General features: G+C 34.8%; 3 protein-coding genes across 7 annotated transcripts; 1 reads left to right on the top strand and 2 right to left on the bottom strand.

The window, feature by feature from the left end:
- Positions 1-30687: 30687 nt before the first annotated feature.
- Positions 30688-35610, bottom strand: LOC113764430 (ADP-ribosylation factor-like protein 2). Of its 5 annotated transcripts, none has more exons than XM_027308321.1 (8): positions 35442-35610; positions 34980-35070; positions 34156-34322; positions 33102-33228; positions 32892-33002; positions 32220-32382; positions 31357-31437; positions 30688-31081 (listed from the first exon to the last, which is right to left on the bottom strand). In XM_027308321.1, exons 4-8 carry the CDS (start codon positions 33164-33166, stop codon positions 30944-30946), a joined length of 558 nt encoding a protein of 185 aa, XP_027164122.1. In that variant the 5' UTR covers positions 33167-33228; positions 34156-34322; positions 34980-35070; positions 35442-35610; the 3' UTR covers positions 30688-30943. The 5 variants fall into 5 exon arrangements, with proteins under 5 accessions (XP_027164122.1, XP_027164124.1, XP_027164125.1 ...); XM_027308323.1 differs by having other exon boundaries at positions 33102-33176; XM_027308324.1 differs by lacking the exon at positions 35442-35610 and adding an exon at positions 35247-35407.
- Positions 35611-39714: 4104 nt separating this feature from the next.
- LOC113767087 (nucleolar protein 6) lies at positions 39715-48997 on the bottom strand. Its single transcript, XM_027311262.1, has 26 exons — positions 48657-48997; positions 48402-48563; positions 47760-47925; positions 47510-47626; positions 47287-47420; positions 47041-47200; positions 46641-46708; positions 46357-46461; positions 46129-46244; positions 45072-45246; positions 44879-44989; positions 44718-44796; positions 44486-44629; positions 44274-44387; positions 43461-43582; positions 43298-43380; positions 43101-43225; positions 42897-43017; positions 42679-42816; positions 42193-42289; positions 41943-42065; positions 40966-41058; positions 40765-40870; positions 40406-40557; positions 40214-40300; positions 39715-40111 (listed from the first exon to the last, which is right to left on the bottom strand). Exons 1-26 carry the CDS (start codon positions 48816-48818, stop codon positions 39983-39985), a joined length of 3189 nt encoding a protein of 1062 aa, XP_027167063.1. The 5' UTR covers positions 48819-48997; the 3' UTR covers positions 39715-39982.
- Positions 48998-50987: 1990 nt separating this feature from the next.
- Positions 50988-52073, top strand: LOC113766309. Its single transcript, XM_027310515.1, has 3 exons — positions 50988-51521; positions 51605-51752; positions 51895-52073. The coding sequence occupies exons 1-3, from the start codon at positions 50988-50990 to the stop codon at positions 52071-52073; spliced, it is 861 nt and encodes a 286-aa protein (XP_027166316.1).
- Positions 52074-72089: the final 20016 nt, after the last annotated feature.

Raw genomic sequence — 72089 nt, 5'->3', positions numbered from 1 at the left:
TCTCACATATTGCCATGGATAACTCCTCCCATGGAACTTCAGTTCTCCCATGGTACATTCCATGGAACCATATATCTGCCTTCCCTTTGAGGTGCAGTTGAGCCAGATCAGATTTCAGCTCCTCTTCTACTCCCTGGATCTGAAAGTACTTGTTCCTGACCCATTCCTTAGGATTCTCTCCATCAAACATAGGGAAGTCAAGTTTTGGCAACCTGTTCCCTCCTCTCCCCTCTGCTTTCTCAGGTTTTTTGCTGACCAGATCCAATTTCTGATATCCTCCTGAGCTGCTTCCTTCTTCTCCCTTTTCCTTGTCAGTCAATTTGGCCATCATCTGCGCCATCATATTCATCATGCTCTCATACTTCTGATCCAAGTTTTTAATAGTTTTTTCAGTACTCGCCTGCCTGTGCTCCATGGCTCTCATGGCTTGCTCCAGTCCATCATTCTTATTGGTAAATGTCCTCATGACACTTCCTAGCTCAGTCAGGTCCTTCCTCATCATCTCCTCCTGTGTTTTAGTCATCCCTAATGGCTCGTAGCTAGCTCTGATACCACTGTAATGGTACCAGACTGAGTTATGTGGAATTTCCAAATCTATTAACAGGAATTGATAAACAAACTTGATAACAACTAATCAATTGAAGAGATAAGCTGGGAAATTGACTCAGAAGGCTATTATTAATGAATGAATTAAGAGTACAGAAAGGGCGGGAAAGGCTAAGAGGATGAGCAAGAGTGAAGGAATTTGGGGGGGAGAAACAGAAAGAGGCTCAGCCCCAATCTCTGTTGAAATTACAAAAAAATGCTTGCCTATTACATTCATTCTATCCTATATATAGACTACCAGTTGGTAACCAACTTCAAATGTTCCAATTGGCGTGACCAAGTGGCTAAGAGGCCGTTGCAGCTATTTTGAAAGTTTGTTATTCAAGCTTCAGTGCCTTCTTGTGCGTTTGTTGCATAATCATTTTCTAGCTAAAGTGTGGTCTTGAAACCACGCCTTCATTTGCTTCTTCTACCTATTTCACGCCTTTCCTCCTTTTGTCTTCACGCCTTCAATTTGACTTTATGACAATATATTTGTAATGAAAAAGATATAATTTGTTGGTGATTATTGAAACTTTTATTAGATTTATTTGTAAAAGAAAGGAGGTTATTAGTGATTTTTGTTGATTCAACAAGTTATTGGATAATGGAGGCCTAGATGTGGGAAAGTACAGTGGCAGTAGTTACAGAGTAATGGGAAGTTTGGCAGATGAAATATAGGTATATCAGGTTGAATTTCGAAAAGGTATATTTGGAATAACAAATAATGACACAATTTTTTTAACTATTTTAAATTATTATTATCTAAAAATAATTTCAAAAAAAACTATTCAATTATAATTTTTTTGGATAAGTTGGAATAGTACATTCCTTTTTTTTTGGTATGAGGTTGCACTATTGGATTATATTTTGAAGAAATGAAATAATGAGAAGATTATATTTTTAATAGATTAATGTAGTTACATGAAGAAAAAAGAGAAAATCATTGAAATGATTTTTTTATTATTTTTCTTCTATACCTATATATACATGGGTAATTGCAGAATTATTAAATTGCAACTAATTTATAAATTTATAAATTTGCTTGGTGCTAAACTTTTTATATGCTAATGAAGATAATCTTTACATCTCTTGCCTGTGTTTGTGCATATATATGATAGTAGCAAATAAATTACCTTTAATATATGATCTCTTCTGTGATTATAAAAATATAATTTTCCGATGTTTCATTTTTCTCTAAATCTGAACAGTAGGACAATCTAAAAGAAAAACTAAAGCACAAATTCTCACAATGATACACTCATATGATGATTGGCCCATTTGCGAAACTTTGCAGCCTATAGCCAAAGTCACTGAGATTACATTCCATGATCCAAAAATCATTTACATGGGCCAAAATTCAATTAAATATGTTGGATGGGGATTCTAGTTGCACTGCCATTTGAAGGCAGAACAAAACATTGAAACTCTCCTTCTAGTGTGCCACATGGTTGCACCAAGAGTAGTCACAGTAAGAACCAACAAGTTCTTATATAATAGTTATTAGACTAGAGGTACCTTGGTTGTGCCTTCCCCTAGAACTTTAATTGAATACATAGTAACAAATGTTTTTGATACATAATGAATAGAATTATAGGAAAAAAATTGAGTATAAAAATAATTAAAATTTGTTGTGAACAGTTCCATCTATGAAATTAGCTCCAATTTATTGTAATTTGGACAAAGATTTTTCAACCAATATTATTTTTTTACGTAATGGTACCAAAAAGAAGAGAAAGAAAATCCATTATGAGTGCATTGTCAATTTAATAGTAACATAGTTTTAGTTGTGACTAAACAAAAAGTAGTCATAATATTTCTAGCACTTTAATAATCAGAAAAAGCTTAGAAAGCCACTGAAACCTATCACAATCTTCAACATCAATAAAAGTATTCAAATTTGCACATTTTTCTTTCTTTTTGAGAGAAAAAGCGAGTTAATCCATCCATTTCAATCATGCCTAATAGCATGATGAATAGGTGAGAACATTATTACACAAAATAGCTCTACAATACAAATAGCAATTTTAAATAAAAACACAAATTGCCATGTTTCTAGATCTACCTATACAAATTTGAACCAACAATTTGTTTGATTGCAAAAAATATCTTCTTAATCAAAATAGAATTTTCTAATAATATTTTGTTGAGTAACATGCTAGGCTGAAAGCCTCAATTCTAAGTTCCACCACCAAATACATTCCTTTGACAACTGCAATCATTTTAGCTAGTTAAATCGACAAAATATTACCAACTCCTTTAGCCAAATAGTAATGATATGTCTAGTTCCACACCTAACAATCACCTCAAATTCTAATTACATTATCTATCATTAGAAACAGTAAAACAGGTTAAGAGTATAAAGTCATATAAAACAAGTTTAAGTAAAAGATTCTGAAATCTAATTTTACTCTTCTTTTATTCTCAGGCTATCATTTGCTAAAATTAAAACCATGAAAATAAACTACCTATCATGGATATAGGCTAGTAATTCAAAATGTTGAATGAAGAGATACGAAATATTTTCTTCACATCCTAAATTATTGGTCTCGACAATTATTTTACACATCATCCACCTTATCCAGTAAATAGGCACTTTTCACCATTAAGAAACTTTATATAAATCAAAATATCAAAATATAATTATCTATCCATAAATTAAGAGACTCTGATTAATTTGTAATTTAATAGGCCTCACGATTTCCTTCCTGACCATAGTTTACTTTGGCCCTTCATTTGTCAAATTTTTTCTCCTCTACTCTAACACTATCACCCTATTATCAAATAATAATTTTAATAAATAAAAAATTAAAATTGGAATGAATATGTATAATGGCATTTATTATTTTTTGGGGGGAAATGTAGTTATAATTTTTCCATTGTTAGCCTGAATATTCTTCATGTAATCACTACCCATCTTCTTGTCAGCCTTAAGGAATTTTTTCCAAAAAAAAAGGCCAAAAAGTAATTTTAGAATAAATAAAACTTAAAATGGTAAAAAAATGCGTTTCTTTAGATTTAGGGGATAAAAATATTCATAGCATCACATAAAAACTTCAACTTTCCTCTTTTAGGGAGAAAAAAAAAGTCAGATGAAGGAGGAAAGGACGAGAAAAGGAATAAACAAAAGTTTCTGATCAGAATGCAAAAAATGGCAAAAAAAATATTAAATAGTACCTACCAAAGAGAGACGATAAAAGTAGAAGATCATGAATCCTAATTATTGGACTAAGAAAGAAAGGGAATATCAAACCCATTCTTGATCTCCTATAACGAAACTATTTATTTAGTTAATTATAGAAAAAATTTAAATAAAATGCATCAACTAACCCAATAGAGAAAAAAAGCAAAGTAAACAATTAGAATGAAGGAAAAAAAAAGAAAAGAAGTACAAAGTGGAAACTAAATGAGGAGGTTGCAGTGTAGATGAGGATTTGTTTAGTTGGCTTTAGTTGGAAAGGAGAAAGGAAATAAGGTAAATGAAAAAAAAGAAAGCAAAATGAAGAAAAGAAAAGGAATGCGTCACTTATCAAAATGAAGTGGAAGCCACTTGGCAATCATTGAAGTTGCTACAGTAACTCCACTTTCTTTAACATATATAGTCTATGTGGGAATGCAAGGCTTCTCAATTGATTTCAATTGCTGAAGTGGCACATTCTCATTGACTAGTTGGTGGTAGTTCTCCAATTAATTGAGTTGATGAATTGAATTGAGGACAAAATCGAGATTTCACCTCCTTATTGAATGGACAAGGTTCCTGAGAATCTCGTGTGCGCCATTCATTGTATTTCTTCCTTCTCTTCATTCACTCCCTCCCTTCTCTGGTTCTTCCTCCCTTTCTCCTTTCTCTCTTCTTCACTTCTTCTTTCTTTAATTGAACATTAAGTAGTAGTGCAAGACAAATCAGAGATCACACATTGGTTTTCTTCTTACAGGTGAAAGGTATTTCCTTTTCTCTTTTTCTCTTAATTAGCTTAACTTGCATTTTTATTTATTTATTTTTTGCAACCTTTCTCTGTACAGCCTCTCATGTTTTCTTTTATGAAAGTAGCTATGTATGATCTATTTTGTTGCTATCATCTTTTTTTCTATTGTTTGGATTTGCAGGTTTGCATGGTACAGGTTTCATCTTCTTGCCGAAGTATTTCTCTCTATTTTCTCTTACTACTATTTTTTCTTTTATTTTGAATATCTTCCCTCCTAGATCTCTCTTTTTTTTTTCAAAAATTTTTTTAACTATTTAGAAATTATCTATCATTATTGTAATTTTTTCATAGCTGTCTTTTTTTTTATGATCTCTGGTTGTAGAGAGTTTTAAGCAGGAGTTGACCTTTTTTTTGGTTAGCTTCTTCTAGACATACAAAGTTTATGAATCTAGGGAAGTTAGGATGAATTTTAAGTATTTGATATGTTTTTTTCCGATATCATTAAAATGTTTAGATCGTTATTTGACTTGTATTTTTGTTCAATTGATTTCTAGCAATGCCCTTTTCTCAAAGTTACAAGTTATTGCTTCCTTCTATGTGATAGGCAGGTAGTAGAGACAAATTTGAAATTTTTTAGGTTTTGAGTTTGAACATTTTGAGTTTTTTCTTTCATTAAAATTTCTGTTCATGTTGTTTTCTCCTTTCATTCATTTGGTCTAAACCTGATTTTTTTTTTTATTTCAAGTGGGAGAAGTTGGTAAATTTCATGTTTTATTTTGTGAATTATGATTTTCCCCTTCTTTAAAAAGTAAGTTCTGGTTTTTTGTATATGAATGCTTAAAAAGAACAACTTTTGTGTGTGAGTTTTTTGGGTTTTGTTAAACAAATAGTCAAAAGCACTATAAGTGATCATAGAGGCCCACTAACTTAGATACTTCTATTTCAAGTACCTCTTCCTTATGTATTTGTGTAGATCTTTCTTTTCCTTTTTCTTTTACAAGTATGTCATTTATTTATTTTAGGTTTATAAGACAACCATTTTTTTTTAATAAGACACAATGATGTTTTTAGATAAACTAGATATTTTGTTCATAGTGAATTTTTTCTTCTAATGTACTTTTACTATATTGTATTTAGAAGAGTTTCAACATTTTTGTCCTACGAAGAAGATAATCACATTTGGCCCTCTCGTTATTTTTTTTTTACGGAACTTATTTTGTCAGATCTCTCTAGCAAATATTTGTGCTTATATAGCAATATTTATTATTGCTTTTTTAGATGGTTTTTTAGCCTTATTTATCACATACATTCACTAGATGATTTTACCTTTTTTTATTTCTTTTTCCAATTTACCTAACTCAATATGTATTGGTAGGTTCTCTACTCTAAATCGAGGAAACATTATAATTCATGATCTAACATTCAGGAGTCAATTAAGGTACTTTCCCAAATACTTAACTTTTACAACCTATTACGGATTTTGTTCGTCCATTGTAACTATGTATTATCAGAAATTTGTGTTTAATTATATGATTATGGTATGTATAAATAATCTGAGTGATATGAAAAAGGTCTTTACTTCTCAATTTTTAATTCTCAACTTGTGAATTAAATGCATTTACATTCATGTATTTGCCTTTAATTGTCTGTTCAATTTTAGTTTGACAAGTTGCATATCTATTGATTTTAGTGAATTCATTTGAGTGAAGGCAATGGATAATGCTTAGCATTTGAGACTTGCAATTAATCGGTTGTTCATTTTGTAGGGACAAATCTTGCTTCTATTTTTTTAAAAATCTTCAATCCCTTTTTAGAAACTAGAAGATTTTTTATCCTTGATAGGTTTCTTTCAATTTGTAAACCTTCCAATATATAAGTTGTTAACTGGAATTGTTTATAGTTGAGAGTAGCTTGACGTTTGATGATAATTTCATGGGATGCTTGACTTGAAGAATTAATGATAAATCTCATTTTAAGCATATGAAATGAATGGTTCAATTTTCCCTTTCAACATGGCAAAAAAAAGGTCAAAATCTTTCTCCTAAGACTATTGCTCAAGTTTTTGCTAAAGTCTAGACCATGTTATCTATATACAAGTATTGTTTAGCTATTAATTTGTTAAGTTTGTTATATGGATGACTTTGCAAGTTTTGTTCCTATCTGGATTGTGATTTTTTATCAATTCCTACAATTTTTGGAGTATTGAGCTGTGATTTTCAACATTTATCATCACAACAAATTTTAATCAATTTGTGAAGTTTGTTATATGGATGCTTTGTAAGATTTTTAATCTATCATGCCAGTACTCATCAAATCATGACAAAAGTTGTGAAGGTTCTGAGTTCTAATTTCCCGTAGACTAACAGGCTATTTGCTTGGAAGCATGGTTTGACTTTCATACTTTTCCTTATCTGCATTTAGTCTGTTCACCTCCCCCTAAGGTGAACCAAAAGGGTTAGCAGGCTGCTTGTCCAACTCTCGTCATGACTTATGCACAACTTATTAATAAACTTTTAAAACAAGAGCCACATCTCCAATGACAACATAAAACAATCCTTAGCCAAGCATGATTTTATAGATGATACAAACTTCAAAATACCCTACTAGGTCTATTTACAACGATCGAGTTCCTAATATACAAAACAACCTAAAAGTTGATACAACTGTGCTAAATAAAAGATTTCGACCTAACTCGATCTCTCCTGGTCACTCGCCCAAGCGCTCGCCCCCTGTAAGGAAAACAAAACTATAAGGGGTGAACTTTTGCCTCATGAGATTCCAAGGAAACAATGCAAGCAATAATATCAAACTTAAACCACAAAAAATCATAATTCGTTAAAACAAGGAGCAAGTATACTTCAATTATAGTTTCACGTATTCAATTAAAAGGATACGGGGCTCTCATGAGCTTATTCCAGTAGCTTGATCAAAATTCAAGATGCCGTTGACATTTCGTCAACATAGTCCAAGATACTATCAAGTATATCACCACTTCACGTCTTTTACCGTCCACCGTACAACCCCCTACCGGGCCCACATGCCAAAATCAAGAAGGGGTAATACTGGAGTATACCAGTTCAAGTTCAAGAGCTCAAGTGTACATTCACGTTCAAGTTCAAGTGACAAGACCCCTGGTTCATTGATCGTCTCGACCAAACCGTTGCTGGCTCGATTCGACCAACTAACCAATGAGGGTTGGGACCCCAAGCACGCAAGAAAGTTGATGGGATGAACACCCAAGCGACTAACAAGTGAAGTACGAGCAAAGCAATTCATCTCATATCAATATCAAGCCACAAAGGAGAGAGCATGATAAAGTACATCCTCGTCCCAAAATTAACAGTTCAATAGCAATAAAAGCAAGTATTTCAAGTAAGTGAACATGTCATTCAAGTAAGAGACATTGCACGTAATCACCTTACATGTACTTAGAACACTTACCACGACTCAAGTTCAAGTGTTCGCCTCGTGTGCACTTCCAACCTCACTTTCACGTCCTAAAATTACATTTATAAAGTGTCATGAGATCTACTATGCCAACTCACATTACTCAAAAGAAAATCACCCCAAATCACCCAAGTTTTCTCCATTCTAAACACAAAATCAAACTCAAATTGGTTCAACAACTCCAACTTGAAGTTGGAAATGAAGGCAAGAACAGTTTTAAGAAAACAGAATTTTTTCCAGTTTTGCGCGACCCTATTTGGAAAATCATATCTCAAGTTTCTTAAGTCCAAAATTTATAAACTTTATACCATTGGAAAATAGACTCAAAGAGTTACAATTTCCTGGAAGACATATTTGCAAGATTCTACCCACAAGTTAGTCAAATTTCAATCTCAAATTGCTACTTTATCCAGTAGAAAGACAGAACAAGTGTGAAAATTCAGTCGAATTTGAAAAATCACAGATATTCATAGGAATTAAGAAAATTCTGAAATTTTTGCGGTATAAAGTATTCTGAATCTAGTTTCAAATACAAAAAGTAGAACCAATTTGGATTTTTCTACACCAAGATACGATAGATTTCCCAAAACTGCTCAGAGTCTCCTGCGGAACAAAATTTTCAGCAACCCTTGACTCAACCTTCTCACTTAAACTCATGATTTTGGTTCAAATTCAATTCACAATCAAAGTTTAATGTCCAACATAGTTTGTGGAGCAAGATTTGCCCAAAAATTTCTTGAAAATAAGGGTTAATAGCACTCAAAAGTTTCGGCCATCAAGAAGCTTTCAAAACAGAATTTTTTCATCAAAATTTGCAACAAAATCCAATCAAGATTCAAGCTTTCCAAGAAATATACACACAAGCCACAACATCAAGGTTTAAAACACCAAAATCTACCATAAACATTCATCATAAAAGCACAAGAATGAACCTCAAGTCATCTACCTAGCTTGCCATAAAAATATAAGGAATTTTCCTCAAGTCATCTTGCTAAATCAAGGTTTCAAGAAAACCCATCAACAACCCAGCAAAGATTCAATTTTTCTAATTACAAATCTACTAGAAACTTGAAGGAAAAAGTGGGTTTCAAGCCTATACCTCTCCTAGCAATTTCAATCAACCAACAAGTTCAAGTTTCCTCCAAGAGTTGCCCCCAAGCAAGACTTTCTTCCAACTACAAGTAAGATTCCAAGAATCATCCAAAGTTGGGAAAAATTTGAAGCAAAAATGGAGGAAAAAAGTTGAGCTTTTCTTCTCTCTATTTTTTTTCCCTAGCTCTTGGCCCTCTTTCTCTCCTTTCCTCTTGATTTTGGTTGTTTTATTTATTATTTTTTTAAGGCAAGAAAGGAAAGATTAAATGATAAGAAAACTTGGTCAAAGGTCTCCCTTGGTTCCTATGGTGACACTTGTCACCTTCTAGAGTTCTTTAGCTCCAAGTGTCCCAATACTTGTCATCTTCTAAAACTCTCTAACTCCAAGTGTCTCAATTCTCTCTCTTATTGCACTAAAGTCCTTCCTTTTTTTTTCAAAAGTTCCTTTTTACACCCCACTAGAAAGAAAATTTTCATTTTACCCCACACATTAACTTTCAAATATAAAATTTAATAAAAGCATTATGGCAAAATCATCATCAAATCAATAAATAACCAAATAGATGACTTAATAAATAAAGTACCATGTAGTTAAACTAGATAAATTAGCAAATTTCTAGGTTCTCACAGCTAGCACTTTATCTCTCTTCTGCACTCATTTCCTTGGAGGTTCTCCTTGAGAAGTTGGTGGTGTGGAGTTCACTAAAGGCCAAACACTTAGGTGGCATAGTGGTGGCTTTGCCTTGGATTGAAAGACCTTGGAAGCTTCACACAACCTTGGTGGTGGTGTTGATTCAACCATCCATCTATTTACAAGAGAATGTTTTTTCTTGAGTTAATCTTCTTGCAACCTCTTCGTAAGCCATAAGCTCTTTCAAGTAGATCCATGGGATTGAAAACAAAATTTTAAAGGATAAAAAACAAAAAAAAAGTCTCTTGTGACAAACCTAATATATAGAAAAGCCCCTCATGATTTCAAAACATATAACATGACACCTCATACTTTGAACTAAATTGTAAAGGTGACGGAATTCGGTAAAATTAACGGGGATAGATGAAATGACAAAAATACCCTGATAGAACTAAGCAAAAGGCAACTCAACAATATCATTTGTTTCATTCTTTAGAAAGAGAGAATTGGAGGCTAAGGGATAGAACAAGTATATTTGTTAAAAATTAGGTATAAAAAATTTGTTTTTAGGTTTCAACATATCTGTTAATTTTACTAGGAGAGAAAATTGAGACACTTGGAGTTAAAGAGCTCTATAAGATGACAAGTGCTAAATAACTCTAGAAGGTGACAAGTGTCACCATAGGAACCAAGGGAGAGTTTTGACCAAGTTTTCTTATCATTTAATCATTACTTTCTTGTCTTAAAAAAAAATAAAACAACCAAAATCAAGAGGAAATGAGAGAGAGATGGCCGAGAGCTAAGAAAAAAAAAGAGAAGAAAAACTCAACTTTTTCCCTCCATTTTTGTTTCAAATCTTCCCCAACTTTGGTTGATTCTTGATATCTTGCTTGAGATTGGAAGAAAGTCTTGCTTGGGGGCAATTCATGGAGGAAATTTGGACTTGTTGCTTGATTGAAATTGCTAGGAGAGGTATTGGCTTGAAACCCTCTTTTTTCTTCAAGTTTCTAGTAGATTTGTAGTTAGAAAAATTGAATCTTTGATGGGTTGTTGATGGGTTTCCTTGAAACCTTGATTTAAGTAGATGACTTGAGAAAAATTTCTTATATTTTCATAGCAAGCTAGGTAGATGACTTGAGATTCATTCTTGTGCTTTTATGATGCATATTTATGGTAGATTTTGGTATTTTAAACCTTGATGTTGTGGCTTGTGTGTATATTTCTTGGAAAGTTTGAATCTTGGTTGGATTTTGTTGCAAATTTTGGTGGAAAAATTCTATTTCGAAAGCTTCTTGATGGCCGAAACTTTTGAGTACTATTAGCCCTTATTTTCAAGAAATTTTGGGAAAAATCTTGCTCTACAAACTATGTTGGACATTAAACTTTGATTGTGAGTTGAATTTGAACCAAAATCATAAACTTAAGTGGGAAGGTTGAGTCAAGGGTTGCTGAAAATTTTGTTCTATAAGAGACTCTGAGCAGCCTTGAAAAATCTATTGTATCTTGGTGTAGAAAACTCCAAATTGAGTTCTGCTTTGTGTGTTTGAAACTAGATTCAGAATACTTTATACCGTGAAAGTTTCAGAATTTTTTTCCATTCCTATGAATATATGTGATTTTCTAAAATTGACTAAATTTTCACACTTGTGCTGTCTTTCTACTGGATAAAGTAGCAACTTGAGGTTGAAATTTGATTAACTTGTGGGCGGAATCTTGCAAATGTGTCGTTCGGGAAATTATAACCTTTTGAGTCTATTTTCCAATGATATATAGTTTATAAATTTTGGACTTCAGAAACTTGAGATATGATTTTTCAAATAGGGTCGCGCAAAACTGGAAAAATTTTATTTTTTTAAAACTGTTTTTGCCTTCATTTCCAACTTCAAGTTGGAATTGTTGAACCATTTTGAACTTGGTTTGTGTTTGGAATGGAGATAACTTGGGTGATTTGGGGTGATTTTCTTTTGACTATTGTGACCTGGCATAGTGGATCTCTGTTGACAAATGTTGTTTTGACAAAAGAAGATGGGGTAGACAAAGAGACTTTCGTTTCTCATCCACATTTCCTTCCTTTTATGATGTTATCTTATTTTATTGTTAAAGAATGTGGCCATGACTTTTCTTAATTACTTAATTTTTACTTTTAATCTAGTTCAGTTGTAGATTTGATCTATTATGTGATTTTTCTACTTTTAGTGTAGCTTTTACAATTCGAATTTTGATGTGCTTTTCGATGGATCACCCGAAAATCAATTTTTCATCTTTTTGGAATAGATTATTAAATATTAACTTGAGCCAATAATTATAATTCGCTTCCGATTGTAGCTTCATGGCTTGCAACAACTTATATAAAAGAAATGTTCTTTATAAGCTAAATAATGAACCCGTTAAGAATTTTTTCCATAAAATAACGCAGATTGAAATTGAATAATTGCAACATGTATTCAATTATAACATATAATTTTTTATGTACTTTATGCAAGTTTTTAGCTTGGTTTATCAACTTATGAAGGAATGCCAGAGTTTTTTATTGTATAACTATTAACAAAAGAAATGAATTAAAGCAATCATCCTAAAAGTTAAAGAACGAGTTATGCTAAACAAAAAATAATATACAGACATCCAAATAAGAGGGAAAGTAGAGCACCTGTGAGATATTGAAGAATCAGAAAGAAAATAACTGAAGAAAGAAGAAAAAAGGCAAGCAGATTTCATCTACATTTTTTACGAAAATGGTCTTTAATGTATTTTTCAAAAGAACATTGGTTTCTGTCTCAAAACCAAACAAGATCTTATTGATGTGACTGGACGTCCTCGAGAAGTCAACGTGGGACTTTGAACCATCAAAGTTGGAAAGAAAGAACCAGGTGAATTTGTAAACAACTTGATGAATAAACTCACGATTCATGGTTCCATCATGTGAATGTTTCTTCAATGATATGTTCATGGTTTTTATCAGTTCATCAGGGGCTCGAGATCATATTCGTATTTCGTTGCCTTCTCTTGTTTGCTGGTTTCTTCGGAAAGGACATAATACTGTAAGGTTTAAGGGCGTTTTCTTTGATGCCCTGTCTGTTGTGTATCAGGTGGAACATTTTTTAGATAATTTGGGGGTGGCTGGTATATTTAAGAAGGGTCATTTTGTTGGTGATTTGGGGTGTAAATGGTTCACATATGCTGTTGGTTTTAAGCATAAGGTCCAGGGGCTTGCTATTGCATAGGAGCCTCCTCCTGTTGGTTGTTATAAGCTTAATACGGATGCTAGTGTAGTCGATGCTAGAGGCTTTGGTGGGGGATTGGTGAGGGATGGGAATGAAAAATTAATTTGTGCATTTTATAAAAAGTTTGGTGACTCTAATATTTTGTCAGCGGAGGGTCTTTCGCTTCTTTATGGTTTAAAGTTATGTCATCAGCACGGTTATAAATAGGTTTATGTTGAAGTTGATTCAATAGTTTAGTCGATTTGGTTCAATCAAATGCTCTTGCTAAGTGGCCTATTTGCAATATTCTAAGGGATATATGATTTTGAATTTCTTCGCTAGTGATAGAGATTTGCCATGTCTATCGTGAGGTTAACTCGGCAGCAGATGCATTAGCTTCAAACTCACTTGGCGTCAATTATGTATGGTTTGAATTTCGTGATCTTCCTTTTCGTGCTAGGAAATTTACCAGCTTGGATAGTAGATCATTTCCATTTGTATGTAACTGAGTTGCAAAGGAATAAGTACTCATTTATTTTATTTCAGCTTCTTTTAGCTTTTCGATTTTGCTCAAACTCTTTGTAATATTTGTATTCCATTTTTAATAAAATATAAGGGGTGGCGTCCCTTCCTCATGTACGAGATTTGCCAAAAAAAAAACTCAAGATTCATCATTGATGCTTCTATTTATTAGTTTTTTGTCTTCTCCTCCTTCTCTTTAGAACTCTTTTTTCCCCCATCTCTCTAGAACTTTGTCAATAAAAATCTCATTCATCTCTTCCACAGGAGAGAGACAATATCTGGTCTTTCTCCATAGGAAGGAGTACTCTTTTTAGTTTTTAGTTTCTTTTGTTTGAATAAATTCTCTCCTAGAGTTTCCTAATGAGAGATTCTTCTCTCTTAGGATCTCTTAGCTAGATTTTATTCTTTGCTGGATTTTTTAGTAGCGAGTTTTTCTTACTTTTTATCTTTTTAGTGAAATTTGAAATTTTGTAAATTTAGAATCTGGTTTCTCAAATATGCAACTTCTTAATTGTTGCAGATATACATTTCTCTTTGAACTTAAAAAGTTTTAATCAAAATTGACAATCCGAAGACATGCACAGATGTATTAGATTACAATGATTTATGTGGATGGAAGATACATGGGAACATCAATGTTATCTCTATTTGTATTGATTTTTTAGGTCTATTGTATCTGTTGATTTCAAATCTATATATGTTTGTATTATGTTTGTTTGATGTATTTTTTATCATTAGTATAGATTTATTGAATAAAATAATCTTTTCTATTAAAAAAAGTGGAGTAGTTCAAGATCTCATTAATATTATTGAAATTCCTTGAGAACTTGATGTGGGGCTTAACTGTTGACCTTGGTCCCTAACTTTTGATTTTTACAAAAGAATAGATGATACTAATATCTATTCAAGAAATACTTTCACTTATGAAGCAAATCTAATTCAAAGAACAAGAGCATTTAAAAGAGATAAAGGAAGTTGAAAGCTATCGGACACTCGCGAAAACAACATCGAATGTCCGATAAACAATGTAACACTTCAGATGCATGAAGAACTCCATAACCAAATGTCCGAAAGAATTAAGATGATTTCTCAAACTCACTGTCTGCCGTCGGACGCAAGCATCAACTGTACCGGACATCCGATACTCCCAACGGCTAGTTGACTCTTCAGCTGCCTTCTATCCGTTGGAAGCATTAATGAAATACTTTCTTGGTCTCATATAAATAGAGCATGGTCAGAAACTTCAAACAACTTTTGCACATTGAGAATACAAGAGATCAAGAGTAGTTTTAGTGAGAAAATACTTTTCAAAGAAAATTTGTACTCTTAGTTGTGTGAAATTCGTATAAGCTTTTCTTGTGTGAGAAAAATACTTCAATAGTGCAACTTTGTGAGGGTTATCCAGAGTGATAGTAAAATTTCCTAATTTGACCAAGTGTAGTTTGGGGTAAGGAGGAAGTGATTCTTCCTTTGTACACAAAGATTGGTTGTATTTGATCAACTTGATAAAACTTACTCTATAAAGTAGTATTCAAGCTCAAGAGGAGTTTGGAAGTGAAATTGGCTTGCTATTCTTTCCTTATTACTTACTATCTTGTAAATCTTAATTGCTTATCTCTTCTACTCCTAAACAATCTTGCTTTCTTACTATTTGTTTCATTGTGCGGTCATCTAGAAAAGAGGATAAATTTCATATTAAGTAAAAAAGTGCCTCATAACTTGATTAGATTTTAAATAACCTAATTCACTCCTCTCTTATGTTGTCTTCGATCCTTCAATTTTAGTAAGAAAATACTCTTCAAAGAATATTTGTACTTTTAATTGTGTGAAATTCGTATAAGTTTTTCTTGTGTGAGAAAAAATACTTCAATAGTGTAGTTTTGTGAGGGTTATCTAGAGTGATAATAAAACTTCCTAATTTGACCAAGTGTAACTTGGGGTAAGGAGGAAGTGATCATTCCTTTGTACACAATGATTGATTGTATTTGATCAACTTGAAAAAACTTGCTCTATAAAGTAGTATTCAAATTTAAGAGGAGTTTGGAAGTGAAATTGGTTTGCTATTCTTTCCTTATTACTTACTATCTTGTGAATCTTAATTGCTTATCTCTTCTACTTCCAAACAATCTTGCTTTCTTATTATTTGTTTCATTATGTGATTATCTAGAAAAAAGGGTAAATTTCATATTTAGCAAAAAAGTGTCTCATAACTTGATTAGTTTTTAAATAACCTAATTCACCCCCCTCTTAGATTGTTTTCGATCCTTACAATTGGTATCAAAACTTGGTCTCCTAAAAATTAAGGTCAGGCAGTTTAGGAGTAAAGATGACAACCAACAATACCATGTTTTTGAAGGACAATATGTGATTAGACCTCCAATGTTTAATTGATCAAATTATGTGAGTTGGAAAGAAAGAATGATTATTTTCTTGTAATCGATTGATATTGAATTGTGGTTTGTTGTTAATGAAGGTCTATATGATACCTCTATAGTAGATGAAAACACTCATAGACCTAGACCAAAAACAAGAAATGAATTGACTGCAGAGGATAGAATCATCCCATCTTAAATGTAAAAGTTATGAATGTGTTATATAGTGTTTTAGACTCAAATGAATCTATTAGAGTCAAGGGTTGTAAGTCAGCTAAGGAAGTTTGAAATAAATTGAGAGAAATTCATGAAGGTAGTGAAAATATTAGAAAACAAAAGAAATCTATCTTGGTTACTAAGTATGAGTCGTTTAAGACGAAATCTCATAAAAATATTGATAAAATGTATTGTAAATTCAATGATTTTATTAAGGATTTAGAGGTGCTAGAAAAGGAATACTCCTTAGGAGAGAAAAATAGAAAAATCTTGAATGTTTTGTCCAAGAATTGGGAGAGTAAGGTGACTGCTATTGAAGAGACTAAAGATTTGAATTCTATGTCTTTTGAATCTCTTATTAATTCTCTAATCTCTTATGAGCTAAAACTTAAGACTAAGGTACAAGAAGAAGAAGATGCAAAGGTGAGAAGGAACATTGCTCTAAAAGCATCTCAAAATGAAGATGACTCGGTTTCCTTGGATGAAAAAGATATGTATGTGGATGACAATGATCTATCCCTCATTACAAAAAATTTCAAGAGAATCCTCAACAAAAGGTGATTCAGAAAAGGAGGACCTAGCAATCCGAATCCCAATCAATTCAACAATACAAGAAACAATGGAAAGCTAGAGGCCAACAAAAAGTAAGGTAACAAATGCTATGAATGCGGCCATCTTGGATACTACATGAGTGAGTGTCCAATGATGAAGAAGAAAGAAGGAAAAAAATCAAGATTCAACAACTTTCAATTCACATGGAATAGGTGCAACTCCGATGGTAAAATTGAAGAGGAAGAAGAATCTGTTTAATTGACTTTTATGACCATTAGAGATAATGAGGTAACAACTTGTAACATTCAATTTGAAAGTGGTAATGAAACTGATGATGATCTTGAATCTTTCATTGAAAAATTACATGATAGTTTGAAAGAATCTTATACTAGAAACAAGGAATTAAAACACAAAATTAGTTTTCTTCTTCAGAATAATGCACGCCTTTTTCAAGAAAACAAGAAGCTGAAAACTGAAAATGATTTCTTGAAAAAGAATGAGATTGATTTATAACATACGTTTGATAGAAAAATAAGGATTTGTGAAATGTTCAAAGAGAAATAAGGTGATCTGAAAAAAAGAATGGATAATCTAAATGAGTTTCTTCAATATAAGAAACAAAACTGTTTTCAAGGAAATGGAACAAAATCTCATCTTGGCATGAGAAGAAGATAAATTTTGGTGCAAATGATTTTGCTGTTTATAAGAGAAGATAAGTAAGATTTATTAAATCTGTTTATACAAATAACTCATTAATTATGTGTAATTTTTGTTGTCAAAAAGGTCATATGAAAAGCAATTGCTATGTGAGAAAGAACATGAGAAGATGCATTAAATGCATGTAGATAATTAGACATGATACTAACTCTCAAGAACCTAAAAATTAGTGGGTACCATATATTAGTTCTTGAACTCTTGAGTAGGTGAACTTGGTGAACATTAATAAGAAATCAAAGTGGTTCATAGACAGTGAATGTTCAAGACACATGACCGGTAATCCATTATAATTCATCAAGTTCAAACCAAAATCTAGTGGCATAATGATATTTGGAGGTGATGTATTTCTACCTCAAGACCATTGGAGTTTTTATATTTTAATTTGTTTGGTCCTACACAAATTGCTAACTTGGGTGGTAAGAGATATTGTTTAGTCATTATTGATGATTATTCTAAATACATTTGGGTGGTTTTTCTTACTCACAAAGATGATACTTTCAAAAAATTTCGTTTTCCTATTTGTAAAAGTTCAAAATCTACTTGGTTTGAATATTGTTAAAATCAGAAGTGTCAATTGTTCGGAATTTAAATGTTGTGACTTTCTGAAATTTTGTGAAACACTTTAGGCACTTTAGGGTCATTTGCACTTCATATTAGGATGCATCTTTTGTATTTTCTCTTTTGATGTTTCAAGTACTTTGTACTAATAGATCTTGGTTAACATTGATGGTTTCTAGTTGAATTGCTAATGTATTTTGGTTGATATTTCTCTGTTTGGTACTTCTTTTGGTATTAATTCTCTGTTTTTGACTGATGATTGATGTTGGTATGTTGGTGATTGTTGAATTCTAATGTCATTTCTCTGTTTATGATTGGTATTTTGGATTCTCTGTTATGGCAACTACATTATGGATTATGGTTGCTGGATTTTACTCTCATCTTATGATGATAAAAAGGGGGAGAAATGGATGCTATGTGAAAGGGAAAATTATTTTGAGATTATAAGTTTGGCACTTAAAATTTTTTGATGCAATGTGTGACGCCCCCACTTCTCCTTAAGACGAACCAAATGGTATCCGCGGGACGCCTGCCTAACTCTCGCCAGGACTCGGTACAATCCATAATTCAAGATTAGGAATACTTCAAATTACTTCAATATATAATAAAAGTACTCCAAAATATTTCACACTTACAATAAATCAGCTCTCAAGCTTAATACAACCCAAAAGAATATTTACTACAGCCATCTGTTGTAATACAACTTAAAGTATTCCAAAAGAGAACAATCTAATACTATTCACGAGCACTATTGGTCTCGAACCCTATTAAGGAAAACAAAACCGTGGAATGAGCTACACAGCCCAATGAGGTTCCAAGACACTCTAACAGTTCTAATAAAGCAAGTAATGTGAGCGTATCATATGTACGGTTCAAGGTTATATATTAGCACATTAACATAAGACAATAACCAATGTCCGAGTAATTAGCATAACTCATGTATAGCTCGAGATTTCACCTTGGCACATTATCATGAAACGGTTATCATTATGCAGAAATAAACACATATTGAACGATACGGTGTTCCATTGGAACTATTTCGATCAACTGCACCTTATAACTTTTGGTCCCCACGGTACTGTCTGGCCATCACCTTAACCCTCCAGTGGTAATACTCAAGTATACCGAAACGGTGGCCCATGATTCCAACCTACCCGACCGAGTCCAGTCCTGGCTCGAGTAGGTCAGTAACCAAGGGCAGAGCCCAAATTCAGCTTAGAGCTTATAACATGCACAAGTAATCAAGTAAACCGACGAAAGGCAAAATTTTATCATTTGAGTAGGTCGAGTGAGATAAAGTATACACTCGCCTTAAGCGGGTGGACAATTTCATAAGAACATGTAATTTACCGTAATCAAGTAATTCAAATAATCAAGTAATCAAGTAAGCAGGTAATCAAGTAAATAGGTAATCAAGTAGGTTGGTAAACGGTACGTAGTTACGGTTAACTGTTGACGGTTAACGGTTAACGATAAGTGATTACGATTAATTGGTAGACATTCGTCATTTTAATAGGCCACTATTGGCCGTGTCCCACTTTTACCATTTAAGAGTCGAGGAGATTCCTTCCAACCGACTTATGCAGCCATAGCATCATTAATCATTTAAACACATCACATAAATATGCAATTCAAGTATCTCAAGTCGAGTAATTCAAGTATATGTATTTCAAGTATTTCATGTCGAGTAATTCAAGTATGCCCTACTTAAATATCCATGAGTGTGGTAAATACTTAACATGTAACACTTAACACTTAATGATCATGGAATAAGCATGTCATAAACTCATTCAAATTACGTACTCCTATATAGAACACTCACCTATTGAAACAAGAAAGTAAACACTCAAACAAGTATTTAGGCGTCCGCTCCAAGTTGGTCTTGAAGATCCACTTGAGCGTCTAAGCAAATAACAATTAACTATCACACACTATCACTTAAAATCCCCAATTATCACGGAAGGTCACACACTAGTACAATCTAGAAAATATCGCAATGATGAGCCTAAATTTCCTCGTAAAATCGAGGCCCAAGAGTGGAGTTCAAAAACTCAAGAGTAATCCAATTTTTATCCTCAAAATCATTGGATGGAAACAAGTACATATAAATCATTTTCAAAACAAATGACCGAAATGGAAAGTAAAGCTGCCACGTCACAATCCGGCCAAGAACTGGCCGGATATCCCGCCGAATTTCTGGCCGGATTTAAGGCAGTGAAGAAACCCAATTTTTTTTCAAAACTCACCACCAATCCGGCCAAGAACTGGCCGGATACACGGCCGGATTCTATGAAATTATTCCCGCGCGGATTCTTTTCAAAATGGCCAAAATTTTTTATTTTTGGGATATTTTTTGAAAAATCATAATTCACTCCCTGAATGTCAAAAATTGAAAAACTTGAAACTGTTGGAAATTACATTCTGAGTACTACAAGTTCCTAGAAGACACCTTTCCATGAATCCAAGTGGACGATATTCAAAAATTAACTCAAAATTGATAACCTGAGTTATCAAAACAGATTTAGGTTGGTTTTTGGCCAACTTTGAAAATTCGGCTAAATTCACTCAATTTGAACTAACCTTTGAAATTTGGTACTCCTCTAGAGTTACAATCCAAGTTTAAAACGAAACAAGCGGAACGAGGATTGAAGTTTTGAGCACCAAGATATGGTGGTTCAAAATTACCAAAATTCCCTTGTTAAACAAGGGTTTTCCAAACTCAAATCATGAACCTTGGAAATTTAGTTGAACAGCGAAACGGACTCGGAATAGCACCAAATTTAGCAGTTTCCCTATTCCTCTGCCAATTTTCATAGAAAAATATGTACGTTGGTTAACGAGACCGTTGAAATCACAAGAAATTCTAAGGCTAAACTACCTTTGAACTTTCGTTTTGCCGTTTCCAAACATTTGGTCAAGAAACATTTCAAACATGGTCCATTCCAGTAAGTAATGTCTAAAATATGTCCAAGGTACATTTGATAGGTTATTTACACTAAGAAGCTTTGGACAACAAGTCCCAAATCAATGTTAGTTTCAAATCTGTCCAAATGCATGGTATTCCTTCATAAGACCAGATTCGAATTTTGATCATAAATTACTCAATTCAACTCAGAATTGAGCATGGTTAGTGGCGTTGAAAAACAGACTCATAAGGCTATATTTTCTCAGAAGAAACCATTTTCAAAATCTATCCATAACTAGCTCATTCGTGAGCATCAAGTTACAGCTCATGTGCTGCCTTCCAGGAAACAATGAAACAGGACATCAATTTTCAAACGAGTGGTTTGGCTCACTCAGATAGAACCAGAATGTGTATTTTATACCGTTGAAAATCGGAAATGTCTAGTTTCTAGTGCCACAAACGACACTCGATTTCAACATTGGAGTAAAAAGATATAGTAGAAACAAAAACACTGCCTGGGTGAATACGGGAATAGTTTTCAGATTTCTAAGCTTTCGTAAATCCAACATTTGGGTGACCAAATCAAGTTATTTTTCAATGAAACTTTTTACACACTCAATATAACATGTAAACAACATAAGCAAGCCATTAGAACCTCAAAATTTCGCACCAAAGTGCTCGAACAAAGCAGGGGCAAAATAGTCACTTTTGGTCATTGCACCATCCTTGAGTTTCTATCAACAACCCAATATTAATCCACTAGTTTAAGCACTAAATAAACATTATTACCATCCAAACACCACAAATCAGTCCATATATCCAAGGTGGGAGTTCATAGAGCCCACACAACAATTTTTTTCTCAAAATAATGCTACTCACTTGCATGCATGAGTTTATATGAGCACTAGAACTTCCATAAATCAATATTTCGGTAGTTGATCGTTATTTACTTCACTTGGTGTCCTAAGCAGAAATTTTCGGTCCCTCCTTGGCCCAAGAAAATCGTGAAAACAGCCCCTTTTTCTTAGCTTAGTGTAGTCTCCAAGTGATTAGCTATGTATGGTGAAATTTTGGTATGATTTGGTGGAGGATCAGTGAAGATTTGATGAAGGAAAAATGAAGAACTTTGGTGGGTTTTCTTCTTGAGGTGCACGGCTGTCTTAGAGCAAGAAAATAAGAGTGTTGCATGCCACTTTAGATGATGAATTGAAGGGTTTTGATCTAGTGTGATGCACCCATGAGAAGCTTAATAATGTGTGGCCCAAAATGCTCCCAAAATCAACTAAGGATAGTGCGCGTACACGCGTGCTTCGTGCTCGATTCCTCTCGGGTTTATTTCACTAGTGCACTAAACCTCTAATGCACTTGTATACATACTATTGTTATTCATTCTTAATAGTCTAGAAATAAAGGTCTTAAGTCCCTCAATTAAACCGCGCGTGTGAAAATGCGTATTTCCGATTTGTGCGCGATAAAATGGAATTTTCAAAAAATTCTTATAACGATTGTACTACTAACTAATACTTGAGTATTTAAACATAAAAATACCTATTTTAAAACTAATGTATAAGTCTCCAATTTTTCAAACTCATTGTACTCTCAATCGATCACTGTCTCCAAATGCGCATTCACTATTCTCACTAACAAGTCATTTTAAAAATACATGTAAGTCATAGTTCCATGTAATTGGATCTAAAAAGGTTACAAAATAATATTCGGGGTAAACGGACATTTAAATATTTAAATAAACTCGTAACAGGAGTTTAAAATAAATAAATTTTATGAGTCCTCAGGACTTTTCTTAATCTACTATTGATCATTCTTATTTTTCCAAAATTAATACGCTCTCAATTCAAATGTAGTCTTGAAAAATGGGTACTCATTGTTCTGAACTAAACGAATTTTCGAAAAGTAACTTTTCTAACAAACGCTTTAAAAACATAAGAGAGGCATTTTTCCATATAAATGGATTTTTAGATAGTCTAATTAAATAATTAATTAAGCTAGTAAAATAAAATGAAATAAGAAAATTTTTCGGGTCCTCACACAATGAGTGAGGAGGAGTTTATGCTCATATGCTCAATCTTTTTCTTTCTTTCATCCATTGTTTTGTCATCATCAAAAAGAGGGAGGATGTTGACATTGGTCCCTAACTTTTGATGTTTACAAAACAATGGATGATACTAATATTTTTTCAAGAAATACTTTCAATTATGAAGCAAATCTAATTCAAAGAACAAGAGCATTTGAAAGAGATAAAGGAAGTTGAAAACTATCGGACGCTCGCGAAAACAACATCGGACGTCCGATAAACAATGCAACATTTCGGACGCATGAAGAATTCCATCACCGGACGTCCGAAAGAATTAAGATGATTTCTTAAACTCACTGTCTGCTGTCGGACGCAAGCATCAGCTGTACCGGACGTCCGATACTCCCAACGGCTAGTTGACTCTTCAGCTGTCTTCTATCCGTTAGAAACATTAATGAAGCACTTTGTTGGTCTCATATAAATAGAGTATGGTCAGAAACTTCAAACAACTTTTGCACCTTGAGAATACAAGAGATCAAGAATAGTTTTAGTGAGAAAATACTCTTCAAAGAAGATTTGTACTCTTAGTTGTGTGAAATTCATATAAGCTTTTCTTGTATGAGAAAAATACTTCAATAGTATAGATTTATGAGGGTTATTCAGAATAATAGTAAAATTTCCTAACTTGACCAAGTGTAGCTTGGGGTAAGGAGGAAGTGATCCTTCCTGTGTACACAAAGATTGGTTGTATTTGATCAATTTGAAGAAACTTACTCTATAAAGTAGCATTCAAGCTCAAGAGGAGTTTGGAAGTGAAATTGGTTTGCTATTCTTTTCTTATTATTTACTATCTTGTGAATCTTAATTGCTTATCTCTTGTACTCCCAAGCAATCTTGCTTTCTTACTATTTGTTTTATTGTGTGGTCATCTAGAAAATAAGGTAAATTTCATATTGAGCAAAAAAGTGTCTCATAACTTAATTAGTTTTTCAATAACCTAATTCACCCCCCGTCTTAGGTTGTTTTCGATCCTTACATTAATATGTGAGATGAAGGCTAAATGGCAATTGAAAAAATTTTAATGGGTAACAATTATTGTAATTTGTAAAGTTAAGTGCTTTCTCCATCTTTTTGAAGTGTCGTACATCCAACTTTTGCATGTTTTAAAATATTTTTCATGTTCATGGATGAAACAGAATAAGAATTTTTTCTTTCTCTTCCTTCTCTCTAGAAAAGAACTCTCTAACTAAAACTTTTTTCAACTCTCCCATGGGAGAGAGATCAAATTTTTCTGATATTTTTCCATGGGAGAGTCCCTCTCTATAGTTTTTTTTCATTTGTATGAATAAAATTTCTTCTAAAATTTTCTAGTTAGAGTTTCACCTATCCTAGGGTTGCTTAGTGAGAGTTTTTTTTTTTCCTAAATTTTTTAGTAAGGATGGCAATTGGGACGGGTGCTCGGGGGGGAGGGTGGACTAATGGGGTAGGTGTTGGGGCAAGGGGCAGGGGTGCCAGCGAGGGCCTAATAGGAAGGGGGTTGGGGCAGGGGGGAATTTTTCCCCCCGTTAAGAAAGAGGGCCATAAGAGCTCGAAAATTATTTGTATAATATATGTTTTCGTTTAGAAATTTGAATGTGTTGCAATCTACTTGTTATTATTTAATTTATGTGTTTACTTGTTTTTTGTGATTAAACAAGTTGAATGTACCATAAATTAGAGTAGGATCAACCCTTATAGGAATTAACACTAACTATAGTAAGAAATTAGTAGGGTCATAGCATGATAATATAGAAATGTGGGGTAATTTTTAGATTAACTTTTGACTCATGCATGATTGACAAGTGGTGTAGAGTGTGTGTCAAGTGATGGTTACCTTGCAAGACACAGAACTCTTTTTGACCAGAAAAATTGTGTCTTGCCTCCATTATCCGAGAGAGTAAAGAGTTTGAGAGATCTCTTCCTCCTCCATTTTCCAGCCTAGAAAGTAGAGAGAATTGAGAGAAAAACTTGTGTCTTGCACCAACCATTCAGCCAAGAGAGAATAGAGAGTGAAGGCAAGAGAGGAAGCTATCCATCCAACCAGCTTGAACCGAGGGGAAGAAGGGAAGTGAGCCAACTTTCCAGCTTGAATTGTAGCAAAAAGATAAGGTATTATGGCTAAGAAAATTTCAGTTTTTTCATATACTTGAGGGAGATGTGGATGCATGCTTGATTTGAAGATGGATAGAAGTAGAAACCGGTGGTAGAAACCTATATGTTGCTGGAAATTTTAGTTCTTAAGCATGTGATGGATAGTCTTGTTCCACAGCTTTTCATTCAGATTTTTGGAGGAATTTTACTAGGAATGCATGATATATGTCTTATTTCTTGCTTTGCATGATGTATATAGTATGTTTACCTTTGAATCTAGTGGAAAGTTGATAACTTGAATGGAAAAAGTTTGAAGGAACTGCTGGAAAACTTGTTTGACTGGCCAAGTGAGGGAGAGAGAATTTTTCAGTTTTTCTCTGTGAATTTTTGGCTGCAAAATTTCAGATTGTTGTTCAATATACTTTATAACACATTAATCTTCACATGGATGTTGGATTTGAGTGAAAAATAAAGAGTTTAATTGGAGAAAATTTTGTTTAACAAATTGTCTTCTTATTGAAACTTTTTCCAACTTTGAGCTGTGGAGAAAGCTTGAATTTTCAGCTCTTAGTTGCAATTTTTGTTGAGTTTTTCTAGAAAATGCTTGATTAATACCCCACCTCATGTTATGAACATGTTATTGTGTGTGGTTTACGGTTGAACGTAAGAGTAGGGTGCTATTTTTCTGCTGGAAATTTCCAGTTTGAACTGTAGGATGTGAGCTGTGTTTTTCAGCTTGTAACTTCCATTTTGTTGAGATTTTTCTAGAAAATTCATGCCTTATAGTCACCTTATGATATATTGCATGATTTATGCTTGAATCAAGAAGGAAAGTTGAGATTTTGGTTAGAAATCAACATGCATGTAGCCTATTTTGGGATAAAAATTTCCAACCCTGAATCATGGTTAAATTTCAATCTTTATTTCGAAATTTTGTTGCCATTTTACTGTAAATTCATGTGATATGCATGTTAATGGGTAATGACAAGTTTTGCCATGCTAAATCTAAAAGCTATAAGAGAAAATTTGAATCGAAATGCTGGAATTTTCTGTTTGAAGCCCGAAAGTCACTGTAACCACCATTTTATTTCAGATTTAACAATAAAATGTTGGCTGCAAACATGCACATATTGGCTTATTAAACTTTTAATGCTTTAATCATGACATGCATGAATAAATTTACTATTTTTGGAGAAAAATTTGATGCAATCTTGGTGAGAAAATTCTGTTAAAAGAAGCCGAGAGTGAGGGTAAGGTTTCCAATCTTATTTCCAAGAATTTGGTTACAAACCTTTATACCTTTTTGCTCACATGTTTGATAACCCTTTTAAACTAGATTTTCATGTATTATTGCACTTGATTTGACTATGATAATTTAGTAATTTTGGAAAGAAAGTTAGTAGTGTCGAAAGGTCTAGTAATTATAGTTTGGGCATGTTCCAGGAGTCGATGGTGAGGTAAAAGGAAACCTGGAAGTCGAGGCATGACTTTTCACTCGATTTCGTGAGTGTTCTGTATTTGTTTGTAATGATTGAAAACACGATGAACGATAAATGTTATGTGTTTAATTGACTAACACTTGTTGGATTATTGATGTTTGAATTGTTTAGAGTGGCGTTTAATAATTGCTACTATTTTACTGAAAGACGAGCGCATATTTTATTGCACTCGACCTAAGTGAATTTTGGAAATATCGTTAGTGAATCATTGTAAAGTATACCTCAATTGTTCCTCGCCTTCTAAGTCGGGGATGTACTTTATTGCACACGCTTAGTTGAGTTTGAAGGTTGATAATTAACCAAGTAATACTGTAACTATGCATGACCGTTATTAGGTCTGAACCCCATCGATGGTCAGCCTATTCGAGCCAGCAACGGGCTTGGTCAAATAGATCGATAGTTCTTGGATACAGTTTATTGGTATACTCAATTATTACCCACCGAGGTGATCACCAAACACTGGAAGGAGGAGAATGTTGGATACTGTTGAATTGGGGAAGTGATTCATGATTGAAGGGGATTATATACTGTTTTGGAGGATATAAGAAGGAGATTGGTGGAATGTGAAATGATTGTAGGAAGTCGTGAAATGAATTACTTAATGGAGCTAAGTGCTACATCTGAAAACGGATGGGAGCCACCCCTAGAGTCTGTATCAGTCATATCTTTTGATATTGATTGTGCTATTTGTTAAGAATTGTTTCACAAATTATCCTATTATTAATTGGTTTGTTATTCCTGTTATATTACTGAATGTGTGTTTAAAATACTTGTTTTCTTAGAACCTCACTAGACGTAAACTCGCAATTTTAATTTGTTTTCCTTAACAGGGGTTGAAAACGTGGAACCAAGAAATAGTGAATTTGAGATTTGAAATCTTTGATTTAAGTAAATTGCAATCCTATTTGTATTTAATGAATTGATTGAATAACTTATATTTTGATCCATTTAGTTGGACACATAAGTATGGATGATTTGGAATGTTGGATGGTTTGTAATGTTTAATTGTAGTGTTTTATGTTTATTTTGGAGTTAATGCTATTGATTGGAAGATTTTGAATGAGTTCTGATGAGAATTAGGCAAGCTGTTTGTTAAACTTTAGGGTACGCCCTAAGGGGAGGTAAGGTCGTCACAGAGGTAGGGGGCGGGGGAGTATACCCCCACCCCGTCACCCATTAAAAAAATTATACACACACACACATATATATATATATATATTATATTTAATTTAATTTGTTACAAAATTATAATAATAATATTATTAGTTATAAGTGTTATATAATATATATTAGCATATGTAATATAATTGATACTATCAATTATATGAATAATTATACATGTCTACTAATAGAGATTATTAATTAGTTATACTAAATTTACTAATACATTTATCCTATATTCCTAATTACACTTAACACAATAACACTTTTTTCTCAAAAAAAATACAATAATGATTTAGTGATTGTATTTGCCTCAAAAGTGAAAACTTGACTACTTTAGTTGCATTTGTTTCATTATGTTGGATTGTATTCAAATAGTTTTTTTTTGATTGATTTTATGGGTTTCAATTGTAAAATTACAATGGCTAATGACTCAATGATGTGTTGATATTTTAATAATTGATTGCTTGTAAAAATTTGACTATAATGAAATTATATGACAAATTTTATTAGTTCCACGGGGGAAGTGGGGCAGGACGGGGGAGGGGGGAATTAGTGGGCAGCGGGTCCCCTGCCCCCACCCCTTTGCCATTCCTACTTTTTAGTGAGATTTTTATTCTTTCCTATGAATTTCCAGTGAAAGTTTTTGATAGTTTTTTTTTCAATTTTCTTTTATTAGATCCGAGTTTTTTCAAATTTTGATTATCAGATCTGGAATTTTTTTGGAACTATTCGGTAGATATCATCATAATATCTAGATTTAAAACAGTTAATCAATAGATTCGACGATTGGAAGCGTGCACAGATGTCCGTGGAGGTACAATTACTTTAGCTCATTTTTAAATTTGGGGCTTTATACTGCAATTTTTAACTATTCTTCTGCTCTTTAAATGTATAGCATTTATTTTTTAAATCTGTTCTTTGATATCTGTGTATGTTTAATGAAATTATAATGTTTTATCAATAAAAATATTTTTCAGGTTCAAATAGTCAAAGCATAAGTTTTACTCGTTCCTCTCTCTTATGCCTTTGTGTTTTTGTTGATAAAATCTATCATAAAATTCAAATTTTGAATTTGAATAGTAAAGTTTGAAAGATCTAAATAACTATCAATATCAATACACTAATGTCAACATCTGCTTAATTCTCAAAAAGTAGATTGTTTAACTTTTAATATTCCCAAACAATAAGTGTCTACATCTCTATGACTAGTACAAAAGAGAATTAGTGTAATATATATATATATATATATATACACATTGACATTGACAATGTATAAAAAAATTATCTATATCCATACGGAAAATGACCAATTTCATCCCTAAATTTTTTTTATTGGTAGCGACTTATTTCTGAAGTATGTACTTGAAGCTCAGAGCAAAATTTATGAATGGCAGATATTGAAATAAAAGGGCAAGCAGAAAAAGATGCACGCGAACAAAGGGCAACTATAGTATCTAGGTATATACCTATCTATAATTGAGAAGGTAGTAGATTCATGATGGCTTAAGTTGAGAATCATTGGAGGTGTCAACGGCAGAGTAAATCTGAAATTTTGCCACTTGGAATATATAAAAATCCAAATAAAATGTTATTGAGTGATTGACAATGTAGGTTCATGAAGGTTGTATAACTTGAAAAAGGAGTTCTAACCACTAGAGGTGCTGGAATTTCAATCTAGTGCAGAGAGTTTGTAATCCCTAACTATGAAAAAGAATATAGAAAGGAAGAGCAGTAATAAAACTTTGTTACAATTGAATAATATATTCAATTCGCACACATTTCTGAAGCATTTGTCCAATGACTTACAAAAATTGAAAGAGAGTTCAGAAGTTGAATACAAAGAATTCCTCAATCTTTACCTGGCGGATTCCATCAACCAAATGAATGTTACGCAACTATGCTAAGGTGGATAAATGATATGCAAGATCCACATTCGCATCCACACAATTGAACACATCAAGATGTTATCAAAGGTGAATGATCCAAAATTCATTGACGGTGATAACAAAATACAAGCAATACTCAGCTGTAAAAGCAGACAAAACAGTAAGTCCATCAAATGCTCTTCATTTATGGATTGGCAGTAGCAGTAATTCCATTAACTTGCCAGAAAATCAGATGTTTCATATGTTAGTGTTAAGGTTTTGTCTTTCCATTTCAACAATTCCTAAAATGAAGTGTTTTGCTCTAATGCATCTCAACTTTCTGAACGAATACATAATCTATGATCAGAAAAAAGTCATATTCTACATGATGCATTTATTTGTTACTTTATCTAACTCCAATAGAAGGAAACTTATCTGCGTAATGGTGCAACCTATAGTTATAAAAGACATGCTTTGATGCTTAAATGGTTAAGGGATGTACCTTGAATCAAGTCAAGCATAGCGAGCACATTTTCAGAATTATCAAAATCAATCACAAAGTACAATGTACCAAAATGCTTGTAAACAAATCTGGTATCCTGAAATAAGGAAGAAAGCATGATTAGTTTTCTGAATCCCTTTTACAAATCTAGAGCTGGAACAAAGTGCTGATCAACCCACATAACAAAGACTCAAAAACTTTAAGAAAGAAAGAAAAACAGTGCACTATGCACTATAAGAGCAAGAATTACCGGGCTTAAAGTTGATTGGACCTCAACAAAGTTGCCAACATTTTGAGGCCTGCTGGAGTGGTTGGGTACCAAAAAGTGGGGGACCGCTGTCTCAGCGTCAATTCTGTGCCCAGCTGACATTTTAGTGAGGAACTGAAGAGAACGATCTTGAAGTTTTGAGAAAATGTAAATTTTTGCCATACATCAAAAACCTTCCAGTGAAGATTTTAATATCTTTGTTAATGTATTTTTACTAAACCGCAATCACCAGGGTTTGGGTTCACTAACTTGTCCTAAATCAATTAGCGTCTCAGCATAACTTAAGCAGAAATTGAGCTTGCTTAATTAGATTGTTGAATGTTATTGATGTAAAACAAATCCCTAGACATTGTTGACCAATGCCTGAACTAGTCAGGACTTCCACCAGATACCAGGCTGAGGATCTGTATCATGCCCATCAGCCATCCAAAGCACAAGAAACCGATTTGGTGGGGGGCCGGGGGTTGGGGGGGGTTTGGATAGCCCCGAAAAAAATGGAGGAAATGTACCACCTAAAATACACCCCGCTGTAACAAAACAATGCACTTAAGATTCAAATACTGTAGTAAGACACTAGAGAATATCCTCTGTTTTTCCAAATACAAATTTCTATGAACATTTGTCTGGCTAAAGCTTTCCATAGTCTCTTAATCCCAAGGCAGATGAAAGTGCACAATTAAGACATCTAGAGGTTTACACTGGTCAGTAAAAACTAAACAACAAGATCTTGTGCCAATGATGTTATCCAAGACAGTGCAGCCTAATCAAGCATATAGATGCGAGAGGCAATATCTTGGACCAACCAATCAAATCCATCAAGTAACCCCTCTCCAGTGTATGCACTACATCCCACAATTCTCCAATGTCGACTTTTATCCATAGCTTCTAAGTTGAGTACCTAATCAATAAAACAAGAAGAAGATGAGTAAAGGATTTGGTCTCAACATTGTACAGTTTTATTCATATGATTCAGGAATATATATCCACTCCAGAAACACTGCTCTCATATGAATCAGGAATATGAAGCAAATCCAGATATAGACTGCCATCCTGCATGTATAATCCTTAGGCCTCCATTCTCTTTCAATTATAGGAGAAGGAACAAAAATAGAAGAAAAAATAAGAAGATTATTCTAGCAAAAAGGAGCCTGATTTGATGGCCTTCAGGCTTACTTTAGCTATTTCATCCGGAGAGAGAGAACCTTGTATATCCTGCTTGTTTGCAAAAATCAACAATGATGCTCCTGATAGCCTCTGTCATTTCACATAAAAAAAGCAGAGAGAGAGAGAGTGTTACAAATCCAACAATTTCAAAAACAATCTAAACATTTTTTGGAAAGTAAGTGTACAGCTTTTCAATCCAGGAAACTGAGGCAGTTTTATGGACCAGTGACATTAGACAACATTATTTGCCCGGGATTTTAATAGGTATAGACAGGCAAAGGGACAAACTTGACTTTCCCAATTTATACCGGGTGAGTAAGAAATGAGCTAATCAAATTTTTATCCCCATATACCAAAAATAGAGAAACTGTTAAGATTAGGAAACTAGGACTTGAAGGCTATGAGGTCACCATGGAATGGCACTTTGTGTCTTCTACTTCAAACAACTGGATAAGGTATACAGATATTTTTGATCTTTCATTCTTTCTAGTCATGACCATGTCAATTTGCCAAGTTCCAAGTACAATACCTCAGCATGGGATATCACTAGTCTGAAGATTTTTATGCTGAAGGGGGAAACATTATTATATCCTTCCCCACATAACAATGATGCGTGTTATGATGTCCATGAGATTACCAAGTCGACCATATGAAATGGAGCAGTATGCCACAAATAGCAAAATTGAAAGTGAATAAATTGTAATTGTGGATGTCAGGGTGATCAGTTAAAGCTATGGTAGGAAATTAATCACTGTCAAAATTTAGCAAAATGAAAATGTAATCCATAGCCTAACTAAAGACCACAAGTTTCTTCTTTTAAATAGGAAAACAGGTCTCAAACTGAGCAAAACAATTACGAACATAAGATATACCTCTTCTTTCAAAAGATTATGCAATTCATATTTGCAGTCATCTAGCCTTCTAAGATCTGAACTGTCCACAACCCAAACCAATCCATCAGTCTGCTCGAAATAGTTCCTCCAGTAAGATCTAATTGTTTTCTGTCCCCCAACATCCCAAATATTCAGAGTATACCTGCCAATTACACAGTTTAATCTAGCAGCTCATCCTTCAAAACCACAACCAACAGAGAAATCAAATTTAATTAGAGTTAATACAACTGATAGGACTCAATGTTCTATTTTCAACTATATCCACAAAAATTCCTTCTTCACGATCCACACCAATTTCATATAAGATCCACTAAAGTTCTCAAGCAATATAATGACAGAACAAGCTCATTTTATCTTTAACAGAGACAAACTGAAGCCCCAACTTCTGCACCTAGAACATGGTCACCCATGTGATTGCTAGATTGCCTCTTCAGAATGAAAACCCCAGAAAGCCCATCCAGATATTATAATGAAAAAGAAGCTCTGCAAGTGAGACTACAGTCAAGCCATTAAAAAAAAAAATCCCCTTCTTAAAGATGTCTCAAATATCCTTTCTTTTTTTTTTCTTTTTCTCCAGAAATATTAAAAATAGATATGAACAAGCCGAAACTTCAAAAAAGTAGCAAAAATTTGGAGAAGCGAGAAGAATACTTTTCATAGATAATAGTCTTGATGTTGAAGCCAAGCGTGGGACTAATAACACTGGTGTCTTCCCCATTAATTTTCATCACAATTGTCGTCTTACCAGAGTTATCCAGGCCCCTGTCTCAAGAATAAAATCAAAGCTGAAGGTTAGATCTAAAGACTGAACTTGAAAATGACAAAACAAAGGAAAGGGGCAACTGGGCTCTCGATACATACACCATAAGAATCCGCATTTCCTTTTCTTTACGCTTGATCTTCCGAATTATGCTCAGAAGCCCCATTAGCTGCTAGCTTCTCAACAATGGAAGACAGATCAGGTTTTTCAGTGGAATTTGATTCAATCCTGGAGAATAAGTTAACAAGGTACTCTAGCAATTAAAACGTAAAATCGAAAAATGGTGTTCTCATTGCTACCTTCTGCAATTAGGATTAAACATTTGAATTCAAGGAAAAATGTTTAATAGTGCTTGAAGACGTGATATGATGGATCTACTAGGGTGTGCCTTCTTGTTAGTACTAAACCTTTTTATTTCAAATCCATTCAGATACATTTTAATAAATGCATAGTTTAAGTATTGAAGGTTCTTAAGGTCAATAATTATCTGATCTGGTTCCCAAATTTTGATATTTTGTTATTACCCGGTAAAAGTTACATGTTAGCATCCGCTTTTAACTCAATTTTGTGGTAAACTTAAGATCTCAAATGCAACAATATTCTTCTTATGATGGAAACAACAAGAAGTACACGACATGAACCCAAATAAAGATGCACCAAAAGGGTGGGAATAGATCAATTCAAACCAAGTCAGGCAGCTAGTTTGCTCTAGCAGAGTACAGATGGGAATAAGTTAGGGTACAAATGAGAATAAACACAGTTAAGTAAACTATACAACTCCGAACAGAACAACAAAGAAAGCAAATAGGCAAATCACAATGCTCTACTACATGTTTTGAGAAGCTAATTGGGATTCATAAAAATGAAAAATACATAAGGTGACTGCACATAATCAAAGTTGCTGCAAAACCAGGATAAAACCCCAACGCAATTTTTTTTTCACTTCTACTATTGAGCTCTCGAATAGATAATTTTACATTTCTTTTTGGCATATCATCAAACATCTACTACGCACAAATCATAAATGCAGCTGAATGCCCAAACAAACCCATTTCAACTCTGGGCGAAACTAAAAGACTTCTCTGTTTTCCCAAAATTAATCAAAGACAATGCAAGAAATATACGCCAAAAACAATAAGAAACTAATCTCCGTACCAATCTTTAGGCCAATCTTGTCTCGTCAAGACCCCGTAAAAGTACAGAAAGCGGGTGGCGGAGAAGGCGAAGGGCGATTGATGCTTCCTCAAGCAAGGAGAAGGTTATCGCGGCAGGGGAGGCCAGGTTGGCCGATGGGTAGTGACATAAAATAAATTCAGATACACCTGTATGCATTGCAATTTTTTTGAAGTTTTTTAGAAAATATATTGTAATAATTTAATATATGTGAGATAAAAAAATAATTAAAAATTTATTTACGAAAAACGTAAAAATATTTTGATGAAAAATGGCTTCCCAATCAAGCCTCTGCCATGTGTGAGTTAATTTGGAATTAATAAACTTTTTTTTTAAGAAAATTAATTGCTGGCGAATAATCAAATTCCAGTACCAATTGACAAATATTAATTAATAAGACTAAATGTGCTTAGAAATTGATCATTTGAGATTGTATTTATTTTTGTCTAAACTTTAGATATTAGAACTGCTTGTACCTAGGGATGGCAATGGGGCAGGGGTGGGGAGGGGGATCCTTCCCCCGCCCCGTTGTCAAATAACTCCCCCGGTCCCCCGCCCCCGCCCCCGCCCCGTTTCCCCCGTGGTCCCCGCGAGAAATGGATAACCTTCTACAATTCATAATCTTCAGCTTAGCCGTAAATGAAGAACTAAGATGTGAAAAATCAAAAAAAGAAAATATCACCTATGAAAATAATGAGGGGAATTAACTGAACCAACAAAGGATGAGCAAACTGAAGAGGCACAGAGCATTGCAGTTTTGGGTAGACATTACAGATTCTCATTTTGCAAACACATCAAGAACTTACCTCTGAGATTACTAATAAAGCAATCATAGAAAACTCTCTAATAGCCCAAAAGTTTTAAGACTTTAGTCCATCAATCAGCTTAAGAAAACCCCTGCATAAAGAAAACACTATTCTTATCAAGATGCTCCAAAACGTCTGCTAACACATTCATAGGCCATAATTCCTAAAAAGGAAAATGGAGGTACAGTAATACCGTATCTTTCATGTTTTACGATAAATGTGAAACAAGATATAGATTTTTAATCTGAATAAAGCCTTAACTGATACCTCCATTTCATTCACGCATTTTCACAAACAGATTACAAGCACACACAAAAAGTTTCATCCTCTTTCAACTACGAGATTGAAGTGGACCATAAAATTGAAGTGAACCAAAATTTCAGTCATCTAAGAACGTAAATGCAAGCAAATTAGCAGGAGAGGGGAAAAAAAAAGGGAGAGAGCATGGATTTCATTTAGTACCAGTTGAAGTTTGAAAGGAGGGGAAAAATGAATTTAGAGATTTCGAGTGATTGAGACTGATTACTGATTAGAATTGAGGGGAATGGGACTATGGGAGGCGACGGCGGTGGCTGGCTGGCTGCGATTCTGCGAAGGAGGAAATGGAGGAACTGAGGGGGAAATGGGAATGGCCGAATGGAGGATAATTAGATTTAGGGGTTTTGTACTTTTGTGTATTTAATATTTATATATATATATATATATATATATATTTTTTTTTTTTTTTTTTTTTTTTTTTGTGCGGGGACGGGCGGGGGTATGTTGCCCCATCCCCCGCCCCGTTTTAAGGCGGGGGTAAAAACCTGCCCCGCCCCATTTGTATCCCGCAGGCACCCGCTTTCATTGCCATCCCTACTTGTACCTCGAATATTTAGAACAATTTCGATGAATTGATTAACTGCTTTGTTTTTCAATGAATTCTTTTTTAGTAGAATTTCTATAAAGGATCTTCCTTCTTTGTTTTTCGATTTTCGTAGATCTATAAATAAATACTTTAATGTATTAAGTGACAAAAAAAAAGAAAAATATTTTAGAATCCACCTAGAAAAAGTGAATGTAAATTAAATTTCACCTACCACAAGTGACAGTAAATTACGACATTACTAAATCATATATACAAACATAGAAATTCCTAAAATCAAGGAGATATTCTTTAGTTTATTTGTGTGTTTACTCACATATTGCTTACTATAGGATTTTTCAATACTTTAATATACTTATTACATATCTTGCATAAATAAGTGGAATCTATAGTTCAAAATTGGGATAATTTCAGAAACCTCCCTTGAGGCTTTTGACAATTTCACTCGGCTGCCTCCAATTTTAGAAAATTACACTGACCTCCCTCGATTCAATAAAATGACTACAATACCCTCTATTTAATAGATAATTTACCATATATGTGGGATACGAAAACCAAACCAAAAGTAAAAGAAAAAATAAAAACCTGCAACAACTAATCATCATCCTCAACCTTACTTTAATTAATACCAGTTTTTTTTTTCTTTTCCTCCCTTTTTTCTACCTCTTATAATTCTTTCCTTCCTACCTATAATCTCAGTCTTTTCCCCCAATCAATTACATCACTATGCAAACCTACCCAAATTGTTTATTTCTTGTATGCTTCTCTCTTTCCGTGGTACTTAACTATTAGCCCCTCTTGTTTATTTCTTCTTGTGTTATAATTTGCATACATTAAAGAATCAAAATTTCCAAAATTACAAATTGAGGGAGCAAATGAAATTTTCATGGTCAAATTAGATGGAGATGATGAAAATGGTTGTGATGGAGGGGAAAAAATGAAATTAAAGAGTTATGGTTGCATTTTCCGTGATTTTTCATGGAAAAATTACTGTAGCGATTTGATGTATGTGAGGGAAAAAGGTAATAGGGAAATGTGATAACGGAAAACGACATAATTTTTCGACGGAAACCGGCAATCCAAACAAGGCCTTGTGGGTTATGCTACTATGTCTATTACGCACTAGAATCTAATATCTTTATTTGGTTTCATTTTTGTTTGATTTACAAGTATTGACGGTGGTTTGTCACAAAAATTAGTTTCTCTGTTCGTAATGCCACTGGAGTATAGAGTTGCTCTTGGCAGGCATTAATAATGGTTAGCTAGGTCCTTTTATGTTCAAGGAAGATAATAGATGATAGGTGTTGGGTTCATAATTTGATATGTGAGATTAGTTAATAGACAAAAATATAGTGTTAATTTGGGGCGGGAAGCTTTTTGAGGGTATTTTAGTTGGTGGTGGTTGTTATGGTTGATTTGTAGAGGAAGTGATTTTGGTTGAGTTTGGGATTTTGATGATGCCGAAATTGATAGAATTAGGGATTAACTTGGAGTGCGATTTTACTAAATTTTGGGATTTTAGTGATGCCAAAATTAATAGAATTTGGGGATTAAGTTGGAGTTTGCTTGAACAAGTTGATGAGGTTTTGGATTTACAATTATCATGGAAGAATAGCAAGTCTAGATGAAAGTGTTTCTTTTTTTTTTTTTTGGTTAAATTGTTCACTAAACCTTTTTTTCACTTTCTTTTGATGTATGACATTGCATAAGGATATTTTAGGATACTTAAATATAATTCTAGCCGATGAGTCTATAATGTTACTTAAACACTATAAGTAAGGGAGGTCAATGTAACTTTCCAAAATTGGGGGGAGCTGAGTGAAATTGCCGGAAACCTCAAGGGAGGTTTCTGAAATCATCCCTTCAAAATTTTGTTGTGGTATAAGAGCTATCACGGCAAAATTCATCCTTGTTAAAAGAATATATAAATAATGGACGATACTGTACTAGTCCACAATCAATGCATTGGAAAACTAATCCAGAAATAAAATTTTGATGCTCACCAATTTCCAATGATAGTAACCAAAAAAAAAAAAAAACTATTGTTTGACCACATCTAATAGTATATAAAGGGGTTTCTATGGAGCTATTAGAATTAGAATAAGAAGCGAATTTCATTGAATTGACAAAAAAGAATTTGAAAGGATTTACGCATCACTTCTTTAAAATCCCAAAAATCAGTTGATGTTTTCAAGTTGCTTTTGAAAACTTTTCTGGTTGAATTCTAAGCAATGGACTATCGTTAGAAATTTTTAAACCCTACGACGCATATTTTGCCAAGTCTCCCTTTCTTTTTGCGGGTCAAAATAAGCAGAATTAAGAGATCTAACGACAATGGCATTGCATGAGTTTGTTTTTTTTTTTTTAATACCTTCATCCCTCCCCATACCCTTTTCATCCACCAACTACATCCAAATTCGAATCTTAAATTTCATAATGTGGAAAATTCTAAAAACTCTCCCCTAACCTCAGAGCCAATTTCAGTGATTAATAACATTGCATGAGTTCACTTACATCAACAGTTCCTCATCTTGTACGACCTTTTTTTTTGAGGATAAAGATGAATACTTTCATTCATTCATTTAAATTAGATACACTGTTACAGCATCAACCAAAAGGAGGGAAAATTATCCCACCAAACAAATTTCCGCTCTAAGCTAACTGCTACTTTGGCTAACATATTAGCAGGTTTGTTCGCTCTTTTTTTTTTTTTTTTTTTACAATAACATTAGAAATATTATTGACATCAAAACAAGCTATACAACTTTGAGCACAGGCTCATATTGAGCTTTACAAACTTGTACTTAGACGCTGAGGATTCAAGTATTTCTCATCTTGTATTAACTTAGTAGCATAAGAGCATCATTCTACTTGTCATACTATTTTGGTGAGATGTCAAGCTAAATGAGCATTTCATAAACAATGATCCTAATATTTGAATGCCCTCCAGTTGAGCAAAAAGTCGTCTTTTACTTTGTTCGTCTTCAAACAGCGCAGCAGTTGTTGAGATGAAAGTTGCACTTTCACTTCCAGGCTCCAGCCAATGTTTCTCCTTTGCTTTACACAATGCCAGTTTGATCGCTTCAGCATAATCCAGCCAATGCTTCTCCTTTGTTCGCTGTTCTACATACATGTGAAATCTTGCACATTCTGGAAACTCTTTTGCAATTTTCTAGCTTTGTCAACCAGACTGCCTGGCATCGATAAGTCTGCCTCATCACTAATCAATCTTTTAACTAACATTGACAGAATCACCCTCCAAGATGAACTCTTCTATCCCAACTTCTAGTCCCATTGCAACCATTGATAATTGCACTCAATTCAACATGTTCAGCTGCTAATACTTTCCACTCCCTTCTGAAAAAAGCGGCCATAATATGATCATCTTCATCCCTAACAATACCTCCAATTCCTCGGCTATCTTGAGTCCATGCTGCATTAATATTTAGCTCCAAGAGACCATGCTCTGGAGTTTGCCTCATCCTATAGAACTCAACTATGAAGGAGACAGCAGTGGTAACAATCTAGAAATCAAGATAATGGTTTTCTTAAAACATTCATTTTGAATCAAGATACAATAACAAAATGGATAAACTCTCTCGAGCTTAAATATACCTGGAAGACAAAATTGCCTCCAAGATGAGGTAGCGTTGTGTTTTTCTTTGGCAGTCAAATAAATGAACATGTTTCCACAAGTGGAGATAACTATAAGTGAGCATCCGTAACATGAACGGTACAAAGTTCAATAGATGCCTTAGTCTTGTGATTCGAAACAAAGTTCAATTTATAGAGCTTAATACATAGTTTGGGACCAATTATAGAGCATACTACATATTTTGTACAATTTCTGAATAATTCTCCACTATACTGTTCTTCTCAGGATATCAGTGCGTACTCAACAGATACATTCAATTCAAAGTTGTACTTTACATTTAAAATTTCCAAAAAGCGGCAGCACAAGCCTGCATGAAGAAATCCTACAGTCTATCAAAAAGAACTCAATCCTCCATCTCTCAAGGATGTGGATTGAAGCTACACCATGGCCAGAGTAAAAAATAAACCAAAATTTTCAAGAATTACAAAGAAAAAAAAACTTACAAAAAAAAATGAGTTCTTAATTACAACAAACTGAGAAGAAGTTTCAGTGGCTTAGTTTTGGGGCCTTTAGAAAATGAACACTTCTCACAAACCCTTTCCCAGCGTCACCGATGGTTTGTAACACATCAATTAGCCCTTGGTTATCCTCATCCATGAAGTCTCGTCCTCGCTTCTGTGAAAGAGACAAGTCAAGCAGAAGAAAGCTTTTCGACATTCTCCAAGAGCACTAGTCAAATTTCAAATTTATCATGTACAATTAAGAAGCTATGAATACCTTTGGATTTGCTTTGTCCCATGTAAGGCCAATAGCATCACCTCCCAAAGAATCGTACCATACCTTGAAAATGCCAGGAAAGTCTCTCTGCAGACAAGAAGGATGAGAACGAGCTCCTAAATTAACATACATGAGCAAGAATTTGAACAAAGCGAATTTGGTGGAACATCACCACCATTGGCTAATCCTTACCTCAATCTCATCAATAAAGCACCTAACTGGATTGAAGTCTATCATGACTTTATCTTTTAGGTCTTCTAGGCTTGCCTTTATGCCTGTCCCAACCCCAGCTAACAAGAAGGGATGGAAGCTTTTGCTTGCACGCCCACGCATGACAAGCATCCCTAAATAATTCCAAGTAACATTTCATTTATGGTGAACCAAGTCCTTGATGCATGAAAGCAAACAGTAAATATGTGCACATTGGGTGGGGTGGCTAGGAGAGAGTCCAGATGCATATTTACTGGAGCATCAAAACATACTTTTCACACCAAGCAGAAGAAAGGGAAACGAGGCCAAAAATAGTAAAACAATGAAAAAGGAATTACAACCTTGGTTGAGCTCAGATGGGAAGAGAAGACGATGAGGATACGGCAATTTATCCCGATGGAGAAGGATAACAACATCGTAGACGTTTAGTGGAGTGCGAAAAAGGCACTGCAAGGTCACAAATTATGAGTTCTTGAATGTAAAAGGTTCACAAGTATGAAGAACAACAAAAGGAAGACCTCCAACTTAAGTACGCCATTCACCTCCCATTGGTAGGAATTAAACCGGTCCTGAAATATAAGTTTGGTCAATAAATTTGCGCTGCTGGTTGCATATACCACCAACCGTCTCAGTTCCTTGAACAAAAAAAACAAGATCCGTGATAAAAATTGGAAGAGAGGACATTCAAAAACAAATAGAACTTTCTGGCTCAACCAAATAAGAGCATGTGATTATATGTTTTAGTTCTTTGCTATAGAGAAAAAGGACTTCCCGGTTAGCTGGAGCTTGAGCGCAAGGATGTCGAACACACACACGGTATGCTTCCTCCGCACCATTGGAGGAGAAGGAAAGCATATGGCAGGACGTGACAAAAAGAACCAAAAAGTTCCAACAGCCAAAGAATGATTTTCTCAATATATATAATCAAACATGAGTTTGAGCACCATTTTTCTGCATCTTAGTGGTGGATCTATGGGTCTATAAGGATAATTAATTCCCAGTTCTACAAACTGGCACCCCAGTTGCACTAAATATTAGTGAAGGCTAAATTACCTTAAAGCATTAAAACCATCATAGAAAACACCTAGTTAACCTAATAAGTTAAGTCCAAATTCAGGAGTTGGTTCAATGGGATCTTCTGCAAGTACAAGTGGATATGCTATGACATTATCACTGCGTTAACCATTAAAGAGGGAAAATAGGAGCAGCACCAAAAAATTGCTGTTAAAAGTATAATACATTACACTTCATAGCTGAAACAAATGATGAAACGATGTTATCGCATAAATGATGCAGTTTACTTTCTAAAACACGCATCAGATAAGGAAAATAAAGCAACGCAAGGCATGCAATTAAGTTGCAATCTGAATCTCCACAATAACACTGAAAAAGTGACGCAGAACCTGTTATGTCACGAGTATCAAGAACTCCTATTTCTGAGTCCATCAACTATGGGAAGCTTCAAATAATTCACTTATAAATAACAAAAAAAAAAAAATCCAACTTAAGAGCTACTCACCGTTGGAGTGGGTGATGATCTGGTCCAAGCTTCAGACTTCTTGTCATAAGGAGTAGCCAAGAACATGGCTGGATTTGCACTCTCTGGATTTTCACTATTTTTCCTACTCGATGTTAAATTTTCCTGTCCCATCAAGCATGAAGACAGAATCAGTGAGACCTTGACAAGTACAATAAAAGAGAGAGTATTTGGGACCAAAATAAGGAAAAATAGCCAATTAAACAGATACAAATTTTTTAGTAGCACTTACATGGATCTCTTTTTCATCTTCAGGAGTCAAATCACCATTGATATCAACCACGAGGGCAGAAAAGGTCCAATCATACTCTGACAACAACCGTAAGAACCTGAAACAGTAATGGATGATTCCCATCATGTTTTTTGTCTAACAAATTATTCACATAGAAACAAGCATCGCACCATGTAATTTACAACTCAAGGCAACAAATGACATAAAGAATCTCAATGTGTTAAGCAAACAAGACTAGTCTCAAAGAAGGTGAGAGAAACTAAAGCTAATTATTTTGGTCAAGTTATCTTTTCTCGCAAGAGCAAGGGCTGGTGGATCTGAAAAAGAATTTGACATTATATTGTGTAACGAGCTTGAAAACATGGAATCGCAGCAATGATGACATAACATTCTGTGGATCTGCAAGCTCTCAGTTAGCATATCTCATAGAGAGAGAGAACCAAGATTCGACCACGTATCACTGCAAGCATAAGCAAAATTCCCTACCTCAGAAACCCAGTTATTCGTGAGACAGTAGGACTAAATGGCGCAGGCTTCAGAAAGAGATATGCAACCAACAGCTCAATTGCTTCCTCTCCTAGCAAGGATGAGAGAAGATGGGAAGACACCCAGCGCTTTGCAAGCCTTCAGAAACCAAATCCAAGTGTTAAAGGTAGAAAGATTGGAAAGAAAAGAGAGGAAAGGCAGAAGAAGGGTTCTGTCACCTAACTACAGGCCCATATGTTGGAAAACGACCACATAGCCCATTGATCATGCTAGAGTGCTGGCTGCAGATAAACAATTTCCTATCTGTAGATAAAACCCACTTTGCTTGACCACCACCACCTGAAAAGAAAATTAATTGACAAGAAAATATAATAAGCAGGTTCCTACATGTGCAGTATCATGAAGATGGCAGAGTTTCTTACTTGGCCTTCTCACTAAATTCAAGCCCCTCTCATGCAAAATTTTAAGGCGGAATGCAAATCCGGACATGAAAACATCTACATCATCTTCTGCTGCAGTACACGTCATGCCCCAATTCTTTTGAAGGCTGCTATCTCATTATAATCAGAAAACTTTACACTTAGGATACTTTTGCAAATAAAACCCCAAAAAGACCAACCTTTCACCAATTTTGAGAAGAAAAGCAGACTTAGTCTTCTCTAATGCAACATCATCCATTGGCCAATTCCCAGAACCTTCAAGCTGTACAAATGTATAGACTAACTGTCAGAGTTTGCATGAACAATCTAACTATCAAACTATATCTGAGAAGCCATCCATGCCTGAATCATGACTTCAAGAGGCTGTACAGATGTTGAAGTGAGCTTTTGTATTTTGACATTTACATGGTTTTCACATGCTAGGGCATGAGGTCCAGGAGGGAATACAGATGTAAACCTGAAAGCTGTAATCAGAGGGTAAGGACCAGGCAATAATTTATCTTTCCCATCTCATATATAATATATCAACCATATAACAAGGACAAAGTATGCCGTGAAGTTGAATATTCCCAGATCCCCCACCTGCCACCAGCAAATCCCTCCAAAGAAACATCATCCCAATTAAGATGCAAAATCTAAAGATACAAGTATGTCTCCTTACAGTATCCACTTAGACAAGTCTTTATAAACAATTTAAGCAGCAGTAAAAGGAGATTTATCGAACCACCGGATTTTAGTATGACAAACTATTGCATCTGGAATCAAGTTCGCAATTTCACCAAGTTTGTTCATGAAATTGGAAAAGGAAGGTTATTCACTAGACAACATCATTAGAGAAAGCAAACCAATTTGGTGGAATACAACTGAAAATTAACTAGACTGCTGTTCCTTAGCCATCATGCTTCGTATATTTCTATGGCATGTAAGAAGATTTGACTCTTCTCATCCATGAATAACACAACAGCCACTACTCAACCAATTTTGTTGCTAAATTGAAGCTTAGATCCACAACTGGGTACCCCATCGAAAAGCACAAAAGCAATTGCTTCATAATCAGATAAAAGTGTTGTGCTTGCATCTCAGGTATTGCATACATGTGAGTTGTTTTTTTGTTTTGGTGGGGGGTTGGAGGATTTAACAAGTGTAAGGAAAAACCTGAACTGAGAGGCTGCACGCTGGACACCCTTAGAGGAATGTCATCAAGAAGACGCAACCGCTTTGATAGATCATCAAATGCCACTAACAGACTTTTAGAATATGCAATAGGATCTAAAAATTCATTTTGTACCATCAGTAATCCTTCCAACCAGGGAAAAAACAAAGAGAAATGAGATAAATCTTTAGCTATTGGCATCAATGCATAATACCTTTATTTCCGTAAAGAAGAGCAAAATCAAGTTGATCCACAATGGCGATAATATTTTCCTTTGGAATGGGAAGATGGCATGAAAGAATATGGTCAGATACGTCTTTGATGATGAGATGCCTTTCCCACTCCTCACGCTCCCACACTGTGAATGAGCAATATCACCAAATTAATCGTCTTCAATTAATAACTCAAATATCAACAGCAACAGAAGCATGTCAAAAACACCTTACCTACAACTTCAGCAATTCTACCATCACGAAATTGCCTAAGTGTTGCCTTGTCTCCCCAGAATTTTCGAAATTCTAAAGCCTAAGCATATCAAAGACAGTAGATGTTAATTTGGTTTCACAAGAAAATTCTGCAAAAGAAAATAATTATTTCTGCCTAATACCTTTTCTTTTTCCTCAGGACTGGGGCCCATTGTAACCTTTCTAAAGCCATCCTCCACTGAATTGAATGAAATTCCAATAAGCAGTTCCTCACTATCTAATGAGTGCAAACCCTAGAATCATGCAATAATCAACAAGAAAGATCTAAATGCACCAAATTGCAACATCATATCTTCAAGATTATTGACATCTTACTTCTTCGTAGTTACAACAGGAACTAGTATTTCTCCAAATTACACGAACATATTTAGCTCTATCTTGTAGTCCTTGAACCATGAGCGCAAGTACTTTCTGCTCATAATATCTCCAACATTCATCATCCAAGCAAAATCCTGGCTCATAAACTTCAGTGTTGCCCTTTAAGTTCAATCTGGTTGGGCCATCATGTGATATGAATGACACAAAAAAACATTACTTGTAAAGGTTAGATAAAAAATCCAAAAAATTGCAAGCGTTAGTAGGCTAAATGGTATATCTGGATTATGCAATATAATTAGTTGCCAAATTAGAATGAGTACACTTAATTTCTCCAACTTTGGGGGTGAGTCTTTTCTACGCATAACTCAACACGACAAATTTTCAACGTCCAAATAAGGTGTTGAATACTTTGCTTTAAATGTTTTCAGAGTAAAAAGCATTTTCCAAATTCCAATACATGACAAATTTTTAACCATGACCAATTATAAGCCCTATTTTAAGTCAAAAGATTTTCCATGATTTGTAAATCCTTCACAAATAAATTGGCTCTACTAGATCTAGCCTTGTGTTATGAAGCTGAAAAATCAAAGCCAGCCCTTGACATGTTAATTGGCTCTTGTACAGCAGCAAACGAGACATCTAGCATGAGATGACCCACTCTATGAAGTTCATCTACTTCCTGATATACACCTGAACTTTGAATGGTTGTGCACCACCAAACATTTGTTTCACACTACTGCCTAGCAGCTTCTATAGTATAGCATGCATGAAAGCATCTGCATCCATGGCAAATATTAGGATGAGATTTAACCATATGTAAAGTTGTTTGCACAGTTCTATGCTGTCCACTAATCAGTGTTGCATAAGTATGTCACAACTTCTAATTGGATAAATGAAACCCATGGATGACAATGAAGAAATCTCAAATTTTTTCAAATTTTCAGGTATTGAAGCATTAGAAATGACGCTACCAGACTTAATATAATATGCTGTCCATCAACCAATTAAAAAGCAAATTGTATAAGACACCCAAATATCATCTCACAAGATGTACCTAATACAAAAGTCATATTTGGCTGGATAGTCAATCCTGGACATAAAAATCTCATCAAAGCCACCATCACCATATTTCGCCATGCAACTAAGTGTCGCAGAAGCCTCATCTTGAAGCTGACATTTAGAATACAAAGTAGGTAGAACATTTAATCAGCACGTTGCACTACTCATGATGTCCAACCTTCACTGAGAAAACACCAAATCAAAAGATATTGAGGGTATATACCTCTTGGAAACCATTTCGCGATATGCGAAACCCCAAATTGAAGTCTGCAAATGAATCACAAATAACTACAGGAAATGATTGCAAACTTGTCCTCCTTCCCTGCGTCTGCAAAATTGGAATCAGTATTAGCATAGGCAAGAACCCAACAGTTCAAAGCTTATCAAAGATTAACAAATTGAAGACATAAATGCACCTCCCAAACCATTTGGAGCTCTAAATCGAATTTATATATCACTTAGGGATACTCAATGATTATCAAAGACCATAAATCATGCTAAACATACCTTATGTGGAACATTTCTTTCACCTTGTGGGTGAAAAAAGATTCCATTGTCCCACAATTTTGATTTAGCTGTCCAAAAAACAAAAAATATCATGGACAAGTTAGAATTTTGCTGCAAAATTCAGCCCAAAAGAAAAGCCTATTTGTGTGAAATAGCCAGGAAGACAAGCTCAGACATCAAAATGACCACCTAAGAGATCACACAGTAAATTTGTTGGACTAGTTCTATGTTGCATTCTGGACTAATAAAACAGTAGGTTGTCAATAAGTTCTTTGACATATTCAACCAGGCATAGAAATGAATTTTTTGAGTGAAAAAATCTATATCTCCAAATATATGACATCAGAATACAACAAGCTCTACCAATTTTACTAAAAGCAACCAGAATAACTATGCATACCTATAAAATCCAATGTCACACGAAATATCTGCATTGGATTCATTGATTTGTTTATGCGATTCCTACCAGATTCTGTGGCAAGGTATGCCATAATTACAGAGATCAGATATCCATTTAAACAATCATGACAGTATATTGAACTTCTCTGTCGTGCCCAAACCTACATCATGACAGCAATGTGTGTGATCAAATGACAAATCTTAGTGGAATAATCAATTTTTATCATGAATGCACTCATACGCATACTTTTAGAAGTACTAAAGCTTCCCCCAAATGCTTCCATCCCGCAAAAGTTCTTCTAATAAATCCTGCATTATCTTCAAGAAACATGTCCTCCAGTATACTAGAGTTATACATGGGTGTTGCCTGTAGAACATCCCCTGCAACATATCCAAAAGAACATTCAAATGCAGTTAGGTACAGAGCTAAAATAGGTTCAACTTAACAATCTCAGAGTAATATGTAATACCTTGATTCAGAGCACGAACATTGTTCCGCCCTAAGTTTAATTTGGATATACTGAATAGAGATGATGCGGTGGGAATTATCCTCACGACGAATTTAGCATTTTGAGAAAGCTTCACAGCTACCCAAAAGAAAAGAAAGAAAAAAAGGATTCTACTTAACCAACTCTTACGGTTAGACAGAAGGCTGTTGAATAAATGTTTCGAATCAAAGTCAAGAAGCTAAGTGCAATTAGTCAGGTCAGTGTCAAAAACCTGGATACACGAGCAATATAGGTTTACGAGCTTCATTTTGAAAGGTCGACCACCGAACATCATGAAAAATTGAAGATGATGTCAAATGCTTCTTCAGTACACAAAGATAAAGATATCTTTTGGCATGGTAGCGATAATTTAGATAGTCCTTCTCGTGGAAAGATTCCTGTCAAGATGAAGAGACGAAACTGATAAGATATGGAGTAAAATAGCAACTACAATGAGCAAATACACCATTATCTTTGCAGGCTGATGAAGGTAATAGCAGATACCCTAATTGGACAATAACCCATTGGTATACAAAAGGTATTAATATTCGTTCTTTGTGGAGTGATCATGCATACTTAGGTACCTTACCATCTGAACATCAAACGTGTATCTTAGAAACATTACATATCCTAAATAGTAGCTCTTCAGAAAAATGTCTCCTGGCTTAAACTTTTGAACCCCTTCTCAAATGCCAAGAAATGAACACCATACCTCACATAGCATTCCACAAGGTCTCAAAACTACTGTATGCTAGACATAACATTGGTTTGATATTAAGAAAATGGATAATAATGATGGAACAGAATCAAGAATAACCTCATAATCATTGGCAATCGAACAAAATAAATGTCATACATAAATTTAGACATAAACCTTGGGAAGGCGAATGAAAACATCCACGTTTATGTCCGGTTTCACAACACACTGCATTGAATAGCTTCCAGCAATTTCGATAAATTTTGGCCTGTTAAACTTAAATTCACATTTATCAGCTTTAATATCTCTAACAAACCGTGGTCCCAGGTCAGCTGTAACCTGCAGAGCATTGTAGTATAAGCAAAATAAGGAAAAAAAAAGGTCAAAATAATAATGATAATAATAACAACGATAATGGAGTACTTCTGTAACCTGAAAATTCTCGGGGATTTTATCTATGACTTGTTTGACAAAGGAGACAACGTCGTCAACAGCTTTAGTGGTTGCAGGAGAATAATCGAGCTGCACTTCCTTCAAGAGTTCTGTAACCGTGAAGCTCATGGAGTCCGTGTATGTCACATCGTCGGAGGCCATAATTAGGAGTGATATTTTCCGGCAGTAACGCAGTGATACAAGTCTCGCCGGCGACCGGCGCCAGTTGATTAGGGCTTTAGAAGATGGAGAGAGAGCAGAAGACAAAATCAGATTTTTCTTAAACCCCAGTAAAACCCGATAGGAGGTGATTTCCAGAACGACAGAGACAAAACAGGCCTTTCTTGCTAATGGGCTAAGCCCGTCGCACAAACCAGAAGCCCTCCTTATGCCTACGCACATCTTGCAATCATTTTTTTAAGGGGCACACTTAATGAGCTTTAAGCCGTATAGAAGAGGTATCGGGAAAAAATTATGAGAGCCATGTGGTTCAAATTCCTCAGTCACTGTCTTTTTTTCTTTTTTTTTTTGTCGGATACGATATACTATTCTATACTAAGGCTTCATTTGGATGGAGAGAAAAGGACAGAAAAGAAAGTGACCAGAGAGAAAGCCGTACCATTTCCTTCATTTGGGAGTTTTACTATGGACAGAAAAGAAGGGAAATGAACGGATAGGACCCCTTCCAATTGGTGAAAATTTTTCCGCCCAAAAGTGGGAAGAAATGGACGGAAACTTGTTAGGCGGCAAAAGGTATTTTTAATATGACATTTTTGTCCCTTAAAAGCTGATACAAAAATTTATTATTCCCAATATATCCTAAAGGTCATTTGTAAAACCACCGATTCATCTTTTTCTCAGTTCTTACTTTCAATACTTCCAACTGGATTCACTTGGCTTTCTTCCGTTCAACACCTACAATTCAATAACAGGTATTTCTTTGACTAAATCTCTTCTTTCTTTCTTTCTTTGCTCAATCTTCTTTAGAAAATTATGGAAAAAGCATTTTTTTGTGTAGATTGTTATTGTTTATATTCTAAATTTTTTTGTTCACTTTCTGTATAAAATTCTTGTCTGCGGGAAATCTTGATCTTTATATTATTGATTTGTGATTATATCTTGCATGGTTATGGTACATGTAAGTTTCGGTGGTGATACATGAATATGAAATTTAAATGCATACATTATGTTTGTTTATTTGCCTGTGTAAGCTTCAAAGTGTAAAATGATCAACACAGAGTCCATAAACAATATGTTAGCCTCTTTTATTGTAATAATGCATGTTTCTTTGAAATGATTACAAAGATAGTAATACTAGAAGTATTGTTTTGAATGGAGGCTGATGTTCAAAAACAAAATTAGAGATCTCCTTATTCATCATCCCCAAGAGGTTTCATGCTTGTCCCTACTCAAGTTACGATCCTGGGTATATAATAAGCCTTAAATTGCCTTGAAAACAGTCCAAAGTAAGGATTGGTAATAGTAAAGTTTAAAACTGCTGAAGCTTCTGCAAGTCTGGCCATGTAAACTTTGTCTTTAGGTAGGTACAAAAATTCGGAATTCAATTATCTCAAACCCACAGAGTTCGACAAACTTGACACATTCTTTAAATTTTCATACCTTGCTCTGTTATTACAAATAAATTAATCAAGTATACAATATAGTAGATAAAAAAAAAACTTTGAATCCTACATTGTTAATAGATACTCACGGTGCAAAAAAAAAGTTTCACAAGAATTGAGTGCTATACTGGTCATACAAATTATGTACGTGCAAAATCCCAAGGGAACATTACATCTTCAAAGGCACCACATTGCTTTTCTTGATATTGGTTCTTGACATGCAGCCAAACCAAGCCGTACCGAGACCCCAACTCTCTGTAGCCTGCCCAACAAAGAGACACAATGCACAAACATCTCTCTCTCTCTCTCTCTCTCTCTCTCTCTCTATGCAATGTATGAACTGAACCTAGGACTGACCATCATTTATATTGCCTGATCAACTTCATTTAGAGCAAGAAGAATTTTTCAATAAAGTTTGAATAGACAAAATAGTATTTATGTTTCAATACCTTCATTTAAAAATATCTTTTATGTATTAGGATGTTACATTATTCTTATTATTTACTATAGATTATGTCAACACTTTAAAAACATTACTATTAGAGAACTCCTCCTTCTATTGATATTTAGAATTTTAGCATTGTACTTGATATTTAGAGTTTTAGCATTGTACTTGATAATGATGCCATAACCTTTGTAAATAAATAAAATCTATTTTTTAATTATCTATTCATTCGTAAATTTAGTATCCTATTACAAATCTTTTTAGATGGATAAGGAACAAAATGAAGTCGATGGAGAATTTGACATTCAACAAAGGAAGCGACAATTGGTTGCTACTGAAATTGTTTGTCATGTAATAAAGATGATACTTGCTCGAAAACTAAGTCATGCAAGTTATGTTGATCGACCCATTGGATATCGGTCTGCACAATGTCATTTAGTACGAGAGGAATTATTGATGCAACTTAGTACAAATGGATATTTGAGTAAGGTTATCCGTATGGGGCCAGAAACTTTTAGGCACTTATGTGACTTATTGCAAACACATGGTGGTCTACAACCTACTCAAAGAGCCACGGTGCAAGAGCAAGTTGTTAAATTTCTCCATATATTAACAATTCCCTCAAAAAATATCACAATGTCATACTTTTATCGTCGTTCCGGAGAAACTGTTAGTCGTCATTTTCATAGAGTTTTACGAGCAGTTATAGCATTGGAGGATCAATTTCTTCACCAGCCTACGGGAGAACAAGTTCCTGCGGAAATACTTAATAGTGCAAGATTTTATCCATATTTTAAGGTGATATCAATTTTTCGACACCTTATTTTAAAAATTGTAAATTCATATAGAAATTATATTTTAACATAGTGTATAACTATCAGGATTGTGTGGGTGCAATTGATGGAACCCATGTTCGCGTTAAAGTGTCCAGCGTTGATGCGGCAAAATATCGTGGTAGAAAAGAGCATCCAACACAAAATGTGCTAGCTGCATGTTCTTTGAATATGAGATTCACATATGTTCTACCAGGTTGGGAGGGAACTGCATCGGATTCGAGGATCATAAAAAATGCGCTCACTAGAGAAGATAAATTAATCATTCCTAATGGTAATACTTAGTTAATTATTCTTAGTGCATTTAATTAAGTAGTAACTATTTGATATTTGTATAGGTAAATATTACCTTGTTGATGCTGGATTCATGTTGACAAGGGGACTTCTTACACCTTATAGAAATGTAAGGTATCACTTGAAGGAATACTCAAGTCAACAACCGCAAAACTTTCGAGAACTATTCAATTTGCGACATTCATCATTGCGTAATGCAATTGAGAGAGCATTTGGTGTCTAAAAATAATTCGGAGAGGACTAAATCACCAGGAGACTAAGGGAGAAGGGTACCTGAAGAGACCCAAAGATAATTTGGAGGGAACCGAACTACCACCGTCCCAGACGGATACTTACGCATCCACTAACAACGGGTCCGTTTGGATTAGCTGTTTTTGGGGTTGTTTTTCAAAAACAACACTGTAGCATTTCGTTTTTCAAATACAAGTCCGTTTGGATTAGTTGTTTTTGGGGTTGTTTTCAAAAATTATATAAAAAACTTTTACTGTAGATGTTTTATGGATTATTTTTAGATGTATTTTTAAAACATATTTTCGAGTATTTTTATAATTTATAATTTTTATAACAATATACAATTATACATTTATAAATATTTATAAATAAATATATTTATATAAAAATATATAAATGTATTATATTATATATAATACATAATATAAATATATTTATAAATGTATAAATTATAAATGAATATTATATAAATGTATAAATTATAATTTATAATTTTTATATTTTTATATTTATATACATTTATGCATTTATAATACATTTATAAATATTTATAAATAAATATATTTATACTTTTATAAATAAATATATTCATATATTTATATATAAATGTATTAAATTATATATAATACATAATATAAATATATTTATAAATGTTTAAATGTATATTACTATAAATATATAAATTATCAATGTAAATTATCAACAGTTACAGTAAAGTTTTTAAAAAGCACCTCCAAAAACAGCTTATCCAAACTCGCGCAAGATGTTCTGTCATCATTTGAAGGCGGATTTCTTAATATATTGTCCGTACAAGGAAACATTACAAAAGTGGTTTTGGGTGAAGTTGTCTTCTAATGTAAGGATAGCTGCAATTGGTATTTGAGGTTTTATTAAACAATTAATTTATTTTTTTTTTCAATGCTAAGGACGTAAAAAGAAAGTTTTTCTTTTAAAAAATTTGCTGAAAAGGCTTCGCCCCCGTTTGACATGCAGCAAATTCTTTTTTTTTATTCATAGATATCATTTTTTGTTGAGCTATCATTTTTTATTTTTTTTTAATTTTAAATATAAAAATTTAACATTTGTAGCAACCTTAAACCCTAAACAATAAACCCTAACCCTTAAACCCTATTTCGTAAACCCTAAAACCCTAATTCCTAAAACAAAAATTTCTCTAAAAATTGTGCTATTTTCATAATTGGGGATTAATCATCTTGTAAAAATTCCTTTAGCTTCCAATTGAAAATACAAAATTAATTTAAAACAGAATATGCCTAAGTCATCCATTTTTGAATTTTTTGGTTTTGAGGTTAATTTAAATTACAATAAATAATGCAACATTCAATGATAAATAGGTACAATAACTAAATAAAAACTTTAGTGATAATTAAATGAGAGTTTTGACAAGAAAAAGTCACGAAATTCGTACGACAAGGGCAAGAGGCGTGTTCGTGGGTGATATTTGAATTTGAGACCAACCAAACCAAATGAGATCAACAAAATCATTAATACTAATCATCATTTATTTTTACAATCATCAATACTAGTGATCAAGTTCAATAGTAGGGGCCAAAACCCAACAACTATACAACACATGAGACAAGAAAATCAAGAAGAGAAATGTGCATCTAAAAAAACCCCACTACAATTTGTGATTAACATTGATTGTATTTTTGTTGTTTTATTTTTGGTAATCAGAGAAGAGTGAAGTTTAAGAAGTAGGGAGGAGAAAGAGAGTTTTAAGCCCATGATTTTACATAGATTAATGTTGGTTGTAGTTTTTTAAAAGGTAATGTACTTGTTAGTTTTTCAGCTTCATTTGTGACTAGTATTTTAGGCTGTGCATTTGGCACAGGATATATTTTTTTCTTTTTCAATTAGCTTTGAACTTGTGTAAGGCATAATTAATTTAAGAAAGAAAATCAATAGGATTCTTACATATTTATTCATATTTATTACATAAAATTATTAGCTACTCTCTCTTTATACTATATTTTCTCTGCTTTCCTTCAAACTTTTCCTTCTTTAGAATTAACTTCTGCTTCCTTTATTTGATCTTCCTACCTGCAATTTTTTTCTCATTTGTTTGAGTGAGTTCCCTCGTATGGTTTCCTAGTGATAAATTTTTAAATACTAGAATCTCCTATTTAGAGTTTCTTCTCTTCTAAATTTTTCGAGTGAGAGTTTTTCTTCTACTAAGACTTTCTCTGTGAAGTATTTCTTTATTTATATAAGTTTTCTTGTTAAATTTAAGATTTCTTAGATCTAAAATTTGTTAAATCTATTTTGCTAGATCTAAATTGTCTTTGGGCTTGAAGCACTTTCATAACACAGTAGAAATTTTTGGCACATCATTTTAAAAATTTCCACAATTGGGTTCTGCTATCAGTTTGTGATAATCTAATCAATCCTTCCATCCAAATTAGGAACTCATTTTCATGTTCGTGCCTAACTCTCAGTTAAAATTTTTGATATTGCATTTAATTTTTTGTAATCTCACACATTTCAAGTTGTAAATGTAGTATATCCTTTCTCCAATCTTGATCTATTTTTGGATGGGTATTGATTGAAACTTTTTATTTATTTAAACAAACATTTGAGTTTTCAAAGTTTGTGCTGCTATAGTAATAATACTCTTCGATGCAAAATTTTGAGTTTTTGGCTAAAATAATCTACTTTTCAAAAAGTAATCCCAAAGTAATGCTCTTTCAGTTTTTATTCCCTTATTAATCCAGTTATTGCCATGTGGACTCCCCATCAAAGGAAAAAATAACTTGTAAATCTTTTGTTTATATATTACATAGTTTTTCTTTATTTAGTGCCTTAAGGACAATCTGTAAGTAAATTAAAAAAGGAAAGTGGATCCATATTAGTGTTTTAAAATTGTCGATCACCCTCCAAATTGCAATGATTTTGTCGAAAAACTTTTTTTTTTTGCTGCCATTATTCCTCCCTAGCTTTATTCTTGATGATTATATCACAAGTTCCTTTCTTTTTTTTCTTGTTACTTGCAATTTTATATATGGTAGTCTCCTAACTTTGTAAATTTTAAGAAGTTTGCAAAAGCTCAAATTGTTTGAAGTATGAATAAACATTTCAAGATACATAATAATCATAGTTTACGTGAACTATAAAACTTCCACTATAAGGGGAAAGAAAATTTGAAAAAAAAATTCTCTTGCATTTTTTGACTTATCAAAAGAGAATACATTCCAAAAAAAATAGGAGAGAGAAAATATAACTAGGTCAGTGTTAATATCAAAATTAACATGCTATATGGGCCAATCTAATGTGAGAAATACTAATTAACTCACTAATAGATAGAGAAATATTTTTATTTATCTTTAAGATTGTACATAAGTAGCAAAATTTGAACTATTGAAAAGTTTTTAAGAATCTATTGATGTGGATTGTACCTCTTAATATAAGATGGAAATGTGAATATTTTCCATACTCGAAGTCGATGTGGCAACTAGTAAGTTAACAACGGAATATATTTTGAAAGTGCATTAGTTTGGGAATAATTTTAAAGAATAAGGTTATTGTGGAAATAAACTCCAAAATTTTCAATGTTAAACAATATATACCTTGGGTAGAAAAAGTTGGTTAAGAAAACTTTCTAAATTAACTTATTGTTAAAAAGTTTAGAAGAAAATCTAAAATCACAAGAATTTAGTACATTTAAATTATAGCATACTACTACGCAATCAAGAAAGTTTAATTAGTATGAAAAATATGTGTCACATTTCTTCAAAGCCACAAAATAGTCTCTACACGTTTACCACATACCTTAATTTTCGGCTATTGCTATCTTCCAGCATGTATCATGCATGTAGTTATTGATAATAACTAGTGAAAATTTGATACAAAATTTGTGGTAGACATCAAATTCCTTGTGTCAAAAAAAGACAAAAACAAGAGGTTGATAAGAGAAATTTCCCTCAAAAGAGGTTAATTCGCAGTTCGAAATTCTTAGATAGGATTAGCTGACAGACGTACTTTGTGGATTGTGATGTATTGAAATATCACATAAATAAACATGACAATGTACGCAGCATAAAGAAGTCACGAGGAGTAAAATAAAATGGCATGAAAAAAATATCGAACTCTTAAATAAACTACATGATCTACCTAAAAATTTTCCTAACTACGAAAACTTTACTTCCATACAAAGGATTAGACTCCTCTCCATTAATTAAAAAGATTTTCATTCCATTACACCTATATCATAATTTTAATTATAATATTATGTTTGAAAATCAAGACTATCCATAATATATTTCTCCACTTGCTTAATGTACGTACAAGAATTAAAATTAAATTGATTAAATTTTACTATCAGATCAAACTTTAAATCTTTTATCATAATTTTGATATGTCTTGTGCAGTCCAAATATTTTGTGCAAATTTAATAAGAAAACATTCATAGATGAGTTTAGTTTTTAAGTATGTTGATCTACTTATGGAAATAAAACTATTGACCTTATGTTAGTAAAAAATGAGATACGCTCCTTCTTCCTTTGACGTGGGGGCAGCTAGGGTTTCTTGAGTGCCATGGCAACTTCAGCTGCCCTTCATCCGCAGGATGGAGGGCATCCAATCTCTATGTCGCGGCCTTCGTTTCAACATAAGTCGTTCTCTTCGCTTTTCTCTTCAAAGGATGGACCAACGCTGGAGTTGCAGACAGACAAGACAACAAGAAGAGGGGAACCAGCGGTGGTCTTCTCTCCGCTGGACGTATCAAAATTTGCAGCCTCTTTTCAGCTTTCTTTGGTTGGCAAGTTCTCAAAAGGCCGTCCTCCCATGGAGGATATTCGCAGGTTTTTCAAAGCTTTGGACTTGAAAGATGAGTTTTCGGTTGGTCTCTTAGATCATCGACATGTGCTTATTCGTCTTGCTAGTGAGAAAGATTTTCGTCGGCTTTGGGGCAGGAACGTATGGTATGTATTTGGATGCCCAATGCGTGTGTTTAAATGGACTTCATCCTTCCATGTCGATAAAGAACCTTCAATAGTTCCAGTATGGTTTTCACTACCGAAACTGCCGGTTCATTTTTTCAAGAAGGAGTGCCTATTTCACATAGTGACTTGCTTGGAAAGACCACTCTTCATGGATGCTGCAACCAGCTCATTAGCATGCCCCAGTATGGCCCCCCGTGTTTGTGCGAAGGTTGATTTGTTCAAACCTCTTCCGAAACGGGTATGGGTTGGTGTTGGGATGGATGAGGCGAATGGCTTTTGGCAAGTGTTAGAGCCTGAGAACATGCCATCATATTGCTCCTTCTGTTTCCGCCAAGGCCATGCGATGGATGGGTGCCATGTTAAGAACCCAGAACTGAGAGCGGCACTGCCGCATGGAGGCCTAAAGAGACAGGAGACTGTTGTGGCGTATCGTCCCAAGCAGGCTGGAGTTGGAGAACAGGAGGGCGGCAAATTGAGAGCTGGCGTGAATCCCAGTGGCGCGGTAGTGGCGGGGGATGCCTTACCCGCGGCTTCCACTCAGGTTGTTCCGGCGTCGGCAGTGGCTGCTAGTGCAATTGGTGATTTAGGCGCAGCGCTGGTGCTGAGTCAAGCTATAGCAGCGGGTATGGCAGAGGGTGTTTCGGCTGCGGCTTCGCCTGGGCAGTCTCCTAGTGCACAAGCCATAGCTTCTCCCGTTAGGACTGCAGAGAAGGTGGACAACCAAATTGGTATAGCACACAAGGCGCTGGTGTCGGGGAATGTAGCAGCTGTTCCGTGCATGCCTACGGACAAGTTGGGGGAGTTGACAGCTTCCGGTTTGCCGGTTTCTTCTGGGACTGCTGCAACTTTTGGGGTTGATCAGGGTGGGGAGGAGACTGGTGGGTCGGAGGAGGCTCTCATGGAGATGGCGTTTGGCTCAGAGGTGGAGGAGGGAGGGTTTCATAGTGCAGAGCAAGTAGCTGGGTATTTGTCGCCGCGTGGTGAAGTTGGAGGTGTGCAACGGGGGGCTAGTTCGCTGTTCATTGATATATTTAACCTAGACCCGATAGTTCAACAAGTTCAGGGCAAGGTTCGGACAGAAGATGGGGTTAAAGCGATCACGAAGCTTAAACACAAAGGTACGCGCGCTCCAACTCCTAGTGATCGATCTCTGCGCTCTAAGACAAAACTATCTTCAAACTCTTATGCAATATTGTCCGATGATTAATTTTCTTTTTTGGAATATTCGGGGCATCTCGCGTGCCCCAAATTTTCATCGGTTAAAAAGACTTATTGCGGATTTCACTATTCCACTAGTTGCAATTTGTGAACCTAAATTATCTTCAGGGGATGTCCAGTTATTTCGGGTAAAGTTGAATATGGATGGTTGTATTGTTAATAGCGAGGGCTCCCTGTCGGTGTTTTTTCAAAAGTCACTTGTCTGTGAGCATATTGGGGAATCTAGTCAACATTTGTCGATTAAAATACACTCCCAGTTGCTCTCTGAGCCGATGGTCTTCTCATTTGTACATGCAAAGTGTACTGGGCAAGAAAGAGTTTTGCTTTGGGCGGCGTTGTTAGTGGATAACCCTATGGCTCTTCCGTGGTTTCTAGTAAGGGATTTTAATATGATTGTTAGTGAGGAGGAAAAGAGAGGTGGTTTATCGTTTCGACTGGAGGAGGGGTTGGATTTTATTTCGTTTATGGCTAGGGCAGGTGTACAAGATGCTGGCTTCTCAGGATCCAGATTTACATGGTGTAATAATAGAGGAGGGAGAGCTCATATTTGGAAGCGACTGGATCGAATGCTCTTTAACCAGGTGGCCGCTGCCTTACCTTTTAACTTTCAGGTGCAACATTTAGGGAGAGATCCCTCAGATCATGCTCCCCTGCTGCTATCGGCCATAACTAGGCTTGACAATAAGCCAAGAGCGTTCTGGTTTCTGAATTTTTGGACGTCTAAGCCAGAGTTACTGGAGGTGATTCGAAGAGGGTGGGAAGGGTCATTTTCAGGACCGTCGTTGCAGCGATTGGCTAGTAAATTGCGTCAAGTTAAAAAACATCTCCAAAGTTGGTCACGTGAGCAGTTTGGAAATATTTTTGACGCAGTGCGCGTTGCTGAAGAGCGAGCGTCAATGGCAGAGGCTCACTTTGATGATAATCCCTCTAAGCCGAAGTTGTTAGCACTACAAGAAGCTCGAGCGGTACTTAGGAATGCTTTGTTTGTGGAGGAGGAATTTTGGAAGCAAAAGGAAAAAGCGAAATGGCTGCAGGATGGGGATAGAAACACAAAGTATTTCCACTCTATAGTTGCAAAGAGGAGAGCCAAGTCAATAGTAAGGATGCCAATGGGGTTTGGTTAACAGAGGAGAGTCAGATTGCAATAGAGGCGGTTCACTTCTTTGAGAGTTTGTTTACAGCTGAGCCTTGCTTGGGGTCATGGGATACACTGGGTATAATTCCTAAAGTAATATCTCATGATCAAAATGAGGACCTGGTGCGTGCTCCTTCCTTGGAGGAAGTTCGAGAGGTTGTGTTTGCGATGAATGGTGAGAGTGCCCCTGGGCCGGATGATTTTACAGGGAAATTCTTTTCCTTTGCTTGGGACGTGGTGGCCCATGATGTCTATGAGGCGGTGGGCAGTTTTTTCTATGGAGCTGAGGTGCCGAAGAGCATTACTGTGACACTGGTTGTGCTTATCCCGAAAGTAAGTGCTCCTCAAGACTTTAGTCAATTTCGGCCGATAAGTTTGTATAATTTTATTAATAAGGTTCTGTCTAAAGTTCTGGCTGTCAGATTGGCTAAGGTGTTGCCTTGTATTATCTCACCTCAACAGAGTGGTTTTGTTAAAGGTAGGCCGATTTTTGACAATTTTCTGTTAGCTCAGGAAATAGTGTCAGGTATAGGGAAGTCTAGTCGATGGGGTAATATTGTCTTAAAGCTAGACATGGCCAAAGCGTACGATAGGGTGTCCTCGCTTTTCCTATTGCAAGTGCTTAGAAGGTTCGGGTTTAGTGAGGTTTGGATAGATATGGTTTGGAGGTTGATTTCGAATGTTTGGTTCTTAGTTATTATTAATGGTGTGCCCCAAGGTTTTTTTAAATCTGGTCAGGGTATTCGCCAAGGGGATCCGCTATTACCATCTCTCTTTGTCATAGGTGCTGAAGTCTTGTCTCGACTATTAAACTCCTTGATTGGGCAATGGGGTTTTGTGCCATTTAAGGTTCCATTAGGGTGCCCGGTTGTTACCCATTTAGCTTATGCAAATGATGTTATTATTTTTTCTAGTGGGATGAAGAAGTCGTTACAGCTGATTATAAAGGCGCTAGAGGATTATGAGATGATCTCGGGATAGAAGGTCAATCATAGTAAGAGCTATTTTTTGGCTCATGCTAATATCTTGGGGGGTGCGAAGGCGTATTATTGCACAAACCACTGGTTTTCATGCACAATCCTTTCCAGTAAAGTATCTTGGGTGCCCATTATACTCTGGGAGACGGAAAAAGAGTTACTTTTCGGCTATATGTACTTCAGTGGTTAATAGAGTGCTCTCGTGGAAAGAAAAATTCTTATCGTATGGCGGCAAATTGGTCTTGATACGGAGTGTGCTGTTTTCGATGTCTATCCATATTCTTGCGGCTTCCAATCCTCCCAAGGGGATTCTCAGGTTCTTGGAGAATATTTTTGCTGACTTTTTATGGGGTGCTTCAGATTTTGGGCCACGTGTTCACTGGATCAAATGGGACCAGTTGTGTAAGCCTTATAAGGAGGGAGGTATGGGTCTGCGGTCGTTGCACCATGTTTTTGCTGCTTTTTCTCTGAAGTTGTGGTGGAGGTTCAGGCTGCAACAATCATTATGGGCAGAATTCATGCACTTGAAGTATAATTCCAATTTGCATCCGTGTTATTCCGAGGTGTGCCCAGGGCAATCTGCCACTTGGAGAACGATAATTGATGTTCAGGTGGTGGCAGAGAGGAATATACGATGGATATTGGGTAGTGAAAATTCAAGTTTTTTGCACGACAATTGGTTAGGATCAGGGCCGCTATGTCAAGAGGTGGAAACTTTTCAGGAACAGTCAGTTGCGGATTTCGTGGTACAAGGTTGTTGGGATTGGCAGAGGTTATATGATGTGTTGCCTACGAGTTGGGTGTAGAGGGTCTTGGAGGCGGCTCCACCTTTTTCGGATCAGGTGGACAAAATGATTTGGTATCCAACTAGCTTGGGTGAGTTTTCTATAGCCTCGGCATATCAGGTGGTGCGGCAGGGTGGTAATTGTGAGAACCCTGAAAATAGACATATAAATATTAGTGCATATTTTATTTACATTTTAATTCTTTAATAAATTTTAGCACTAAGTCCAATTGTTTTTAAATGAGTACGTAGAAATGAACGTTAGGTGCAAAATAAAAGAATTGTGCTAAACTACTAAACTTCTTAGTTTTGTTACATTAACTTCATATTTCTATGGTAAACTATTTCATTGATCTAATAATTAATTTCTTTGAATTCTAGTATTGTAATTAATTGTTTTGCAATAAAAGTATAAAGATAATTTCTAGGTAATAAATAATATAATTGTGCCAATATTGAATTATTCGGTTTGCCATACTAAATTAATAGTTCTTGAGTTGGATTAATTCTATTACTTTAAAATAAATTCTTTGATTTCCGATAACTAGTTTTAATCGTTAATAATGTTAAATGTTAATAGGAATTTCCGCGTTAAGATGAAAACCAATGAATTTTAGATAAATATGATACTAATATACTAAACATACTTAAGGCGTGAAAATTTCGATAATTATAGTCTTATCCTTCTTTGTTTTCACAATAAGTGCGTAAAAATAACTTTTTATGTGCAAATTGACAACCTTGGATTTAATTATTATTTCACTTGACTTTATATTACTAAATCGATAAATTTCGAGTTAGACTAACTCCACTTCTTGAGAAATAATAATTGGAAATTCTAATAACTAATTTAATCGCTAAATAATATAGGAATTACTAGGAACCTTAATATTAAAGTTTAATCGAGAATTATTCGATAAAGATGGTTTAGGTATATTAGGGTATAATTAGGCGTTCAAATCACACTTGGGGATAATTTTTAGAATTAAGTTGGATTTGAGAAATTAAGTTGAGGTTAGGGAGCAAAGTGAAAAGACTAAAATGCCCTTACATTTCCATGCAAACCAAACGAAACCTCTGACAACAATTTTAATCACCGCAACTATCGGCCAATCACATTTTCTCCAATTCGATACGCAACCGATTCGTACACACGCAACCTCTGCTCCAAAACCGTAAACCATTCTTTCTTCCTTCTCCAAAACCACGACACCATCCCTCTATATCACAAACCACCATTTCCATTTCCTCTCTGCACCAACCCACCCCAGTCCGCAACCAAACACTCCCTCTCCAGCCTCTGCCTCGTGATCATCGACAGAGAATGTGAGAGTGAGCGGCAACCGTGCGTCCGAGAGGGAAGAAAAGGATCCGCAAGCTGCAAAAAAATTTTTTGGGTCCGTCCGTGAGTTGAAGGAAGACAGAGAGAAACCGTGAGCGAGCTTCACCATTCTGCACTTCCATTTCTACCAGCTGCAATCAAGTTTCCAGCCTCAACATTCCACAACATCATTCCATTTCACTTCACCTTCTGCCTTGGTATCATCGACCAAGAGAGAGAGAGAGCTGCACTCTGCAAGCCAAGAGTGAAAGTGAGGGAGAGCCGAACACTTTGCTTTGTTTTTCTGTTCGTGAGCTAGAGAGAGAAAAAAAGTGAAACCTGCTATTCTATATCCATTCCAACCGTGAGTTAGTGAAGAGGACTGAGGGCTAAACATTCACCATCCCAGTCGCAAGCTTGGACAAGAGAGAGGAGGAGTGGACGGGCTGCAATTTCTGGATAGCCGAGAGGAAGAAAATGTTGCAGCTGATTGTCGGGTGAGCTAAGTCTTAAGCTGAGGTAATTTTCTGGACTTAAACTGGTTGATTATGGGTTGATGAAGCTGATTAGAGGCATGCATGTGAAGGTGGTGCAGCTAGATGATAGTTTAAGTCACAAAAAAAAATCTGATGTTGAAGGAACTATGGTTGCCGAGAGCTTAAGCTGGAAATTTGCAGCTTTGGTTGACCAAGTTTTGATGATCTGAGTTATATGTGTGTTTAACTAACCAGAGTCTGGATGATCAAGCTTTGTATGAAGCTAATTAACTTGGATTAAGCAAGAAAATTGAAGGAATAAAAAAACTGGTTGCATGCATGTCAATCAAGAGAATTGGGATGAATTTCTGGTTAAATGGTGATTTGGATGATATTTGAACTTGGTCTTGGATTCAATCAGATAGATAGCCGTTATTTGGTGTTACATGTGAATTGTATGGCCAGAAATTCGGTTGTTTGGCTGGAAATTTTTATTTGAAAATTGTTGGACTGCTGAACCAATTTTTCCAGCTTAGCCGATGGAGCTGTTTTGAGAATTGTATGGTATTTTAGTATGAAATCTACTGGAAAGCGTTTGATCCTCACTTGGTTGTGTGTTTAGCTAACTAAATACTGGATGATTAAGCCCTGCATGGGATTAATTAGCTGTGTGTAAACCAGAGATTTGAATGAAACCAAAAAGCTGCTGCATGCATGTCATCCATAACTAGTTGAACAAATTCTGGAATTTTGGGTACATTTTGTTGGTGACCGACCCTGTTTTGAACTGGAGTTGATAGTGACTTCATTTATTAGTCTTGCATGTTAGTTTTGGGTACATAATTTTGTGTTTCAGCCGAGGAAAATTCGGTTTAAAGATGGACTAAGCTGCTGGAATTTTTCCAGTGTAGCCGAGTGAAGAATAAAAGAATTTTTCAGTTTTCTTTTGCGAATTTTGGTTCTAAAATTCTGAACTAAACTGTAAAATATTGTATAATGCCTTGATTTCTTCATGCATGAAAGACTTGTACTTAAAATGAAGGGATTATGGGAGAAAAGTTGTGTTTTAAAAACTGGTTTTTTTGTTAGAGTTGAAAACATGGCCGAGGGAGAGGATTAGAACCTGGACCAACTTTGCCTTCGACTTCCTTGACCGTAAACTTTATTTAACACTGCTAAAGATACTCTGTAGCTTAATAACCATCCTCGGCATGTCAATTTAGTGTTAATAAAAAGGGAAATTAAGGAAGTAATCGTACGTTGAAATTGTCAATTGATGACTGTTATACATAGCTGATGACAGATTAGTATGTATATGATTTCTTGGCTGAACCATTTACTGGAATTAAGCATTATTTGCCTTGGTAGATGCTGGTATGAATGTCATACTTAGATGTATGGATGGTTTGAATAAAAGTTTTATGGTTTTAAAAGAGAAAAAGGAGTTTTTCACAATTGAAAAATGAGTTTCCAGATTTTCGATTTTCACTGTCCAGTCTCAACAAAATGCTTATATCTTGGTGTAGGAAAATCCGATTAAGGTGCCGTCAGTGGCATTTGAAACTAGAGTCATAGGCCTTTGTCCTGTAGAAATTTCCTATTTTTCCTCCATGTGTACTGCTGTCTGGGAATCTTTGAAGTAGACTGTTTTGGTATGAATGTCCTGTTTTCTTCGTGAAACTAAATTTTGATTTGGATTGAACTTGTAGCTTACTTGTGGTTTAAATTCTTGATTGAATTGTGGTTGGAAGTAATTGATGTTGTCAAGGGCTAATGATTGATGAAGCCCTTGGCCATTTGAATGATTTTATAAGTACTACAGGGTGATGAAAGTTAATTGCTGGAATGTCTTGGAGGCTTTACTTTTATTTTTATTTGCTTATGATGGGCTTGCTGAAACCAAGTGCTAATGATTGATGAAGCCTTGGTCATTCATTTTATTTTTATCAGAAATGTATTTGTTGAAATCTAGGGCTAATGATTGACGAAGCCCTAGTAATTTGCTATGTGATTTTTGCCATATTTTGATCCATAATGTGATTTCGAAACGGGATCGGAGTTGTGGAAATTGTATCGACCATGCGAACTCGAGCAACTGTGATCAAATTAATCAAAAAAAAAAATATTTTCCAGCTAGTATTAGACTATAAACTCAATATTTAGTGTTTCGCCTAAAACTTTCCAAACCGATAATTTCCTTTAGCTCAAACTAGCTTTATTACCTTTGGAAAATGATTTTCCTAGTTTCTAAAACTCTAGCCTTGTTTTACTCCTTTTCTTTTCTCTAAGAATTGTCCTTGGCTAGTTAACTATAGGAAAAGTGCCAAAATACGAGTTTTAATAATTTTAGTTAAAAGCATAGGAACTTGCTCGGCAAGAAACCTTATTTTTAGGTAAAATAGTTTTAGTAATAATTTTTGCAAAAACCATAGCTTTAAAGAAATGTTCAAAGTAACTTCCTAACGTGGATATTAAGAGATTTGTTGATTTATTTCAAGAAAATAATACTAGTTACCTTTTATAAGAAAAGTATTCCAAGGAAAACTAAAGGAAACAATTCTTCTACTTTCGTCAAGATTCAACCTATGGAAATTCTTGATTTTTCTAAGGGAAAGTGAACTAGTAGTATATTAGATATACCTCAATATCTATAAGCTTAAAAACTGAGTAAAAACTCATAGTTTCAAATTTTGGTTTTTAGGGTTTTGCGAGGACGCGGAATTCGATTCCCAACTTGATATCTGAACTTCACTCTTGGTGAGTGTCCCTGCCTGTTCTACGCTTACCTGTTTAAAGTACTTTCTTGACTTGATATGTGATAATTTGCAAAACTGGTTTTTGATCCATCGAAGTGAGCTGTGTGTACTTTATCGCACTAGCCACTACAAGAAATTTGGTCATCAGTGACAACAATATGTCATCACAAGACATAGAAATGTTGTCACTAATGACTTTTATTGACGACTTTTGAGTTGTCACAGAGTCGTCACTATATCTCCGTGGGTAAAAGTATATAGTGACAACACAAAAAGTCGTCAGTGAATGGTTGTCATTAGTGACAACAATATGAAAGAGTTTTATTGACGACTTAGCATGTTGTCAGAGATGTATTGATCAAGGTTGTCACTGAAAAGTGTCAGAAGTTGTCACTTATATGATCTACTTATTGACAATATTTGTTGTCACAATTGAAGTTTGGAGTTAGTGACAAGCTTTGTTGTCACAAAGAGTTTTGATTCTTGTTATGCAACAGCTCTTTTTTGTCATTAGTGATCTTTAACACTGTCAGCTCCATTTCAATAAACTCACAATTTAGCATGGTAAATTATTTATCTAAAATAAATTGAAAGAAGTAATCTAAACAATCGATAATCAAAAGTAGTTGTTGCATTAGGCTACATGCCAATATAGCATATTAAGTACTCAAATGTCATATTGAGGTGCACATTACCCAACAAAGGTCTATAAAAGTAACATTGTGCCCAAATATCACATATTCATAAGGTACGTTTGCAAAAGGAATTAATTTTAAGAAACCAAAGAACATCCAAGCGGACCCTTGCATGAGAAATTGACTTTGTCTTCAACGTCCTTCAGTCATTGCTATAGATAGCTCCCAAAATTTTGTTTAAATAGCATTTATCTGTAACAAAGTAGTAAAACAAGTAGATAAGGGGAGGATTAAAACACTGAAGGAGAAGTAACAATACTTAGGTTGTTTAGCTAAAATATGCAAATCCAATAAGAACCTCAATAATTAAAGCTGTACATTCAAAATCAGCCCCAAACTATTGCACAAAATCAGCTCAAGAAATTAGTACTGCTATTAAACTTCAGCTTCAAAGGAATAATATAACAAGTTGATAATGCAACAAGCACTGCTATAAGTACTGCTATGAACAATATAACCAATTGATAAGACTACAAGCACAACACTAAAGGAAAAGCAACTTTGATTCGCTTGCTTAGCTAAACATTCAAATAAACTAAACTGAACTAAACCAAAACAATCCAAAGTAATGAATAGCAGAGGATACAACGTGTCAAGTATGATAACCAAAGTAATATCAATCACGATACAAGGTGTCGAGCTATCCATTCATATAGGAGAAACTGAGGCAATGTGTACCTCATTTATATAAGAGAAACTGATGCAATGGGTATCGTGAGAAAGATGTCTATGGGTTGCTCAATCTTTACAACCCATTTCTCCAAACCACTAGAGGATGAATACATGGAGTGGTACTGCATAAACAATATTAACATTATCAAAATCCATATACCCAAATTACTCCAATCACAAAAACAACTAAAAGCTACTGAAAAGCATTGGCATTGCCATGTAAATGCTTGTTAAAGCAGTAAATATTGTAAATTGCAAGACTTAATAGCTACCATCCAAGGTCAGAACTCATCACTATCCTAGCTCGTGCTCAAACACATTACCTCAATAACACCATCATATCGTACAAAAACTCAAATCACTTAAATATTTCAGAACAACATATGCTAAGCTTAGAGAGCACAAATTTCTATAATGAAAGATCCAAAGTTCAAAACTTTCAAAGTCAAATAAGAGAACTTTAAAAGCAGCAAATTAAAGAAAACAATTAAGTCACCTATTCGATAATCTTCATTGCCACTCTATCTTTAACACTCCCTCCTAGCTTCAAGAATTCAGTATTGCTTCAGATCTAACAAAGTAAATACTCATCATCAATTCAAGTAAATAATAAGCTGAACATAACTATGAAAAATAATATGTTTGTTGAGAAAAAAAATTACCTCATAGCCAGTGGCATCAGATAGGCTATTGATTTATCAGGTACATTTATTTTTCAAGAAAGAAAAACAAGCACCCTGTCCTCTTCACCATATCTTATTTTATGCCCTAAGGTAGAATACTCTGAAAACCATTTCAAATTACACTTCAAATCACAAACTACTCCTAAGTATAAACTACTTTGCCATACTTAAGTAACCAAAACTGAATTGCATGGAGAAATAAAAGATAATTAAGGTAAGAACATAGATGATAATTTGAACCAAAAAGCACAGGAATTACCCATCCACAATGGCATAACATATGTATAAACTACTTCACCGTACTTAAGTAACCAAAGTTGAATTGCACAGATCACATACAAAAGTTGAACTAATCTTTCCCTATTTTCTGTGGGCATTCTCCTATAGGTTTGTACAAGTAGGAACGCAAGGGAAAAATTTGACTGTGGTAATAGAAGAAATCAGAGCATTACTGTTCCTCACTGCTTCTTTGCTAACATTTTTATGAGCCCCTTAATAATTTTACCAAACCACATCAAATTCATGATAGAAAGAGCGCAAGGCACAACAAATACTAGAAAATAACCAACTGAATGCATCTGGATGACCTGACTATAATGAATGTAAACATGGTGAAACATGTAAACAAACAACAAAATCCTTGCCATCAGCCAACCAAAAAAAATAAAGAGACCGTTAATTAGGTAGGCATTGGACCTCTTCAATCCAGAAATATCAAGATGCCATCTCATGTTGATTTCTGGGGTAGTCATTTCTGATATGAGGACCATGAATATATAAAGCTGCCCCTTCCCAGTAAATACAAAATATGCTACAGAAACTCCGAAAAGACTGTGATGGACAATATACTCTAGTGTCTGTGTGTGTCTGTGTGTGTGTGTGTAAGAGAGAGAGAGAGAGAGAGAGTTAAGGAGTTGATATAGAAACAGGTGCATGCCTCTATGTATGGTAGTGTTACTTATGACCTGTACCAATATTACCCCGACCATTCAACAAACGGAGTCATGGTCTGGTTTCATTTCAGCCCACAACCTAACTAAAAACCATACCAACTGCCTAACTCAGCCCTTTTAATTGTTCTAGTTTTTAGAATAATAACTGAAAAACTAAATTGATAATAGAAGCTTCAAGCACAATAAATTTTTCATTGAGGCCAGAAAGAATGAGCATAAGAGCACTTCCAACATCACCAACCCTTTCCAGCAAGAAGGAAGCTGCATCTACAATTCCATATTCCTGACAGAGGCGTAAACAGTTCTCTACTCTATAGCTTGACAAAATGACATAGTGACAACTCTAACTAAACCATAGATACACAAGATTAACTAAGCCATAAACTTTTAAAGGGAGAAAAATAAATTATAAGTTGTTAACATGATAAACCAAAGCTTGCTTGTTCACCGGCACAACAATAAACATACAAGTCCATTGAGCATATATGACAGCAGCTTGCCACGCGCATGATTAATAATACATCCCTCCTTTCAAGAACTTCATCCACAGTTGAAGATATACTCTCCTCAAGATAGTGTTCTGTCACTTCATCTATCAGCTGAATTGGCTTACTGCGGAGCAATTTTGGGAAATCATTCAATTCTTCAAGGAACGTCTTAATTCTATCTGACTAATGCTTTGCCATCCTTCCACTCGAAAAATGTAAACTACCATATTTTCTTAAGCAAGAAAATTTGAGATTTCTAGTTGTGTGAACTTCAACAAGTGTATTCAAATAAAGAAAAAGGCTCTCTGGGTGAGAGTGTAACTGAGAAATTACCATCAGAGTTTGCACAAAATTACCTGTCTAATTTGACCAGATCACCAATCCTTGAAAAGACTGCTGCTTGGAAGGCTTCTGAATTAGTTTCACTCATTCTCCCCCTACCAAGTCCAGCCGTAGCTGATTTTGTACAAAAAATCGTTGAGAAGCAGCAAGTCCTTCCCAAGTGGGCCAAAAAGTAGAGGATACAATTAATCTAGGGGATTCACGATAACTAGGCAAAAAATTTTCCCTAATTTTTTCCCTAAATTAAGATTTAGGGCAATAAAATTTCAGGGGATGAAAAGTTTAATCATATAAATAACCATAAAATTACACCCTCAATGCAGGTTCAACAAGAATGCAGGTAGAAATTTTCAGAAAATAAAAAAAAACAAGCGTAGGGCCAAAATATTTGCAAACTATCTTAGAGACAAAGAAGAGAGGGAAAGAACTAACCTTTGGATAAAGAGTCCGAATCTCATTCAACAAAATCGTCTTTTGACCGGAGCCAATCAGTCCAGGGAAGGCAACTGGCCTTAGGCCTTAGCTTAGCCGATTTGGTTCTTGGGTTTGTTGAGTCCCTGATTACTGCCCTAAGACTTTCCGTTCAGTGACATTCATAGGTCTTCTGTTCCCAGGACATTGACTTAAATAAAAGCGTGTACTGATCAGGGCTAAACAAAGTCTCCTGCCGGCGATGACTCGGGAAGAGTCATCCTTTAGACTCATTCTCCTATCGGAGGAAGATGCCGGGCGCTGCAGGTCTCGTTTTTTCACTAAGCCACTAAGATCTGACTCAACATCGGCCCGCAGAGACTTGGAGAATTACTTGGTCTTCAATGCCCAAGAGCCACGGTACTTCACTGGTCTTCAATTGTCGAAGAGATCGAGAGTGTGGTAGAGGTGGAGGTGGAGGTGAAAATGGAAGTGGAAGTGGAGGTGGAGCCGTGGATGTAGAGGTGAGTGTGGGCTGACGGGCTGAGTAAAAGTGAGGTGATTTTTGAGAGTCTGAGAGAGAGTTCAACACTTAGAAAAGTTATTGTTTTGCATCTACATAGTACAAGAGACTTGGACAAATTTGCGCCTCTTTTTTTGCCTTGAATTTTAAAATTGTGCCACTTTGTTTTTGTCTTGAATTTTAACTAGATTTGGACATCATAATTCCCCCCTTTTCACACAAGAAAAATTGGTGCAATTTTGTCTTTTATAATTGTATTTGAAATATAGATTTCATTTTTATTCATTATTTTTGTGTCACAATTTTAAAAATTTTAGTATGATTAAAAATTCTAGTATGAGTGGCAAAATTTTTTAAATTCATATAAATGGAAAAGCATTTTAATAAAATTTAACTAGTTCTTATATGTGCTAAAACTTTATATCAATTATAACTACTATTTATAAAACTTCACTATTAATCCATTATCTTCAAATAAGAAAAAAAAATGCACAATTCAACTAATACATAAAGTGTATTAGTTAATTAACTAAGGAGTTTAGGATTTATCCACTTCGATAACCGGTTCAATTTGAAAACTCTTATTTATATTCATATCAAATTAACTAATAATCATTCTAAGTTAAGTAGTCACAAGTTTATTTACACTAATGAATTTTTTATTTTTTAATTATTTTTTATTCTAATGAAGTTATTACATATACAAGAAAATTAAACTAATAAGGAGGCTCATAAGTATACAACAATTAAAAATCATTAGAGAACACATAATGATTACAAAAAAATAGGAATAATAGTTGCAAAAAGCAATAAATATTTTAAATCAAACAGTGATAAGACTAGGTTGTCACTAACGGCTATATAATGTTATCAGTGACAACAAGAGCAAAGTTGTCAAAGAAAGTGCTATTAATACTGACGACTTTTAGAAAGTTGTCACTATTGCAGTTCCCGCTCTCTCCGTGGCTCTTGGCGGGAATCGAATTGTGACAACAATGCAAGGTCGTCACTGATGTGTTGGCTTCCTTGACTCAATTGTGACAACTTGCCGTATTGTGGTTAAAGGACCCCATTCTGTGACGACTTTTTTTCATCACTGAGAAATGTTGTCACTAATGACCAAATTTCTTGTAGTGAGCCGTTCGAGTGGTGACTTGTGCAAAAACATTTTTCTCCTGAATCCTTGATTCTAAACGTAGTTACGTCGTTGGGTGAATCCCTCGACGCATGAATCTAACTACCACAAATCTAAATGTAGTTGCGTCGTTGGGTGAATCCCTCGACTTCTGTATCCAACTACCATGACGGGTATATCTCGAGTGTACTACGTCCTTAGTCGGTGAGCGGGCCCGGGACCGGGGTATGAATGGTGACGGGTTAGGTATCAAAATAAGATGATCTACATGGACTATAAGTAGTGAGAGTTGACGGAGGGTCAACTACGCTGAATGGTGATCAAGCGAGGAAAATGGCTCCTGAGAGCCCCTGTATCCTACCTTGTGCTGTTATACGCTTTCCTAACTGTTCAATTTGTTTAAATTATTGCTCGCTGTTTGATTTACGTGACTGCATGTTTTGGGGCACCACTGAGCTTTAGCTCACCCCACGTTTAT

Source organism: Coffea eugenioides, chromosome 3 (assembly GCF_003713205.1).
Source record: "Coffea eugenioides isolate CCC68of chromosome 3, Ceug_1.0, whole genome shotgun sequence".
Taxonomy (NCBI): Eukaryota; Viridiplantae; Streptophyta; class Magnoliopsida; order Gentianales; family Rubiaceae; genus Coffea; species Coffea eugenioides.
Note: the sequence above shows the minus strand (reverse complement) of the source record. Positions and strands in the feature narration are given on the sequence as shown.

Coding starts and splice junctions, on each gene's coding strand:
- LOC113764430 (XM_027308321.1), bottom strand. CDS start 33,166: ATGGGGCTTCTGAGCATAATTCGGAAGATCAAGCGTAAAGAAAAGGAA. Junction 33,003..33,101: donor GAAATGCGGATTCTTATGGT/GTATGTATCGAG, acceptor TTCTTGAGACAG/GGGCCTGGATAACTCTGGTA. Junction 31,438..32,219: donor ATAATCTTTTGAAAGAAGAG/GTATATCTTATG, acceptor GTGAAATGACAG/AGGCTATCAGGAGCATCATT.
- LOC113766309 (XM_027310515.1), top strand. CDS start 50,988: ATGGATAAGGAACAAAATGAAGTCGATGGAGAATTTGACATTCAACAA. Junction 51,522..51,604: donor GATTTTATCCATATTTTAAG/GTGATATCAATT, acceptor TATAACTATCAG/GATTGTGTGGGTGCAATTGA. Junction 51,753..51,894: donor ATTCACATATGTTCTACCAG/GTTGGGAGGGAA, acceptor ATATTTGTATAG/GTAAATATTACCTTGTTGAT.
- LOC113767087 (XM_027311262.1), bottom strand. CDS start 48,818: ATGGCCTCCGACGATGTGACATACACGGACTCCATGAGCTTCACGGTT. Junction 40,871..40,965: donor TTAATTCCTACCAATGGGAG/GTGAATGGCGTA, acceptor GTGACCTTGCAG/TGCCTTTTTCGCACTCCACT. Junction 40,112..40,213: donor GGGACAAAGCAAATCCAAAG/GTATTCATAGCT, acceptor TCTCTTTCACAG/AAGCGAGGACGAGACTTCAT.